Raw genomic sequence first — 72089 nt, forward strand, 5'->3', positions numbered from 1 at the left:
ATTTTTGTCTTTATGGTCAATGAGAACAAAGCTCTTCCATCCAGCCACCACCACTCCGCTACCTTCCCCCATTCTTCCAACATAAAATTTTTTGTTAGAAGTCAATGCTCACATTGTTATGATACAGATATTGTTTACTACAGCTGTGGCTGTCTGTTCTCCGTAGGATAATCATTGCTTTTTTTAGCCTGCTTTTCTATAAGTCTAATAATTTTTTTCTGCAAATGTACCCATAACTTGTCAGTCTTGTTTTTATTGGCTAAGACATATAAGTTCCTTTTTCTTTTTGACCAGGAGAATTGTCTCTTAGAGCCTCCATTTTTCTGCTTTAGTCTAGACTGGTGGCTTCCTAGAAGTTATGTGCCACTCTCATCCATCCTAAGATTACTACCCTGTTTGGAACCTTTCACTTTTTTTTTATCCCATGTTATCTTCATTTTAGATTCATTCTCTTTTTTTTTTTTTCCCCAAAGCACATCTTATGGTGGCTTTCTACAAAAGGGTACATGTTAAATATATATGTATTTTAGCCCTTCCATACCTGCAGAGGGCATTCTCTGTAGTACTGACATTCTGTGAGCCAGGAAGAGCAGAAGAGCTAAGGATTCCATAACTTTAGTATGTTGTCTCTTTTCACCCCAGCCCTCTTTTTCCTGATGTTATTGGACTTGTGAAACTTTAGTCCTACCAATAAGACCAGCTGGTTTCTGGTTGCACAATCCATGTCTCTTTTTATACCAATTTCATATTCAGTGGTGATTATAGCTAAAACTATCAAAGACAACAGTATTTGATCAAAGTAAGTATCATTTGTCTATTGATAAGATTATTATATAATTCAGTATATGATATCAGTGGTCGTATTAGAGATTTGATCTTACCTTCTCTACATGTCACGAGATCAGTGAATTTTAGAACATTGAAATGTTTTCAATTAGGATGAACACAGAGTAATTATAACTATTTTTAGGGTTATGATTACTTCTTTAACAAACTTAAAAATTAAGATTGATGTAAAAATCTGAAAATGTAAAACTCACTTAAATCATTAAAAGGTAAGTTTTTAATATACTAACATAATTCTGGTTGTACGCAGTTCCTCCTGGAACATTTAGGCCTCTGTTTGCTGTCAGTAATGGGCTGGTCAGGGTGAAGCCTAGTATAATACTTGAAGAAATGTATAAAGTATAATAGGTACAGCATGGAATGGTAAAGGGAATTGGGATTATTGAAAAATAGTACATTTTTAGTGGTTAGATTTTTATTTTGGCAGCATTCAGCTACCACTCAGTTGTGTAACTGTCATATTTTTTCTGTTTCTGTCATATTTTTTCTGTTATAGATTGCTACTTGATATAATATCGACTATTAACCTAATAGTGATCTTTTGGTGGGGAAGATAAAAATACTACATTCCAATTCATATTGACTTTAATAAATGATTGAAAAGCATGGGAATTTGAAAAAATGTTTCCTGGAATAAAAATAATACAGTAGTTTTATCAGTCATCAATCATGCCTACATAATGGATCACCATGAATGAATGGTGACGAGGAGGAAGGATATTACTATAGATCTGTTAAGCACAAGTTTGTCTAAACCCTTCTGTATGTACTTTTTTCTAGCCTCAGTTGTTCACCTGTGTAGGATTGAAAATTTTCTATGGAGACTCTGCAAGTTTGTTAACACACCTGAGCTAATGCTTTGCCTGCTGTCATATTTCCACTCTTACAGATTATTCAGTTTTGCATGTTTTTTTAAAGTTTATATAAATGGAATCATATTTTAATCTTTTGCAACTTGATTTGGCATTCTGTTTCATATGGTTGGGGTTCATTCATTTTCATTCGTGTGTTGTATTTCCTGGTATATATACTACAGCTTATTTATCTGCTGGTTGGTGATAGACGTCTCAGTTAGTTGTTCAGTGACAGTGCTGCTTGGAAGATTACTTACCTTTAGGAATACATGTGCAAGAGCATCTCTAGGGCAGTGGTTCTTAGAGATTTTGGTTAGAATCGGCTGTTTCCACCCTAACTTAATCAATACCATAGATTTCCTACTGATTTGGAATACCAATAATAGCATCTTAAAAAGCATGGGGTTTTCTGGTCTTTTTCCTGACCACGGTGTTCCATTGTTTATTATTGAGTCAGTTGCACAGTTTCAAGTTGCCTATTATTCGTGATCCCTTCTTTCTTTTTAATAGAATCTGGATTTGAGTGGTAGTGTACCTAGCTAATTATAATTGCTGTAACTATTAAATAAATTTTAATATTTAATAGTGCCAGTTTTCCTCCTCTAATTATTTCTCAGAATTTCATTCTGTTTTTTTCTTCCATATGACCTTTAATATTATTTTTGTCAACTTCGAGATTGAATCAACTTTAAAGGCTTAATAGGGGAAGATTTTTGCATATTCAATATAATACATACTTCTGCTCAAAGATAAAGTGCATATTATGCTTTTAAGCAAAACTTTTATAACCCTCAGAGTTTTTTTTGTGTGTGTGGTTTTTTTTTTTTTTTTACAAGTCTTCATGTCAGCCCAGTCCATTTTTAAGTTTATTCTTAGGTATGTTATATTTTTTGTTGCTATGGGGAGGGAGTGAAGGGAGTCTTCACTAATAGTGAAGGAAGTCTTTTCAATTTTTAAGAGGATATACATTTACAAAGATAAAAATGAAAAGGTAATAAAGACAGAAACTGATAAATCTCCCTCCTCCCCATTTCTAAATCATCTAATGTTCCTTTCTCCACAGGCAACTACTTCTTTTGGATAATTTATGCACATTTAACCAAGCACTCTTATATTTCTATTTTTATTATGGAAAATGCAAACATACCTGAGAATAAAATACTGCAATGTGCCTGTTTTTAAGCTTCAGCAGTTATAAACTATATATGTTTTAAGCAAATTCAGATACCATATTATCTCTACCTTTGTTTCCTGTGGGTGTGTATTAAACCAACTTCATTTATTTTAAATCAACTTACTGAGAATGCAGCCTAAGGAAAAAACATGAACGACATGAATTAGGAGTTAAGATACGTGAAGAATAAAGGTAGAAGTTTGAACATAGTTAACTAAAAGTCCTGTTCTGAGGAAATAGAACAATGCCACAGCAATAGTCAAAGATAAAGTTGCTGAGAATTTCATATAACTGTCAAAGATATGAAACCTTGGATACAAAAAGTCCATCAAATAGTTAGACTAGGGCTTCCCTGGTGGTGCAGTGGTTGAGAGTCCGCCTGCCGATGCAGGGGACACGGGTTCGTGCCCTGGTCCGGGAAGATCCCACACGCCGCGGAGCGGCTGGGCCCGTGAGCCATGGCTGCTGAACCTGCGCGTCCGGAGCCTGTGCTCCAACGGGAGAGGCCGCGGCAGTGAGAGGCCCGCGTATCGCAAAAAAAAAAAAAAAAGAGTTAGACTAAAGCATCATTATGAAAATGCAAAACCCCAAAGAGAAGAATTTAAAAGCTGCCAGATAAAAAGATTGCCCATAAGTGAATGACAGGCAATTTCATTGACAAGAGCAGTGAAGGACAGTAAGTAGTGGGATAATGTTTTCAGAGTATTGAGAGAAAATAGCAGGCAGCCTAGAATTTTATACCCAGGAATATTTAACCTGTTGTAACATGCTGTAAGCATGTCTACCAAAAAACATTTATCACTCAATTGCAGAAGATTTAAAACATTCCCTTAAAAAATTTTAAATCAAGGGAAAAAAACAATGATGCCTGCCATTATCACGTATTTGATGTATGTTAGAATTCCTAGCCAGCAAGATAAGGCAAGCGCAAGAACTAAATGGTATAAGAAATGGAAAGGAAGAAACACAACTGTAAGTCATTATTATATTGTCCTTCATTATTCGTAGAGGATATAGTTGTTAATGGAGAGAAATTATTAGAATTAGTAGGCACTTAACAAGGTTGCTGGATAGTTCATATGCAGGAATCAGTTTCACTGAAAGTCAGTTTGCCTCATTGTTGAATGCATTCAATCTGATGCCAAACTGCCTGGCTTTGAATTCCAGATTCAACACTTTCTAGCTTTGTGTCCTGGGGCACATTATTTAACTTCCCTGTACTTGTTTTTCTAATTTAAAAATAAGGGTATCTCATAGGGATATAATGAGGATTAAATGGATCAGTCAATATCTAAAGCACTTAGATAACTGGTAGCTAGTAAGTGTTATAGATAAATGTTATCCTTTGCTATTATCATTATCATCAACACCATTTAAAACATATTAGTGAATAAAATGTAAATCTGAAAAATACATGACATGGTATACAGTGTAGTAATTTAAAAATTATAAAGTATCTTGGAATAAATTCTTTAAAACGTGTAAAACCCTCATGGAAAAAATTGTAAAACTTTGTTGAAAGATATTAGTGATGAATAAGTGGAGAGATATCATGTTCACAGATAGGAAGACTAATATAACAATGTCATTCCTCCTAAAATTGATCATTGGGGACTTCCCTAGTGGTCCAGTGGTAAAGAATCCACCTTCCAATGCAGTGGGTGCGGGTTCAATCCCTGGTTGGGGAGCTAAGGTCCCCCACGCCTCGGGGCCAAAAAACCAAAACATAAAAACAGAAGCAATATTGTAAAATTGATCATCGGTAGGTTCAATGAAATTCTAATTAAAACCTAAACAAGATTCCTTATTAGACAAGCTCATTTTAAAATGTGTTTTTAAGAGCAAAAATGCTTCAGAAGAACAAGATTTGTTTTTTTTTCTTTTGGCCATGCCCCGACGTATATCAAGATTTATTATGGTATGGTGTTGGTGCAGGATACACCAACCAGTAGAACAGAACAGAGACCATAGAATTCCTGTGTATATAGAAAGTTGATTTTTCTCAGAGATGGCATTATAGATAAATAGGGAAAGGAAAGATTGTTCTAATCAATGCTAGTACAGTTTGATAGTCATAAGAAAAACTGAGCCCTACTTTCTTACCTTAGACAAAAATGAATTTCAATCAGATTAAAGACTTAAAGGCAAAACTATAAAACTTTTAGAAGAGACTATAGGAGATTATCTTAATGACCTTAGGGATAATTATTTCTTTTTTTAATTTTTATTTTTTTATTGATGTATAGTTGATTAACAGTATTTCAGATGTGCAGCAAAGTGATTCAGTTACACATATATATCTGTTCTTTTTCAGATTCTTTTCCATTATAGGTTATTGCAAGATACTGAATGTAGTTCCCTGTGCTATATACAGTAGGGCCTTGTTGTTTATTTTATATATAGTAGTCTGTGTCTGTTAATCCCAGATTCCAAATTTATCCTTACCCCCCTTTTCCCCTTTGGTAACCATAAGTTTGTTTTCTACACCTGTGAGTCTATTTCTGCTTTGTAAATAAGTTCATTTGTATCATTTTTTAAGATTCCACATATAAATGATATTATACGATATTTGTCTTTCTGTCTCTGACTTCACTTAATATGATAATCTCTAGGTCCATCCATGTTGCTGCAAATGGCATTTACTTCATTCTTTTTTATGACTTATGTATGAGTAGTATTCCATTATGGTATATATTTATACCACATCTTCTTTATCCATTCATCTGTCAGTGTACATTTAGGTTGCTTCCATGTCTTGGCTATTGTAAATAGTGCTGCTATGAACATTGGGGTACATGTACATGCGAGTTAGAGTTTTCTCCAGATATATGCCCAGTGATGGGATTGCTGGATCATATGGTAACCCTATTTTTAGTTTTTTAAGGAGCTTCCATACTGTTCTCCATAATGACCACCAATTTCATTCCCACCAACAGTGTAGGACTGTTCCCTTTTCTCCACACCCTCTCCAGCACTTATTGTTTGTAGACTTTTTGATGATGGCCATTCTGACCAGTGTGATGTGATACCTCATTATGGTTTTGATTTGCATTTCTCTAATAATTACAATGTTGAGCATCTTTTCATGAGCCTATTAGTCATCTGTGTGTCTTCTTTGGAGAAATGTCTGTTAAGGTCTTCTGCCCATTTTTTTTTTTAACATCTTTATTGGGGTATAATTGCTTTACAATGCTGTGTTAGTTTCTGCTTTATAACGAAGTGAATCAGTTATACATATACATATGTTCCCATATCTCTTCCCTCTTGCGTCTCCCTCCTGCCCATTTTTTGATTGGGTTGTTTGTTTTTTGATAATGAGCTGTGTGAATTGTTTGTATATTTTGGAAATTAATCCCTTGTCGGTCACATCATTTGCAAATATTTTCTTCCACTCAGTAGGTTGTCTTTTCTTTTTGTTTATGGTTTCCTCTGCTGTGTGAAAGTTTTTAAGATTAATTAGTTCCCATTTGTTTATTTTTGTTTCCATTACTCTAGGAGATGGATCCATAAAAATATTGCTGTGATTTTATGTCAAAGAGTGTCTTGCCTATGTTTTCCTCTAGGAGTTTTATAGTATCTGGTCTTAAATTTAGGTCTTTAATCAATTTTGAGTTTATTTTTGTAAATGGTGGTAGAGAATGTTTTAATTCATTCTTTTAAGTGTAGCTGTTTAGTTTTTCCAGCACCACTTATTGAAGAGACCATCTTTTCTCCATTGTATATTCTTGCCTCCTTTATCGTAGATTAATTGACCACAGGTGCATGGGTTTATTTCTGGGCTTTCTATACTGTTCCATTGATTTCTGTGTCTGTTTTTGTGACAGTACCATACTGTTTTGATTACTGTAGCCTTGTCATAGAGCCTGAAGTTGGGGAGCAGTCCTCCAGCTTCATTCTTCCTTCTCAAGATTGTTTTGGCTATTCGGGGTCTTTTGTGTTTCCATACAAATTAAAAATTTTTTTGTTCCAGTTCTGTGAAAAATGCCATTGTTAATTTGATAGGGATTGTGTTGAATCTGTAGATTGCCTTGGGTAGTATGGTCATTTTAACAACATTGAGTCATCTAATCCAAAAACGTGGTATATCTTTCCATCTGTTTGTGTGGTCTTACAGTTTCCTTCATCAGCATCTTATAGTTTTCGGAGTACAGATCCTTTGCCTCCTTAGGTAGGTTTATTCCTAGGTGTTTTATTCTTTTCGATGCAGTGGTAAATGGAATTGTTTCCTTAATTTCTCTTTCTGATATTTCATTCATAGTGTATAGAATTACAGCAGATTTCTGTATATTAGTTTTGTATCCTGAAACTTTACCGAATTCATTGATGAGCTCTAGTAGTTTTCTGGTGGTGCCTTTAGGGTTTTCTATGTATAGTAGCATGTCATTTGCAAACAGTGACAGTTTTACTTCTTCCTTTCCGATTTGGATTCCTTTTATTTCCTTTTCTTCCAGTTGCTGTGGCTAGGACTTCCAAAACTGTGTTGAATAAAGGTGGCAAGAGTGGGCATCCTTGTCTTGTTCCTGATCTTAGAGGGAGTGCTTTCAGCTTTTCACCGTTGAGTATGATGTTAGTGGTCTTTGTTTTGTTTCTGGCCACACTGTGTGGCCACACCTGCGCCCCCTGCAGTGGAAGCGCAGATTCTTAATCACGGGCACACTGGGGAAGTCCCTGATGTTAGTGGTCTTGATGTGGTTCCTTCTTTATGTCTTCAGCTGCAGAAGACCTTTCCTGGTAGGTTCCAGTCTTTTTTTACTGATGGTTGTTCTGCAGATAGTTGTGATTTTGGTGTGTGCTCCTGAGAGGAGGTGAGCTCAGGGTCTTCCTACTCCACCATCTTGGCCACTTTTGATAATTATGTCTCAAAGTTGATCGAAAGTGAAAAAGAAAGCACCAAACATAAAGGAAAATTTCGACTACATTAAAAAATTAACTTTTTCTCTTCAAAAAGTGAAAAGGCAAGTTTAAAAAACGTAGGGGAAATTATTTGTAACAAGTATAATTGGTGAAGAGTTAGTGTCTCAAAAAGATTCCTTACAGATACATTAAATAGAATAAACAGCTTTATAGAAAAGTGGGGGACTCCCCTGGTGGTCCAGTGGTTAAGAATCTACCTTCCAACGCAGAGGAGTCGTGTGCGATTCCTGGTCAGGGAACTAAGATTCCACATGCCACGGGTGCGGAGCAACTAAGCCCATGCACCGCAACTACTGAGCCTACATGCCACAACTACAGAGCCCGTGTGCTGTGGAGCCCGCGTGCCACAGCTAGAGAGCCTGTGCAACGCAACTGCTGAGCCCATGTGCTCTGTAGCCCACATGCCACAGCTAGAGAGAAGCCCACGCGCTGCAACAAAAGATCCCACGTGCCAGCAACTAACACCTGACTCAGCCTAAATAAATAAATAAAAGGAAGGAAATTTTTTTTTAAGTGGGAAAAAACTTAATCAGGCATTTCACAAAGGTGAAAACACAAATGACCAATAACCCAGTAGAAGATCAGTCTCATAAAAAACCAGAGAAGTGCAAACTAACCACAGTGAGATATTTGCATCAGATTGACAAAAATTAAAGTTTGCAAGTATCACGTGTCAGTGAGGGTATATATACTCCTGGTGATAGTATAAAAATCCAGTATACTAAAATATTCAGAAAGCAGACAACACAAAAATTAAAGTTTTGCTATGGGAGGAAAATTGCATCAACAAAATTAAAAGACAGAAATGTTGCAACACTTATGACAGGCAAAAAACTAATTTTTGTGTATATAGAGTCCTTATAAATCATTAACTGAAGACCATTTTAACAAAAAAAAAAAAGCGAGAAAAGGATTGGAACAAGTGATTCACAGAAAAAATAAACAGGATGACTCAGTCTCGCTAATAATGAAAGAAATGCAAATTAAAAACACAAAGTTTTATTTTTATTTACAAAGATTAGTTTGAAAAAATACTAAAAGAAAATTTAAGAGGATATTTTTAAATTTATCTTATAAAAATGAAAATTAATTAAAACAATAATAAAGGTCAGGTTAAAACAGATGGGTTGCTAAGAGACTAAGAGAACACCACCTGAGAAGCAGCTGTAAAATCAGGATTATGACGTCACAGAAGTCAGGGCATTATTTCAAGTCAGCGTAGTGTTTCAGGAAGAGATCGGTCACAAGTTTCAAAGATAGAGAGGCCAAGTAAGTTATGAGCCAGAAACGTACTATGTGGATGAGAGACTCACGTGGAAATCATTGGTAACAAAGATTGCTGTTTAGGTAGAGTAATGAAGGTGGAAATCACAATAGATTGAGGAGGAAGTAGGAGGTGTTATAGATAAGGGCAAATCTGTCTGACCCTGGCAAGTTTTGTGTGTTTTGCTTTTTACTTCATCAGGTGAGTATGTTTAAATGCTGTAGGGCTGGATACAGAGAAGCAAAGTGGGTAGGAATGAAATTCAGAATATGGTGGAGAGATAATTGAGACAATGGGAGTATAGAAGAAAAAGCCGCAAAGTGGAAATCATAAGACCTAGTTTGGGCTTCCCTGGTGGTGCAGTGGTTGAGAATCTGCCTGCCAATGCAGGGGACACGGGTTCGAGCCCTGGTCTGGGAAGATCCCACATGCCGCGGAGCAACTAGGCCCGTGAGCCACAACTACTGAGCCTGCGCATCTGGAGCCTGTGCTCCGCAACAAGAGAGGCCACGATAGTGAGAGGCCCGCGTACTGCGATGAAGAGTGGCCCCCGCTTGCCGCAACTAGAGAAAGCCCTCGCACAGAAATGAAGACCCAACACAGCCAAAAATAAATAAATAAATAAATATTTTTTTTAAAGAAAAGATTAACTTAAGACATTTAAAAAAAAAAAAGACCTAGTTTTTATTGTTCCAATTCTTTGATACTTAGTTATTTCATTTATAACAGGGGTTGGCAAACTTCTTCTGTAAAGGGCTAGATGGTAAATATTTCAGTCTTTGTGCACCGTAGGGTCTCTGTCATATTTACTCAGCTATGCTATTCTAATAGGAAAGCAGCTATAGACAGATAGGTAAATGAATGAGTATGGCTATAGTCTAGTAAAACTTACTACAGACACTTAAATTTGAATTTCATATAATTTTTCAAGTGACATGAAATATTATTCCTTTTTTTTTTTTAAAGTCATTTAGCTGTGGGCCCTACAAAAACTAGTTATGGGCTGGATTTGACCCATAGGCTATAGTTTGCCAACCCCTGATCTATGAAGTGAAAAGTTGGACTAAAATATATTTCATTTTGACATCATATTGTCTTAATTGGGGGATTCTTTTTTTTTATTTTGCCTCTTTTTTTAACATCTTTATTGGAGTATAATTGCTTTACAATGTTGTGTTAGTTTCTGCTGTATAACAAAGTGAATCAGCTATATTCATATGTATATCCCCATATCCCCTTCCTCTTGCGTCTCCCTCACCCTCCCTATCCCACCCCTCTAGGTCATCACAAAGTACTGAGCTGATCTCCCTGTGCTGTGCAGCTGCTTCCCACTAGCTATTTTATATTTGGTAGAGTATATATGTCAGTGTTACTCTCTCATTTCATCCCAGCTTACCCTTCCCCCTCCCTGTGTCCTCAAGTCCATTCTCTACGTCTGTGTCTTTATTCCTGTCCTGCCCCTAGGTTCATAAGAACCTTTTTTTTTTTAGATCCCATATATATATGTTTGCATACAGTATTTGTTTTTCTCTTTCTGACTTAAGTTCACTCTGTATGACAGACTGTAGCTCCATCCACCTCACTACAAATAACTCAATTTCGTTTCTTTTTATGGCTGAGTAATATTCCATTGTATATATGTGCCACATCTTCTTTATCCATCCATCTGTTGATGGACACTTAGGTTGCTTCTATGTCCTGACTATTGTAAATAGTGCTACAATGAACATTGTGGTACATGACTCTTTTTGAATTATGGTTTTCTCAGGGTATCTGCCCAGTAGTGGGATTGCTGGGTCATATGGTAGTTCTATTTTTATTAACTGGGGGATTCTTGACTTAATCTCATTAAATGTGTATGTAGTTTATCATATGTATGATATGATTTAACCTTTTTTTTTTTTTTCTGCGGTACGTGGGCCTCTCACTATTGTGGCCTCTCCCGTTGCGGAGCACAGGCTCCGGATGCGCAGGCTCAGCGGCCATGGCTCACGGGCCCAGCCGCTCCGCGGCATGTGGGATCTTCCCGGACCAGGGCATGAACCCGTGTCCCCCGCATCAGCAGGCGGACTGTCAACCACTGCGCCACCAGGGAAGCCCTGATTTAACCTTTTATCAGAAGTAATTCTTACTCTTAACCATTTAGAACTCTGCTGAAGAACTTAGAATTTATGTGTTTGTGACTCAGGTTTCAAGAACATTATTTATTCGTCATTTATTTATTCATCAGGAACTCTTTCCTGAGATTACTGGAAGAGGGATGATCTTTGCCATATCTGCATATCACCGTTAGAATAGTGTCTTTAATATTTTATAATAGACTTATTTTTAACTTAAGTATATTTTGGGATGGAAAATAAGTAGAAAATCTGTATTATTTGGAACAAACCAAAGGTAATTGTAAAAATAAAACAGAACAGTGTCATTTGCCAGAAAATCCTGAAACTGAGTCATTGTTTTTGTTAAAAAGAGATTAGCAAACTTTTAGAGATGTTAAAGGTAAGTTAACAACAAACTGATTAATGTGGAAGTTTGAACGGGAACTGAAAAGGAAACTTTCTCATGCTTCATGTAGCTACAGTCATCTTGAGTTGCCTTATACTAGGAAACCTTTTCATAACTGATAGCAGTTGAGTCTTATTAAAGAAACTCTAGGGCTCTCTAAGTTGTTCAATTGAAACACCAAGTTCTGTAAAGTTTGTTGTGTTTTTTTTTTGCGGTACGCGGGCCTGTCACTGTTGTGGCCTCTCCCGTTGTGGAGCACAGGCTCTGGATGCGCAGGCTCAGCGGCCATGGCTCACATGCCTAGCCGCTCCGCGGCATGTGGGATCTTCCCGGACCGGGGCACGAACCCGTGTCCCCTGCATCAGCAGGCGGACTCTCAACCACTGCGCCACCAGGGAAGCCCAAGATTTTTTGATAGTAAGCGGGTAAAAGATTTTGCAGGTTTATTTAGTAATCTCTAATCCATAACCAGTGGTCTCAAGCATTCAGGTCCTTAATTTTTAATGATAGTTTTAGGAAACTCAGTACAAATATTCTTTTAAGATAAACTTTAAGAGGCTTAAGTCTTTAGACTGGCTGTTTGACATAAAAGGGATTTATTCCTTTGCTGCTAACTTGCCTCTGAAGAATGTATTAGCATTCATAATGCAAGAAGAGTAATGCACTGCAAAGGAAGTTAGTGACATGTTGATTAACTGAGGTTAATTGGTTAATTGCAGATCGAGAATTAGAACCAATATCACTTGACTTCTAACCTAGTTATCTTTACAATACTGCTTCTGGACAAACGGTCCACCTTATAGACTTCAGGATATCACTAACAGTTCATAATAGTGTGCAGTTGTTTTTTACCGGCTTCTGCAATCATGTGAGGTATGGATACAGTTAGTCTCAGAGAAGTTAGATATTTTGCCTAACAGCATAGTTAATTAATAGTAGAACCAAAATTTGAATCATTATGATCTTTTACCTAAAATTCATTCTTCATCTGTTATTTGGGTCTAAGCTTTCTCTTACAAGCTTAGACTCATTCTGTCACTCCCAGAAATTCCCAAGCCCTTTTCCTTTCCCCTTTAGTTTTTTAGTTCCTTTATACCTTTTACTTCTTGTCTTCTGCCCTTATGAGTACCTCCAGGACACTGTTAAAAGGAAGCAGAGATAGTGGTATCCTTGTTTTATTCTAAATTTAAAAGGTAGTGCATCAGACGTTTACCAGTTTGCTATAAATTTTCGGCAGATACCTGTCATCAAGTTATGAATGTTTCCTTTACTAAGACTATTTTTTAAATTATAAGTGAATTTAGAATTTGATTAGGTGCTTTCTCTTCATCTGTTGTGATAGTCACTTGATTTTTTTCTCCTTTAATAGGTTTATGTAGTAAATGAAGTATACCCATTTCCTGTTATTAAATCTCTCTTGCATTTCTGGGATGTACTTGGCTTATTTATGATATAGTAATATCGTTTTCATTTTTAGAATCAATTTGTAACTACTAATTTAACTTCCTTTAGTAGTAATAGGATGATGCATTATTTTAATTTCTTCTTGAATCAATTTTAATAAATTTTTTCCTGGAATTTATTATTTTGTGTAATCTTTAAATGTATTGACTTATAGTTCATAATATATGTGCTCTTAGGACCTATATGAATAGATGTTTTAGTTGTTGGGGAAGCTTTCTCTTTTTGGTTTCTTTGTTTGATCTTTAGTTCATCCGTTTTAGTATCTGTTAAGGACCTACTAAGTTCAGTGTCCTGTGCATTAACTATTCTTGAAGCTTTTAGTATTGATTTTTCCCTTTACTGTCACCTAGAATAATCCAGGACCCCATAGCACAGCCATAGAATGAACTCCCTGGATTCAAACTTTGTGATTTCATTTTTATACATAGAAAAATAAATAATACATATAAATACATAGATAATGGTTATAGGACTATTGTATATATTTTGCAATATATAACATATTTTTGCACATATATATAAAAATAAATAACATAAATAAGTGGTTCTGGGACTGTGATCTATAAGCGTGAAAAAATATATAAATTTGTTACCACTTTAATGTGGCTGATTTGTTTGGACTGAAGTAAAAGGGGTATCATTCCTACTTGAAAGATTATACTTGAAAACTTGCTGGGTACAACTTACTTGATGAAGGACGTTGAATACCTTGTTCCCTGAATATTCGTCTTTCATCAGACGATTTTTAACATAGCTACTTTGTGGCTAAGTATTGCACTGAGGAACAAAATGAGTCAATTTCAGAAGTCTTTATTAGTAAATTCTACTAGAGAAGCATTTTTTAAGGAACCATGTAGCTGAAATATCACCCATCTTACTGTAGTTAAAGAAAATACTGATTGTCACAGCACGAGACTCTTCAAGTATAAAGTATATTTAACTGATGGCTGTATACCTTTGCGTGCAATAGGTATAGGACATGATGAATTGAAGAGTTTTTTTGTAATAAAAGTTATTCTAAGTAAATTTTTCTCCCTTTTCCACCTTATTAAACTTGCACATGAACATGGCAGTCTTGACAAATATCTCTGGAGCTAGTATATGTTAAGGGTATTCTTGTTAGTAGGCTACACCACTAGTGTCTGTCCACGTGACTGGATGAGAGAAAGGCTGATTTTCTTCGCTTTCTAGAGGTCTTGGTTGGTTCCCGGTTCTGATCCATGTTTGATTGCAAGATCACCTTTCATAAAGGGTGAAGGAGTGGGGATTGTGGGGAATAATCCTTTGTGAACCTTCGATAGAATCTTTTCCTTTGTGACCCTTATGTAGAATTTTGGCACCTCTTAATTTGGATTGTGATCTAATGCTTGAACTAAGCAGTTGATAGGTATCAGGAGGCCCAGGAAACATATTATGAAATGGTATGAAAAATATATCTTTGCATATATTTCTCTGTGTGTGGGCACCATAGCTTTCCTTTGATATCCAGTATGAGTTCTACTGGAAAGGTTAATCAATGTGTGTGTATGCTTGGGGAAAAGGGTTGAAAGGAGGAGGAAGGAAAAGGAATATGTTACTAGTAGTATAACAATATATGATGTCTTAAACCATTGGTAGTAATACTGTGGAGCAATAGCCAGTGAGTGACAGTGACTGTTTTAGGCTATCAGTTGTAGGGATAGCCATGCAATAGTTGGTTTAAAACTTTTATAAGTTTCTCCCAAAGCCAAAGATACTAATTTAGAGAATATCATTCAATTCACAGAAGTGTATAGGAAAAACACTTTAAAAAATAGATCCTTGGCAAGAGCTTAACCAAATGTTAACAGAAATTGTTGTTTGGATGTTATTAAGCTTTTCGGAAACACACAGGCTTTAAATTGCAAGGAAAATGTATATTAGAAACTACAAAATAAATATTTTTATATTGTATAAAACCCAAAATTGTTAATTCATTTTCCCTTTTGGGTAACCTGCCAAATTGAGATTGAAATCTGTTGTGAGTGTGACCAAAAATATATCTTTATTCAATTTCATGTAATAACTTTTAAATAGTTTTACTGCCATTGCCTCTTATGTATTTATTGACCTTTTGTTTAATAACTTTGGGTTGATTTTAGGCCGCCAGCAAAATGGAAATGAAAAAGACTGATAAATACAAGATGCCATGGAAAATGAACTCAACTACTGAACCTTTATTTGTTACTGGTATAGATGTCAATCCCTTGAAAAAATTCACCATTCCCAAGATCAGGAGGACAGCTGAGAAAGGTAATATTTCTATGGAAGATGGGATTATTTCATAACTGTTACTACATTTCTCTGATTCTTAGTTTATGCTCGTCTTCTTTTTTGTGTGTGTGTGTGTTACGCGGGCCTCTCACTGTTGTGGCCTCTCCCGTTGTGGAGCACAGGCTCCGGATGCACAGGCTCAGTGGCCATGGCTCACGGGCCCAGCCGCTCCGCGGCATGTGGGAACTTCCCAGACTGGGGCACGAACCCACGTCCCCTGCATCGGCAGGTGGACTCTCAACCACTGCGCCACCAGGGAAGCCCTCGTCTTCTATTTTGACTCTACATAAAATTAGGTTGACTCTACATAAAATTAGGTTAAGTCAGGCTTTTAATTCCTTAAATACACATGTACTTTTGGTTCCACACAAAATAAAATAGACACATGTCTCCTATCCCTCCCACTAAGTACACCTAAAAACACTGGACGTCATACATGAAACAAACATAAGAAGACTTTGAAAGGTGGAGAGAAGAAGATGGATCAGTGTGGGACCCTGGGAGTTACGGAATGATGTAGCATTAAGTTCTCTGGATTTTCAGTTTGTTTCCTCCACATCTCAGATTGGGTGACCACAACCCAGGAATGCCAACTTTTACAGACACAAAAAGCCCTAAGAAAAGTCTGTTCTGTCTTGCCAGGGACTGGGAATGGGGTATCCTAGAATGACAGAAACCTATTTGACAGTGAACATACTATTCCTGCAAAACACTAGGGGGAATAAAAAGAAATAGGCCCTGTACCTTTGTCAGCAGAGGCTAAGTGGAGGGCCTAGACTTCCACCTCTGCCTCTCCCCTTCCACCTGTGCCTCTCCCCTTCTTGGAACTTCATACGTTCCTTTCTCTGCTATCCCATGCCCCTTCAGTGTCAGTGAGTTTCCACTCTTGCCTTGTGGTGATGAGTTGCCCCTTCTCAGTGGGAGTAGAGTTAGTGAAGGCCAAGTGGGGAGCCTAGACTCTGTCACACACACCAGTAACAAAGCATCTGTCCCCCTCCCACAGTGTCAGTGGAGGCTGAGTCAGGAGCATGGACTTGCACCCCTTTCTCATGGTAACAAGACAGCTGCCCCCTGCCCCCAACAAGGGTGTCCGTGGAGACCTTGTAGAGAGCCAGGACGTCCTGGGTAAAGAGTCAGAGTTTTCCCCACCCCCAGCCTTTCCCTACTGGCACAGTCCCTTGCTGGCTTAGTTTTAGTAGAGGCTTGTTAAACCACAAGATTGAATATGATCTAGAGTCTCTTAACAATACCCCAAATGACCAAGATATTTTAAAAAATCACTCATCATACCAACAACCAGTAAAATCCCAACTCAAATGAGAAAAGATGAATCAACAGATGCCAACATCACAATAAAACAGATGTTGGAATTATCTGACAAGGCTTTTAAAACAGCCATCATAATGATGTTTCAACAGGCAATTACAAACACTCTTGAAACAAATGAAAAAATGGAAAATCTCAACAAAGAAATGGAAAATGTAATAAAGAATTAAGTAGAAGTTTTGGAACTGAAAAAATACAATAATTGAAATAAAAAACTGATTGGATGGGTTCCAGAGAAGAATCAAGAAGACTTTGGAAAGAAGCAGTGGATTTGAAGATATAATAACAGAAATTACCCAGCCTAAACAACAGAGAACACATCAAATTAACCAAGCCTCAGGAACCTGTGGAATAATAATAGAAGACCTAATGTCTTTGTCCTCAGAGCCCCAGAAGTAGAAGAGAGCATAGAGCTGAAAGAGTATTTGAATAAATACTGGCTGAAAATTCCCCAAACTTGGCAAAAGACATAGACCTGTACAATCAAAAGGTTGAATAAACCCTAAACACGATAAACCCAGAGAAGTCTATGACAAGGCACATCATAATCAAACTTCTGAAAACTAAGAACAGAAAAAATCTTGAAAGCAACTAAATGTTACTTATAGGGGGAAAAATTGAATGACAGGAGATTGCTCATTAGAAACCATGGAGCCCAGAGGAAGTGGCACAACATTTTTTAAGTGCAGAAAGAAAAGAACTGTCCCCAGAAAAAATATTCTTCAGGAATAGAACTGAAGTAGACATTCTCAGATGAAGTAAAACTAAGAATTTTTTATTGGTAGATCTTAGTTTAGAATGGCTAAACAAAGTTCTCCAAATAGAAAATGACAAAAGAAAGAAGCTGGGAACATTTGTAATGACGGAAGAACGAAGGAGAGTAAAAATATAGGGAAATACAATAGACAGTCCTCCTCTTGAGTTTTTTAATTATGTTTGACAGTTGGAACAAAAAGTATGACATTCTTCAGTGTGATTCTTGGTATATATAGAGGAGGTATTTAAGGCAATTATAAAGTGAGATGTTACCATTGAAGGGAACTGGGTGAATAGGATATAGGATCTCTCTCTATTATACATCACAACTTCATATGAATCTGCAGTTATCTCAGAATTAAACGTTTTTTATAAAAACACGATAAATAAATCAAAATGCTGTTTTAAAAATGTTCAAGTAACCCACAGGAACTGTTGAAAAAGAAATCTCCAGGCCCAGATGGTTTCTCTGGAGAATTCTACTCAACATTAAAGAAAAGAGCTAATACAAATTCTTTACAATTTCTTCCACAAAATAGCAGAGGAGAGAATAATTTTATCAGGACAATATTACCCTGGTACCAAAGCTAAATAAATGTAATACAAAAAAAAAAAAAGAAAACTACAGACCAATATCCATCATGAGCCTTGACACAGAAATCCTATACAAAATATAAGGAAATTGTATTTAGCAAGGTATAAAATCAATTATATACTATAACTAAGAGAGTTTTATTCAAGGGATGCAAGGCTGGTTTGGTATTTGAAAGTCAGTCTGTATTCACAGGATAAATAATAGTAATCACATGATCATATCAATTTTTGCAGAAAAAGCATTTGACAAAAAAATCATTCATGATAAAGACTCAGCCAACTAGGAATAGAGAACTTCCTCAGCTTGATAAAAAGTATATAAAAAATACCCATAGCTAACATCATGCTTAATGATGAACAACTGAATGTTTTCTCTGTAGGGAAAGAAGGCAAGAATGTTCTCTTTTACCACTCTTACTATCAACATAGTACTGGAATTTCTAACCAGCACAAAAACTCAGGGAAATGAAATAAAAAGCATAGAGCATAGAAATTAGAAAGGAAGAAATAAGACTGTTCCTGTTTGAAGGTTACACAATGGTCTACATAGAAAATCCCAAGGGACCTACAAAAAAGAAAAAGAAGAAAACCCTGGAACTAACAAGTTAAACAGGGTCACTGAATACAAAATCAAAATACAAAAATAAATTGAATTTCTATATACTAGCAAAGAACCCATGAAAATCAAAATGATAATACCATTTCTAATAGCTCAAAACATGAAATACTTATGTATAAAACTAATAAAATATATACAGGATTTTTATGCTTTAAACCACAAAGTGCTGATGAAAGAGATCAAAGAAATTCTAAGTTATTGGAGAGGTATACTTTGCTTATTTTATTTATTTATTTGTTTATTTATTTATTTTTTTTGCGGTACGCAGGCCTCTCACTGTTGTGGCCTCTCCCGTTGCAGAGCACAGGCTCCAGACGCACAGGCTCAGCGGCCATGGCTCACGGGCCCAACCGCTCCGCGGCATGTGGGATCTTCCCGGACTGGGACACGAACCCATGTCCCCTGCATCGGCAGGCGGACTCTCAACCACTGCGCCACCAGGGAAGCCCTACTGTGCTTATTGATTAGAAGACTCAACATAATGAAGATGTCAGTCCTCCACAAATTTATCTGTAGATTTATTGCAGTTTCTATCAAAATCCCAGCAAGACCTTTTGTAAATAAATAAGCTTGTTCTCAAATTTACATGAGAAGGGACTTCCGTGGTGGCCCAGTGGTTAAGAATCCTCCTGCCAATGCAGGGACACAGGTTCGAGCACTGGCCTGGGAAGATTCCCACATGCTGCGGAGCAACTAAGCCCCTGTGCCACAACTACTGAGCCTGCGCTCTAGAACCCGTGAGCCACAACTACTGAACCCACGAGCCACAGTTACAGAAGCCTGCGCGCCTAGAGCCCGTGCTCTGCAACAAGAGAAGCCACTGCAATGAGAAGCCCGTGCACCACAAGGAAGAGTAGCCCCCTCTCACTGCAACTAGAGAAAGCCCACGCGCAGCAACGAAAACCCAACACAACCAAAAATAAATAAATAGATTTTAAAAATTTACATGAGAAGACAAAGAAACTAGAATAGCGAAAACAGTTTTGAAATAGAAGTGTTTAGAATTACTGTAGCCAATACTAAGGCTTACTGTGTAACTACAATAATCAAGACACTGTGGCATTGACAAAGATAGACACTTAAATCAGTGGGACAGAATGGAGATTCCAGAAATAGACCTACACAAATATGCTCAATTGGTTTCCTTGATTTTTAACAAGGGTATATTGAGTGGAGGAAAGGTAGTCTTTTCATCAGATGTCATGGAGCAATTGAAAGCTATCCATAGGCAAAAAAAAAAAAAAAGAATTTCACCCTAACTTCACACAAAAATTAATTCAAAATGAATCCCGGGAAACTGTAAGACTTTTAGAAGAAAACATCTCCAGGATCTAGGGTTAGATGAAGAGTCCTTAGCATGATGCCAGAAGCACAATCCAAAAAAAAAATGTGGTAAACTGGACTCCATCAAAATTTAAAACTTTTATTTTGTGAAAGACTCTGTTAGGAAGGTGAAAAGACAAGCTACGAGTGGGGGGAAGCATTTACATATCATAAATCTAACCAAGGACTCTCATCTAGAACATACAAAGCACCTTCAAAACTCAATAGTAAGGGAAAAGAGAGTGTTACATCCAAGCAGAAAACAGGCAAAGACACGAACAGCCATTTCACTAAAGAGGTGTGGATGGCAGATAAGCACACAAAGAGATGCTCATCATGGCCATTGAGGAAGTGCTAATCAGAACCACAGCGAGGTGTCACTTCGTGCTTGTTAAAACGGCTAAAATAAGAATAGTAATGCCAAAAGCTAGGAAGAATATGGGGAAGCCAAATCAGTCATGCAACCGATGGTCAGGTAAGATAGCTCAGCCCCTTTCTGAAAAACAGTTTGATGGTTTCTTAAAAGACTAAACATGCAACTACCATATGACCCAGCAATTGCACTTTTGGACATTTATCCCAGAGAAATTGAAAACTTAAGTCCAAACAAAAATGTTTATAGCACCTTTATTTGTAATAGCCAGAAATTGGTAATCACCCTGATTTCCAGTGAGTGAGTGGTTAAAGTATGATGCATCCATACCATGGGATACTTATCAGCAGTTTTAAAAAATGAGTTACTGGAACAACAACAGCTTGGTTGGATCTCAGAGGGAATATGCTGAATGAAAAAAGCCAGTCTCCACAGGTTGAAGTACAAAATTCCATTTACAAAACATTCTTGAAAGGATAAAGGGTACAGAGATGGAGAACAGATTGGTAGTTTCCAGGACTGAGAGGAAGAGAAGAGGTATGGGGTACCAGTATGACTGTATGTAAAGGAGTAGCATGAGAGGTGGAAAAGTTGTGTATCTTGATTATAGTGGTGGTTACATGAATCTACACATGTGATAAAATTGCATGGAACTACCCACACACACATAACTGCACATAAAACTGGTACAATGTTAATGAGGACTATGGATTATACCAGTGTCATTTTTCTGGTTTTGATATTTTATTATAATTACATGAAATGTTTCCACCGGGGAGTTTGGGTTAGGGGTATACAGGGCCTCTATAAGAATGTTGTGTGATCTATATTCACTTCAAAATAAGAAGTTAAACACAGGCATACATGCACAAAATCATATCTCATATCTTATGAAATGATCAAACTTTGTAACAATTAAATTGTTACAAATATTAAAGCGAAAATTAGTTTTACTTGGATTTTATTTTAATAATAGAATTTAAGATGGGAAGGGAATGAAGAATGAGGTTTTTTTGATAGAGTATTGTAATATTTTGTATTAGTTTTGCCATTGTAACTTATTCTGTTGATTGTTAAATACAAAGGACTATTTATGTTAATTAGATTCATATACACGGAAATTGGTTTAAATTATATATATCGTTGTTCCTCATTATTCACAGGTTCCATATTTGCAAATTCTCCTACTTGCCAAAATTTGCTTGTAACCCCCAGCATCAGTACTCAGCAGCAGTGCTTTCACAGCCATTTGCAGACACGTGCGAGTGGTGAAAAATTTGAGTCACTTGATGCACACGTTCCTAGATGAGGCCAGATGAGACGGAGCTCTGCATCTTGTTCCAGCTCTCATTATAAATAAGTGTCCATTTAGCCACCTACTTAGTGCTGTGTTGTTTGCATTTTTGTCGGTGATGTCTGCGTTTAAAATGGTCTCCACCATATCATGCTGAAATGCTGTCTAGTGTTCCTAAGCTCAAGGAGTCTATGATGTGCCTTACAGAGAAAATATGTGTCACAAAAGCTACACTGTAAGGTAAGTTATAGTGCTGTTGACCAACAGTATGGAACCTTCAGGAAAAGGAAGAGGAAATTTGCCAGTTGGTACATCAAGCCTCTCCAGAAAGTGTTAAAGGAACATGTGTGGTTCCTTTCCTGTGGAAAGGATGGAATCTAAATTTATAGATTCATGAGATGACCACCAATAAAAAGCTTGTGACGGGCTTACCTGGTGGCGCAGTGGTTGAGAATCTGCCTGCCAATGCAGGGGACACGGGTTCGAGCCCTGGTCTGGGAAGATCCCACATTCCGCGGAGCACCTAGGCCCGTGAGCCACAACTACTGAGCCTGCGCGTCTGGAGCCTGTGCTCTGCAACAAGAGAGGCCGCGACAGTGGGAGGCCCGCATACTGCGATGAAGATTGGCCCTCACTCGCAGCAACTAGAGAAAGCCCTCGCACAGAAACGAAGACCCAACACACAAATAAATAAATAGCTTGTGGGCAGCATTGTTGTGAGGCAAAAAGCCAAAGAGACTTACAGTCATGGTCCCCAGGGGCAGGAAAATGTTAGGTCCCTCTTGGCTAGTGCTGGCTGACTCACACATTTCAAAAGGTGATAAGGGATGCAGGTAGGCAGGTTCTGCAGAACAGGAGGCTGGGGGAGAATTTTAAAGACACCTGCTAAGTGTTATACAGGAAAAGGTTATGTGGCAAGTTTCCATCCCTGATGAGACTGGCTTGTTTTACCGGGATGTTGGCAAACAAACTTACTGCAGATGGCATTCCAGTTGTCAAAAATGTGACCAGAGGCTGACAGGAACCTAACCCTGTATTTCTCCTAAGATTAATAGTTCAGTGTTCACTAATTCACTCTTGGCAGCAACTTTAATAGACTATACCTTCGCCAAATAACAAGAATCAACTGTATTCCCCAGTTTCCTCCGAGTCCTCTTCCTTGAGGGTTTTATTCTTTTATGCATCTACTTAATATAGCAATGCTTAAAACACTGCTTATTGTCTTCTCAAAGTGTGCCTCTTAGTCATGCCACCACGTCAGCCAAGAGTTTACAGCGATGTTCTGGTATTTTTGCAAGTCAAAATAACCAGTTTACTAGTATATAGGTTGCCTTATTTGGGGGAAATTCAAGAAATATTCATGCACTAACAGTAGCTACCAGGTTTGTGTAGCACTGTATGTTATAGAGTCTGTACATCTTAAGTTGAAAACAAGTCACCTGAATTCTAGTACTATCTAGTGTATCTGCGTCAACTTTTAAGAACTCCCTATAGGTAGTGGAGAAAAGCAAGTTTCATATTTTCATTTATACGAGGTATAGGAAGTCTGTATTACTGTTATAGAATCTTAAATATAAATGCCTCCAGATGGTTAAAGAAAATTCCAAATATTTTTTAATTTTGTGTCTTATATTGATACACAGTTGTGATTGTGCAGATGTACAATTGTGTCATTTTATTATTTATGTATTTGGCTGTGTTGGGTCTTCGTTGCTGTGCACGGGCTTTCTCTAGTTGCGGCGAGTGGGCTTCTCATTGCGGTGGCTTCTCTTCGTTGCGGAGCACAGGCTCTAGGCACGCAGGCTGCAGTAGTTGTGGCACACCGGCTCAGTAGCTCCGTGGCCTGTGGGATCTTCCAGGACCAGGGCTCGAACCGGTGTTGCCTGCATTGGCAGGCAGATTCTTAACCACTGCGCCACCAGGAAGTCGCAACGGTGTCATTTTAAACACAAATAACCACTTGCCCTTTTCTTTATTTTTAGTTTACTTGTCACCTTGTTGCACCAATACTAGAGAGTATAATTTCCTACACGATACTCTTAATCAGTGCCGGCTTGATGTAAGCTGTGACCTACAGTCTTCCTGGCAGTTTGGAGATACAAAACTGATTCACAATGAAGAGCTGGAAAAAAATTTTACTTCTAAGAGGTAAGTTACTGTGACCTAAGGAAGTTTGAGATTTTGTTTGTTTTTGATGTGAGGTTTTATACGAATCTGTTATTTCTGCCACTTGAGATTTGATAAGTATTACTAGGAAAGTAAGTACAGAGGTGTTTTATTCCGTATTTTGTTGCCATCTCATAGCCTTCTGTAATAGTAAAAAGCTAAGTGTGAGATTTGGTTAGTAAGTCCTGCACATTAATGTAGCCAGACTTCAGACACTCCCTTCTTTTTTAATCTTTGTAAGTTTTTCAGAAGCATACATCAGCACATTTATTAAGGAGCCATTTTGTAGATCCTTGTGCCTCCTGCATAATATAAAATAGCGCTTAAAATATTTAGAATGGAATTTTTTTTCTTGACTCAATCCTTCAGAGACTGAGTTGGTGTTTTAATTTGGCAGAGTTGTATCTGGCTATTTCCAACTACTCCACTAGAGCCACAATTTCTGACACTTTTAAAAAGTACCCCTTCTGGTTTTTGGGAAGGCACATTCCATTATGTTAGTTAATTAATTAATTTATTTATTTATGAATTATTTTTGGCTGCGTTGGGTCTTCGTTGCTGCGCGCGGGCTTTCTCTAGTTGCGGCGAGCAGGGGCTACTCTTCGTTGTGGTGCATGGGCTCCTCATTGTGGTGGCTTCTCTTGTTGTGGAGCACAGGCTCTAAGCACGTGAGCTTCAGTAGTTGTGTCACGCAGGCTCAGTAGTTATGGCTCACGGGCTCTAGAGTTCAGGCTCAGTAGTTGTGGCACACGGGCTTAGTTGCTCCATGGCATGTGGGATCTTCCTGGACCAGGGCTCGAACCCATGTTCCCTGCATTGGGAGGCAGACACTTAACCACTGCACCACCAGGGCAGCCCCATTATGTTATCTTAGTAAGAAAAAATAAGAGCACATGCAGAGTTCTCATTGTAAACATTTTGTATTTAATACGTTTAGATCTTGTGTGAACACAGTCTTAGCATTTTCATTTTCTGAACTTGTCTCCTTCACCATTTTGCATTTTTAACTTAGAACATAACTATAGTTTGATGGACCTACACTTAGAACTCATTTTGGAATGTTTTTGGTCTCTTTTTTTTTGTTTTAGAATCAATGCCTCTTGACTCAGACATGCTATCCCACTTGTTGTCTGTTGGGGAGAATTGGTGAGAATGACAGAATTAGTTGATGGCATATTTTTTCATCTAAAAATCACAGTTTTGAGCAAAAGTAGAATGGACTGGCTATACGCTGCCCCTTCCAGATTGAAATAGTAGTTTGATCAAAAATGAATTCCTGCATTGTTCCTTGATTTTGGTTATATTAGGCATTTTTAAATTGTGTCCTTTTTCATAATGCCCCCTGACACTTAATTTTCAACCATTTATTTCTCCCTGTTAACATTACAGAAAAGTTAGAACAACTACCCAACAATACAAGACTTGATAGAACATTCTGAATGACTAATGTGTATAGGATTTATTGGTTTCTTAGGTATCTGCCCAATTAGACAAACTCATTTATCTCCCATAGTACTTTATACTCGTTTTACACGACTTACCACACTATGTTGGTTTTGTCTGATTCCCTTACTACATTATGAGTTTTATCTTATTTGTTTTTTGTGTCCATAGTATGGAACCGAGTCTGGCAACACAGTGAGCACTTAACTGTTAAATTAAGTTACATTTTTATTTCATTGTTTTAAATCAATGAAGGTAGAAAGTATCCTTAAGTAGCCTTAGGCACAGGTAAAAAAAAAAATAAAAGGAAAAATCAGAATTGGTTAGCAGAAGAGAAAAATAGGATGGAGAGATGAAAAGAGAAAGTATTAATAACATTGACTGCCTCTAGCTTTTCTTTTTATTGTTCCTCTTAGAGGAGTTTATAAATCTGTGATCTCAGCAAAAGCAAGTAGCTCCAGAAAGATACCAATCTCCACTTCTTTGTTGTTGTTGTGTTGGCCGTGCTGCACAGCTTGCGGGATCTCATTTCCCCAACCAGGGACTGAACCCAGGCCACACAGTGAGAGCCCAGAATCCTAACCACTAGGCAACCAGGGAACTCCCCAGTCTCCACTTTTTATCCACATTGCACCTACCACTTCTTAAGTGTGAAATCAGCAAAAACACGTTAATCATCTAAACATCTGTGTATTAAGTCATTCATTGAGCATTTGAGTGCCTACTGTGTCAGATGTTGTATTTGATACCCTCAGAGAAAAATGAATGTTTTCTCCTCAGCCTTAAAGAGTTTACATTCCAGTGGAGAAGACATACAGCTAAATATAAAATAACGTTATAGTAAGAGGTAGGTGCATAGATGAGGGATTGAGTATTCTTCGTAAGAGTCTTGAGAGATGTTCTGAAGAGTTAAGAACTTGAGCTGGTCTTAATGGGTAAAAGAGAACTGAATTCACTTCTTCTTAAGTATATTGTGCTATTTGTATCAGTTTGACCCTTTTTTGTTTTAAGATAACTTACCTTTAAACATTTCAAATTTATGTGAAAGGGTATCATTTTAAAACTTGTCAGTACCTATCTTGACACTGTGGTTAAATTTGTACTTGGCATCTCAGTTTACATTCTACCCCAGATGAGTGGACTGAGCCATCCATGCTTAATTTCATCTACTTTTATCAATGATTGGTTTGGGGAGAGGGTACAGAACTGAATCAGTTTGGGCCAGTGACACACTGAGGACAGATTGGCTTGTGGGCGGGGGGGGCGTCTCTGGAAAAGAGAAGCCAATCTGCTGTGAACAAGGAAGCATGTTGCTCAGCCTGTTGATGGCAGCACTCTTGGAATAATGATGACACCAGTTGGATGACCCTCGAGGTGATGACAGCAAAACAGAGAGATGGAAAAAACCTGAATCCTTGAAAACATCTGGAGCTGTGGAATAGGTCAACTGATAAAGGCTGCCTGATTTCTGAATTTCTTGTTGTAAGAAGTTAACTCGGGACTTCCCTGGTGGCGCAGTGGTTAAGAATCTGCCTGCCAATGCAGGGGACATGGGTTCAAGCCCTGGTCTGGGAAGATCCCACATGCTGCGGAGCAACTAAGCCCGTGCGCCACAGCTACTGAGCCTGCGTGCCACAGCTGCTGAAGCCCATGAGCCTAGAGCCCGTGCTCCACAAGAGAAGCCACCGCAATGAGAAGCCCGCGCACTGCAACGAAGAGTAGCCCCCGCTCTCCGCAACTAGAGAAGCCCGCACGCAGCGACGAAGACCCAATGCAGCCAAAAATAAGTAAATAAATAAATGTATATAAAAAAAGAAGAAGTTAACTCAATTTTAAGCCAGTTTGAATGGTTTTCCATACTTGAAGTCGATAGCATTTAAACTGGCATTGAACTTAGTACTGGTGTTGAACTTGGTACTTCTACTTGCTAGTGGAAGATTCTAAGATATGGATTTAACTTGGAAAGAGGGCAATAAGGATGTCTCACTGTTCCTAAATGGGAAGTTGATGATATGTGGGGGCACAGACCATATATTTTATGAGGCTGTGGTTTGGGGGGAACTTGTACAAAAAAAATTCAGGATATTGAAGTGCCCTGCCCACTTCCTGCTTAGATCCAAGAGGCCTTTAAAATTCAGATTTGGTTAAAAAAAAAAATCCTTTGTACTTATGGCCTAGTTTTACAGATCAGCTTTGTAAGATTAGCTTGAAGTAAAGAATTCATCTTTTCCAAAGTTAGTGTGAATATGGGTTTGAAAGAAAGGAGATTTAACAAGAGATAAGTATGAGGCAAATCTGAAGTAAGTATGAGGCACAAATCTGTTGCCTTCAACCTTTCCCAGATACCTCCTTTTAAGCATTTTTTACCTGGTAAATGGAACTACTCAACTTAATGCAATAAAGATATATTTTAAATGCAGTCTGGGGAAAGAAATGGATAGTTTCAAATTGTAATGCAGTGGGTAATGACCATTCTAAATTCAGGGCCTTGGGAAATGGGAGGGTCTCAGAGGCTTGTTGCCAGGAGACTGAAATTCCTAATGACAACCATTGTCTAAACAAGATCATGCTATGGTTCCTAGCCTTTGGAATTTTGAGGGCCAAGAATCCTAGCTATTTCTTTCTAGAAGGATATACTTTGTGCTAAGGGCCAGTTAACACTGACCATTGTGTCATTCTTCACTTCTCTAAATTTAGTTGTGGTTACCCTACGTTTTCTTCACCAATTTATTTTTCGTGTAGGTAACCTAACCTTGTAACCATATGCTGCCTAAATGGATGTTGACTATATGAGTCTACCTCCAGACCCACTTTAAGGGAAGGCGTATTACTCACATCATTGATCTGAAGTTAGATGCAGTAACTCGATGAGACTGGATTGTTCCCATTTTGTGAGGTGGATTGACCTGCTCAGTGTGAGCATGAGCATTTTTGAAAGTGTAAGTGTTGGAAGAAGGGTGTGACTAAAGGAGAACCAAACGAGTAGACTGCAGCCTCCCTAATAGTTCTAGATTGTCTCGTGTAATTAGTCTAAACTATTCTTTGTCCCATTCCCCTTGCCTTTGTTGGTTTACTGATGTACAAGCATAGTCAATATGGTTCAGTATAACACGGTATGAGGCTTTCTTAGAAATCCTGGGAAGGTGAAGTCAGTGTCTCTATTGGTGTCTGTGGGCAAGGGAGCAGGTAGGCCTAGTTGCTGCTGGCAGCTCTCTTATGACCACAAGAGGAGCCAGGCAGAGATAAAGATAAAGCTATGGACAGCAGTGTAGAGAGTCAAGGAAAAGAAACTTGAGTTCCTAATATTGTTGAGGGACTAAATAAGTTCAGATTCTTCCTGTGGTAGCCAGCATAATGCTCCCCCAAAGATGTCCACACTCTGATCCCCACAACCTTTAACCTAACAAAAAGGACTTTGCAAATGTGATTGAGGTCACAGACCTTGAGTTTGGGTGATTATTTTGGGTAATCTGGGTGGGCCCAATTTAATAATATGAGCTCTTAATCATAAAAACTTAAGAGGAAGACAGAAGAGTGAGAGACTGAAGGAAGAAAGAAAAGTATGAGAGGGATTCAGCTTGCCTTTGCTGGCTTTAAAGATGCAGGAAAGGTGTTATGAACGCAGGTATTGTCTGGAATTTGGGGATCGCTTTTGGCTAACAGCCAGCAAGGAAGTGGGATCTCAGTCCTCCAACTGCAGGTGATTGAATTCTGCCAACAAGGAAAGAGATCCTCCCCTAGAGCCTAAGAAGGAAACTCAGTCTAGATGACACCTTGATTTTAGCCCCATGAGACCCATGTCAGACTTACGACCTACATAACTGTATGTAGCAAATCCTGTATCTCCATTTTTGGGGGGCCATTTACTGGAGGTTTACTGTATTTCTTTGGTGGAGTCACGTTTCCCTGATTCTTCATGGTCCTTTAGCCTTGCATAGGTGTCTGCACATTTAAAGAAGAGACTTTATGGACTGACTTTGCTAAGAAAAGACTTTCACCTGGGGTGGGGACATGCCGGAGAGTGCTGTGACCCTGGGTTAGTGCTGCAGGTGCCAAGTGGAGGGGCATGTGGTGGCTACATGTCTTGGGGATGATGGTGTAACTCAGTAGATCAGGCCATTGGGATCCACAACATCGACAATTTGTGTGGTCTTTGGCAAGCACTGCCAGGGGTCTGCAGAGGTTACAATGGCTGTTGGGGTTCTCAGCAGCACCTCCAGGTCCATAAACTAGGGAGAGGACCAGAGTAAGCAGCAGTAGTGGCCCAAGCTGGTTTGTATGCACACACTCGGCTGTGCGGGCCAGTTGCAGGTGCCTGAGTTGTGACAGGGCTGGTTATAAACACACATGTATAGCTGCTTTACAATGTTGTGTTAGTTTCTCCTGTACAGCAAAGTGAATCAGCTATATATGTACATATATCCCCTCTTTTTTGGATTTCCTTCTCATTTAGGTCACCACAGAGCATTGAGTAGAGTTCCCTGTGCTATACAGTAGGTCCTCATTAGTTATCTATTTTATGCATAGTGTCAGTAGTGTATATATGTCAATCCCAATCTCCCAGTTCATCCCACCCCTCCTGTCCCTCTTGGTATCCATATGTTTGTTCGCTACATCTGTGTCTCTATTTCTGCTTTGTAGATAAGGTTGTCTATACCAATATTTTCAGATTCCACATATATGCATTATCGTATATTCCACAAATATACGATACTTGTTTTTCTCTTTCTGACTCCCTTCACTCTGTATGACAACCTCTAGGTCCATCCACGTCTCTACAAATGACCCAGTCTCATTCTTTTTTTACAGCTGAGTGATATTCCATGTGTATCTGTACCACATCTTCTTTATCCATTCCTCTATTGATGGACATTTAGGTTGTTTCCGATAAAAATTTTTTAAAAAACAAAGAAAAAATTTAAAAAAAGAAGACATAAACTGTATATCAACAAACCCATAAAAATTGAAGCTAGGCCCGCTTTCTTAGTGTAGCAGAAAAAGCCTTGTACTAGAAGCCAGAGACCAAATTTGTACTCCTGGTTCTGCCACTACATAGTTATGTGATCCTGGATGAGCTATTTTGACATCTTGGCCATTGTTTTTCTCATCAGTGATACTTATTTAACCTTTGGGGTCAGGGAGCCCTCTGAGAATTTGATGAAGCTATAGCCCCTCTTCCCAGGGAAGTGCACATCAACACAGAGCTTTGCCCAGAATTTTAAGGTTTTGGGGCTCCCCACAATAGCCAACCTGGGACTTTTCCTGTGTAAGTGAACCCCAGGTCAGGAACTCATGGACAGGAGGATCATTACAGCCTCTTCCAGCTCTAGTGGACTCAGCTTTGTGAATCTGCGAGAAGAAGACGATGCTGAGGAATTTACTTGAGAAAAAAGAGGAATAAGGAAGAAGAGGAGCAAAAGGAAAGGAAAAGAGAAGTTCTGTTTCTTAGTAACTCAAAAAATATCTAAGAATCCACTTGTTAGATGAACACTTACGTGAATTAAATGCAATATAATTAAATTTCATGTTAGAAAGGAAAATGTAACATGTTAACTCATTTTAAAGTTATTCTCTCTTGGGAACAATACGATAACTTACAGTGAATAAAATAAAGAAAGGAAAATGGAAGCAAAAAGCATTTACTGTAACTAAACGATTATCTCAAAATGTGATTAAATACTTAGAATTCTATGATTAAAAAGAAATCAAATAAACACACATGTAGCAATGGGGGCCAGGGCAGATATCAAGGCAAGTGCCAATGGCAGGTGCACTGACAGCTTTGGTGTGGTCCTGGCTGTTGGTGTGCATTACTATGACTGCTGGATCTTGCCATGGACATGTAGCTGTGGAGGCCTGATGGGGGCCAGGGGTGTCCATCACTGTGGAAGGGCTAGCTGCAGGTGAGCCTAGTGGTGCAGGCCAGTGACAGAAGACAGGGCTGGATGTGGGCCTACATGCTGCTGTAGGGCCTTGGTTATCAGCAGGGTCTTGCCATGGTGCACACATAGGAATTTAGGTGCTTTGCTAACTTATATAACATCTCATCAATATGAGTTTTATCTAAGTCTTTTACATTTACAGTTGTCCCTTGGTACCCATGGGAGATTGGTTCCAGGACCTGTCCCAAATACCAAAATCTGTGGATGCTCAGGTCCCATAGTTGGTTCTCCATATCCACGAGTTCTGCATCCTCAGATTCAACCAATCATGGATTGTAAGTTAAGCTTGCAGTCTATGGTTGGTTGAATCCATGGATGCAGAACCAACCGATACAGAGAGCCAACTGTATATTTATTGAAAATATTCTGTGTACTGGAATTCCCTGGCAGTCCAGTGGTTAGGACTTTGTGCTTTCACTGCCGAGGGTGCAGGTTCAGTCCCTGGTCGGGGAACTAAGATCCTGTAAGGCACGCACGGTGGCACAGCCAAAAAAAAAAAAAAAAGACAAAAGACTATTTGGATTCATTTTACCTATTGTCTCTGAAATGGTATTGTTGAAACTCAGAGCCGCTGTCATTTAACAAGTTAACATAGATCCTAGTGTCTGAATAACTTTGAAAGTCAACCCTTTACAAACCTTTTTAGACCTAGAAGTAGTTCTAAAGGCTAATTTTTAATTGGTAATTTTGATTATGTAAATCATATTTAGTCCTAAATTTTTTTCAAGTGTAATTCTGAATATAAATTGAAAAGTACAAAGTTTTTAACAGTATTATTACTAACACAAACCTCCAGGGAATATTTTCTACTTGAATTTATAAAGGTTTTTGGAGCCCTGGATCGGATCTTTATTAAGTTGTATTTTTTTCATTCTACTCAGTCCATTAACAGGATATAATGTTCAGCCAATAAGATGACTAGGTAATACAAAGAATTATTTGGTCCAGAATGTCAACGGCACCACTGCTCTAGGGTTTACTTTACAGGCATACCTCGGAGGTATCATAGCTTCAGTTCCAGACCACAGTAAAGAGGTTCACACAATTTTTTTGGCTTCCCAGTGCATATAAAGTTATGTTTACATTATAGTGTAAGTGTGCAATAGCATTAAAAAAACAATGTACACACCTTAATTTAAAAATGCATTATTGCTAAAAAATACTAACCATCATCTGAGCCTTCAGTGAATCATAGTAGTAACATCAAATATCACAGATCACAGATCACCATAACAAATATAATAATAATGAAGAAGTTTGAAATACTGCGAGAATTACCCAGATGTGACACAGGGACACAAAGTGAACAAATGCTGTTGGAAAAATGGTGCCAATAGACTTACTTGACGCAAGGTTGCCACAAACCTTCAGTTCCTAAAAAATGCAATATCTGTGAAGCCCAATGCAGTGAAGTACAATAAAATAAGGTATGCCTGTATACATCTTTATCACAACACACCTTCACATAATGTGATTCACGTGTGCTGTAAGAACCTTACAACCATATATTTTGATTTCCTCCTTCCCTCTCATGCTTTGTGCTTTTGTTGTGGGAGTCCTTCCAGATCCCAAGAAAAACCACATGAGAAATTAGGAAAACAGAAAAAAGTATTGTAATTCTTCTGTGAGAATTAAACCTTAACAATCAACATGGAGATCTTAGTGGTTTACAGAGTCTAACGTCAAGCTAAAAACAAGAGCAGGAAATGATGACGGTGGAGTTGAAAGTTAAGGCTGACATTTCCAGAACTGAGAGAAATGGTCATGATCTCATCGGTTAGTCTTGCTTGTTATTGTTGCCATGGGCCTGTCTACTGTAAAGGTGAATTATTTTTGCAAATAAATATGAATACACTAATGTGCATAGTATACTTATACAAATTCTTTGAGTGGTGTTCCAGGAAATAACAAATATAGGTAGCATGTGGTTTTCAAGAGCAGTTTTCCTTTTGTGGTATGCACATTACTTTCTCGATTCTGTAGCTTCTCCATTGCTGATAATCTTTTGGAATCACACTTGTGTCACAGTGGTTGAACCTCTCTGTCCTTACCACCTGCCGTGGTAGTTGCTGCCGCTGCTGCTGCTCCTGAGCGGGCCATGTAGAACTCCCTTCCCTGGTGCACCAAGTGGAGGAGAAGGATAGGTGTTTTATATGTTTCAGTGATTCTCGTGGAATGTGGGTAAAAGTTCAACAGTGTCTGTACTTTAGATTATAACCTTTTCTGAGAATGATTTATAATTTTCATAGTGCCAAGATAGGAGCCTGTAATCAAATTCTAGCTTGCTTCTCCCAGCTGTGACCTAGATCCCTGGAGAATAGAGAATGGCCCTAATAATTGACCATGTATAAGTGTATTGTCTATGTGTCCCTCTCTGTGTATATTTAAGAAACGCATGTCCTTCCCTTTGTAACACAAATAAGAACTTTAGCTCCAGAACTTAATGGACAAGAATTGGCACGACTCTGTCACTTTACTATTTTGGCAAGTTTTAACCCTCTGAACCTCATATTTCTCATTTTAAAAATGTGTGTAACAATGACAATAAGTAATAATAATAGCAGTAATTCAATTCTTGGGGATTTGAGAACAAAATGCATGTAACGGTTAAGTCTTAACAGTGCTGGGGACATTAGCATTCAGGAAATGTTAGCCCTTATTTCCATTGGCCTACACAAGCAGTTATTGAACTATTTCCTGAATTCTTTCCTTAGATGATTTTTCAGCCTAACTTGTTACCATAGGATAGTTACCATAACTGTAGCAAGCTAGCTCAAGTATTCATCTTCTCCTTGAAAATTCTGTTGATGTTCTCATTTAATTACACGCTGTTTGCTTTAGGTCAGAGATGCGTGGGAGTGGAAGACACGGCAGAGAACTTGAAGAACATTTCTGCTTTTTAGCACTTCCTCAGAGTGATGTGGCTGAGATATATCAGAATGGAATAAGTACCAGAACATCTACATTGAAGATACTAGGCAACCCTCTTCTTGGAATTTATATATTTAGACATGTTGATGTGGCCTTGAATTTTGCTCACAGTAGAAGCGTTACTGTAGAAAGTATTATAATTTTTAAGGTTGGTAGCACAGAACAAATACTAAATATTGTATTCAGTTTGCTTTAAATTGACCTAAATGTATTTTACTTTCTTTTTTTTTGTATTTTACTTTCAATATGAATTATTAATGTTTTAAAGTTGCATTGTATAAAATAAATATTAATTATTTATTACTATCAGCATCATCATTTGAAATTTTCCCCCTTTTTTTTTTTTTTTTTTTTTTTTTTGCGGTACGCGGGCCTCTCACTGTTGTGGCCTCTTCCATTGCGGAGCACAGGCTCTGGACGTGCAGGCCCAGCGGCCATGGCTCACGGGCCCAGCCGCTCCGCGGCATGTGGGATCCTACCGGACCGGGGCACGAACCCGTGTCCCCTGCATCAGCCAGCGGACTCTCAACCACTGCGCCACCAGGGAAGCCCCAAAATACATTCTTTATATATTATGTAACTTGCTTTTTTCATTGATTATAAAATCAACATTTTCCATGTCATTAAATAAATATTCTTCTGTAATATCCTTTTGAACGACTACATAGTATTCCACTGTACAACTCTACCATAAATTTGTGCAACACATTTTTTAATGTTGGAATATAAATGACTTGGTTTTCTTATTTTTGTACTTTTAAATACTACTTTGATTATTCATGTAGGTACATTTTACACACACCTGTGATTATTTGCTAAGAATTAATTGATTAATTCCTATGTGTCAAATTAGGAGTCAGAGGTATGTGTACAGTTTCACAGCTTTCGATATGAAATGCCCAGTTGTCCTGAGAAAGGTGGTACTAATTGACATTCCTTTCCACAGCCTGTGCGGGATGTCTGTTATCTCACATCATCACTAACTCTGTGTATTATATTTTTTAAAAGATATTTGCCAGTCTTAATATGTGATAGTTTCTCATTGTTGGTTCAGTTTTTTATTCTTTTTCATAGTTATTGCTGAGCTTAACATTCTGCGTATATTCATTGACAATATTTAGTGGACTGCCTATTAATATCCTTTGCTAGTTTCTTGGTTTTTCCTTTCTTTGTTTCTGGTTGATTCATAAGCATTATCAATTCATTAAAGTGAATGTTGAGAGCTAGGCTTTTCTGTGTATAATGTTTTATCACTTATTGTTTTCTTTTTTAAATAAACATTTTATTTTGTAATAAATTGAAATTTACAGAAAAATTATGAAGGTAGTACAGAAAGGTCCTGTATACAATTTAGCCAGCTTCCCCTAATGCTAACATTTCATATAACTATAACACCTCTGTTAAAACTAAGAAACTGAAACTAACAGTGTGTATGTCAATTATATCTCAATTTTAAAAATGATAATAAAATAAAATGAAAAGAAGCTAACATTGGTACCGTACTATTTAATACAGACTATTCAGCTTTTGCCAGTTTTTCCACTAACGTTTTTTTCTCTTCCAGTATCCAAGTACAGGGTACCACATTACATGTAGTATTGTTTTCAATTTTGAATGGATTATTAGCATATTAAAAAATACAAGTGATAGAATTGCTGACTTAAATAAAATTTGTGGTTGTTTTCATATTAATTGCACTTTTCCCCCACCTTTTATCACTTAATTAGTTCATGGTTTTTAAAATTTTTATACTCATTTGTTTTCTGTGTACAGAAGTTTTGGAATATTTTACAGTGAAATTTGTTTTTAGTTCATGGTTTTTTGGCAATATGCTTAGAAAAGAATCCTCACTTGGAGGTTAGATATTTGCTTGTATTTCTTTCTACAGGGTTTATATTACTTAAATGTTTACCTTGTTTAGTATTTATTTTGGTTTATAGGTTGAGAGGAATTTAATCTTTTTCAAGTCCACACCATTTATTGAATAATCTGGTTTTGCTTCATTTATTTCAAATGATGCTTTTAATATCATATTATGTTTTTATGGATGCTTGGACTTACCTGGGCTTTTTGTTTTGTGCAGCTTTTTCCCCCTCTCTGCCTTTTTTTGTGGTAGTACCGTTCTTTTAAAAAGTATTTAATATCTGGAAGTGCATGTCACCTTTCCTGTTCCATCATTTTCTATTTCTGACCCAAATTTTTTTCAAAAAATTGTTTCCAAAATTTTATATGTTATTCTTGTTTAGTCTTCCAGGGAAGTTTTTAAACTAAAACTCATTTCTACAAATGGATTTTCTGAAATTTTTATTGGAACTACTATAGTCTTTGAGTTTAATTTAAGGGGGAATTGACATAATTACAATAAGTCATGCCATTCATCTGGGACATGGATTATCTCTCCATTCGAATTTCTTTCCTTAAAAAAGAAGCTAGCTTTACTTTCCTAGTATGAGAGTTTAAAGTGTTTTGGTATATTTTAATTTAACTTCTTTTTGCCTTTTTTTTTCCAGGTTCTTTTTGGAAAAGTGAAGAAAATTCAGCCTTCAGTGGATAAAAACAAAGTTTCTTTGGATCCTTCTCCTAACTTTGACTGCCATATGTCAAGAAGTGTCCCCTCTTTGAAAGATACCATTGAACTACAAGCCTACAGTTCAGCAGTATGTTAACTTTTTGGTTCATTTGACAACTTGAAAGTCACATGCCTCACACTGTATGATACAAGCCTTAAAACAACTGCCCAAAATATTAAATGGAAATCTCTTACTTCATTCACCATAATATGACCTAAATAAATAGATAGTAAAAGCTGTTTTAATATTTGTGATCTCAGAACATTAATAAAGAGGCTTCAAGATTTACAGTAAACTTCGTTCTAAGTACAGTGGCTGCTTTTGTTTAGATGTTTCATAGATTAATTCCTAACTTGCAAAACAAACAAGGCTACTTTGAAATGTTATTGATCTTCGCAAAAGGAGAAAAGGCTTATGTATTAGTCATTACATGGTAGACTAATTACTACACAGTAATTTTCTGTCATATGTTACTGAGACACTTAGTAGACCTTTAATCTTTTATAGAAGATTAAATTATGTAATACATACTATATATAATCATATATATGATTAAATGAGGATAAATATTTTAGAAATATGCTCCCACATGTAAGATGTATTAAGCTATTGTTATTTTTCTAATTGACTTTTCCTCCCAAATAAAATATAGTGGTTCCCAGCATATGCAAACCATTGAAGTTTTAATGAAAAAATACTTTTTTATTTAAAAACAGATTGTGTCTGTTTCTGCTGATACTGGAAGCCTATCAAGGAAAAAATATGCTGTGGGGAAAAAAATTCCTCTTCGGGAAAACTAGGGTTGAAGAAGCCAGGGAGAGTGGAGCTGTATGGAAGCTGATTAATAAATAACAACATGCAGTTATCTAGATTTTTTAAAATAGGAGCTTATTCAAGTCTGCAAAAATTAATCAGCATAAAAATGTTCTCTTCCTTCTTTATCTTTTAGGTATACTTCTATGAATATAATAATCTTTCAAAGCCAGTAGATAAACCTAGGCAGTGTCTTCCATATGCAATAGTAACAGTAAAATTTATTGGTCGAAAAGTAAATAAAGGACACCTTATGACATCTTTGAGACTCCTCTCAACAGGATTTCCTAAGAGGGCTGGTAAGATGCATATATTTTTCTACTTCAGTAGCATTTGTGCTGGTCTTACAACTTCTGAATATGATTTTCTAATACATTATGAATATCTAAGCAAAATAGTTGTGCTCTACCTATTTTCGATTTTATATATCTAGAATTACATTGCAGCTATTTTTTTTTTCTTTTTCTTTTTTTTTTTTTTTTTTGCGGTACGCGGGCCTCTCACTGTTGTGGCCTCTCCCGTTGCGGAGCACAGGCTCCAGACGCGCAGGCTCAGCGGCCATGGCTCACGGGCCCAGCCGCTCCACAGCATGTGGGATCTTCCCGGACTGGGGCGTGAACCCGTGTCCCCTGCATCGGCAGGCGGACTCTCAACCACTGCGCCACCAGGGAAGCCCATTGCAGCTATTTTCGTTATTTCTTTTGCTCAGTGTTATGTTTGTGTGATTCTTCCACGCTGATATGTATAACTGTAGTTTCTTCATTTTCACTCATATATTTGTATACACACATACACACACACACACACCATATTATTCAATTTTGTGACTATACACTATTCCTCTGGGGATGTTTTGACATTTTGTAGCTTTCTTCATATTCCAAATATTGCTGTTTTAAACGTTCATGTATGTATCCCAGTGCATATGTGCAAGAGTTTTTCTATAGCGTATACATCTACATCAGGAATGTGCAACTTAATCCAAAGACAATGTCAAACAGTTTTCAAAAGTGGTTGTGTCAGGTTACCTAATTACTCTACATCATTGCCAGTACATTTACTTCTTTTTTTAAAAAAATTAATTAATTTATTTATTATTTTTGGTTGCATTGGGTCTTTGTTGCTGCAGGTGGGCTTTCTCTAGTTGCGGTGAGCGGGGGCTACTCTTCATTGCGGTGCACGGGCTTCTCATTTGCGGTGGCTTCTCTTGTTGCAGAGCATGGGCTCTAGGTGCACAGGCTTCAGTAGTTGTGGCACACGGGCTCAGTAGTTGTGGCTCACGGGCTCTAGAGCGCAGGCTCAGTAGTTGTGGCGCACAGTCTTAGCTGCTCCACGGCATGTGGGATCTTCCCAGACCAGGGCTCAAACCCGTGTCCCCTGCATTGGCAGGCGGATTCTTAACCACTGTGCCACCGGGGAAGCCCCATATACTTTTAAAAAAATGTTTCTGCCAGACTCACAGACTTCAAAAACAACTGTATGATTACCAAAGGGGAAAGGTAAGGGGGAGGGATAAGTTAGGAGTTTGGGATTAACATATACAGACTACTATATATAAAATAGATAATGAACAAGGACCTACTGTATAGCACAGGGAGCTCTACTCGGTATTCTGTGATAACCTGTGCGGGAAAAGAATCTGAAAAAGAACGGATATATTTATATGTATAATTGAATCACTTTGCTGTGCACCTGAAACTAACACAATATTGTAAATCAACTATACTCTAGTATAAAATAAAAATTAAATTAAAAAAATGTTTCTGCCAGCCTAGTGAGTGTGATATGTTATCATTATCACCTCCAAAAAAGAGACTCTTTACCCATTGAAAGCTCTCATGTCCCTTTTTCCCTAAGCCCCCCACGACCCCTACACAGTCACTAATCTGCTTTCTGTCTCTATAAATGATCCTATCCTGGCCTGGCCATTTCATTAAGTGAAGTCATAAATAGTAGCCTTTCATGACTGGTGACTTTCACTTAACAGTGTTTTCAGGCTTCTTGCATGTTGCAGCATGTATCAGTACCTCATTCCTTTTTATGGAAAAATATTCTGTTACATGGATACATTACATTGTGTTTATCCATTCATCAGTTGACCATGTGGGTCACTTCCACCTTTTGGCAATTATGAATAATTATGCTAAGAGCATTCTTGAACAAGTTTTGGTGTAGACATGTGTTTTCTTTGCTCTTAGGTGTTTAGCTTGTTCCTGAACCTCGGGGCAAAGTGTTCATCTTTCCCCAGTAAATATGATGTTAGCTGTGGGGTTTTTTTATGTCCTTTACCCTGTTGAGGAAGTTCCCTTCTATTCCTAGTTTGTTGAGTGTTTTTATCTTGAAAAGGGCAATTACTTATCCTTTAGAATCTTTGCTATCTAAAAGGTTTTTTAATATGAATCTTCTTGTGTATTTAGTGGGGTTGGACGTCTTTTTGTGTTTGTTGACAGTTTTTACTTAACCTGTGATTTTCTTGTTTAAGTACTTTGCCCAACTATCTATTGCATAGTCTTTTTATTAATCTTTTGAAGATATCTGTATATTCTTTATGTATTCCAATATATGTGTAATTATGTACTAAGTTTGTCTCATTCAGAATATTCTTTTCACCAGTTTATTTTTCTAAGTTTTACCATGGGTTTGACCTATTAAAATATTTAATGTGTATGTAATTGACATCATTTCTCATTTTTGGTTTTCTGGCTTCCATCCATGCTTAAAAAGTACTTTCCTAGGGCTTCCCTGGTGGCGCAGTGGTTGAGAGTCCACTTGCCGCTGCAGGGGACGTGGGTTCGTGCCCCGGTCCGGGAAGATCCCACATGCCGCGGAGCGGCTGGGCCCGTGAGCCATGGCCGCTGAGCCTGCGTGTCTGGAGCCTGTGCTCCGCAGCGGGAGAGGCCACAACAGTGAGAGGCCCGCGTACCGCAAAAAAAAAAAAAAAAAGTACTTTCCTATCCCCAGGATTATAAAACTATCCCTCCATGTTTTCTTCCAGTATTTTTATGGCTTTATTTTTTAATGAATTTTGTTTTATTTCAGTATAAGGAGGTATAGGGATCCACCTTTCCTTTTTTTCTGTCCACTCCAGCTTAAGCACTACATCTCTATATTTTCTTTTTTCTTTTTATTTTTTATTTGTTTATTTTTGGCTGCCTTGAGTCTTTGTTGCTGCACGCGGGCTTTCTCTAGTTGAGGCGATCGGGGGCTACTCTTCATTGCAGTGCACGGGCTTCTCACTGCGGTGGCTTCACTTGTTGCGGAGCACGGACTTTAGGCACGCAGGCTTCAGTAGTTGTGGCACGTGGGCTCAGTAGTTGTGGCTCCCGGGCTCTAGAGCGCAGGCTCAGTAGTTGTGGCGCATGGCCTTAGTTGCTCCGCAGCATGTGGGATCTTCTCGGACCAGGGCTCCAACCCGTGTACCTTGCATTGGCAGGCAGATTCCCAACCACTGCACCACCAGGGAAGTCCCACATCTGTATTTTCGAACGTATTTCCACTATAGCTTACTCTAATTAAAAGGATAATCACAATAGTTATATAATTTAGAAATCTTCAACAAAGCTACTTTTTAACATTCTGTGAAAAAGAACTTCATGGTACATTCCCAGTGATATGATTATAACTTCATATATTGTTCATGAGCAACTTCTCATTAATAATCTGTTTTAACAATAGTATTTTCATGGTATTAGTTAGCTATGAATGCTTTGTGAACATTTTACCTGCTAAATATGTGTTTTTATAAGTTCCTTTGTTATTACATTGAAGTGCTTTATGAAATTTTAGGAATAAATCTCTATAAATTATAAAAAGAAAATTTGCTTCTATTTTCCAGGTTTTTATTTATATTTATTATTTGCCAGAATATTTATTTCATAATGGAGCAGGGGTAGTGGTTTGCTTTGGCTCCTGGGAAGGATTTTGTGCAGCCTTTTTGATCTTTTCCCCCTCCTGCTTCTTTACCTTGTTCCTCTTTCCTTTCCAGTTTTGTTCTCCTGTGGTAGAGGGAAAAGAAGCAAGGTAACAGTAGGTGGAGGGAGACAATTTTACCTAATAATGTATAGGTTCTATTATTAAATATCTGTGTATAGGAAATTAATCTAAGAATTACCTAGTCTGTGAGCAGCATGGTTTTATTCCTAGTTAATTTTTCTATTTCTTAGTATTTGTCAAAATTCAAATTTTTCATGGCAAGTACTTATAATGGGTCTATAGGGCAGAATTTCATGCTATGTCATTTATACTTTATCGGTCGGTTACTCTTCCTCTTCTCTTCTTGCTTTTTCTGCTGAGAACATACTTTAATCATTAGGTTATTTGATGGACTTTCAGTTAAAACCGCTTATGACATAGTTTACTTGCATTAATAGAGTTGCCTGAAGAAACACTTTTTGTTCCTGTTTTTCCTTATTTTCTTATTGTTTCCACAGAAAGAACATGGTCTCTGAATAACTGTACAGTGGCCAAAAGAATTGGAAAAGGAAAAGATGCTACTGTCATCTTTGAGCATTTCAGGAAACCTATAGATCCATTTGTTCAGGAAAACTGTTCATGCAATGCACTAAATTCAGAGATGAATCCTTACAACTCAGATATTTCTAACTCCCATGGAAATGTGCAAAATGAAAACATTTCTGTACTTGAAGCGTGCAGTGGACAGATGGAGCACAATTCAGCAGAATGTAGAGACACTTCTCAAGTACATGCATGTGATTCAGGTCCTTCATTTACTCCCAGTGATACCAGAGAAAGTGTTAATAATGATGACCTCTTAAATTTGACACATCTTAAAGATGTTTTAAGTGGTTTTGCTCCTGCTTTTCCCCTTCATAACAATATTGGCTCAAGCACAGTTATTACTTCAAAACTCATCAAAGACCCAAGACTGATGAAGAGAAAAGAAAGCATGGGAAAACATAATACTATCACAGGTTTAAATGAGATCTTGCCATTGGAGAAGAGTTTAGGTTTTGCTAATTCAGAAATAAACCTATCATCTATGCCAACTAATCCTGCCTCACCATCTGAAGTCATGCCTGGTGATCAGACTGTTCTTACTAATTATTTGGATGCCCCTTGCTTCAAAATTTCTTTGAATGAGTCACAAACCCAGGCTCACAACATGGGCTCTAAGACCTATGACTGTACAGCGCCCAGTAAAATCACCATGACAGAACAGTGTGAGAGCCACGACAATTCTTCCTTCCCAATGTGTGTGTCAAATGTAGTCTCAGAAGTTGAAATCCAAGAACACAGTGGAGAAAAAGCTCAGAGATCCCAGCAGAGAAGCAACATTCCACTTTTAATTGAACAAAATAGTGAGCCACGTGACTCTTACGAATCAGTGAATACTTGTACAAAAGTATATAATAGTGACGTCTCTCCAGAACCACAGTCTTCTAACTTTAAAACTGTATATCAGGCTGTTCACCAAATGCCTACGCTTTTTCCGCTCGAAAGCAAAGAAAACATACGTGAGAACATTCAAGATATTGGAAAGATGAGAAACTTCACTGGGCCAGAAGACAATTCCAAACGTGAAGAAAAGCAAAATGTATGGAAAGAAAGTGATCATTCTTTTACTAATAAAACAAAAATCAGTCCAGCAGATAGTCACATTTCTTTGCATCAAGACGACAAAGAGAGTGAGAATCTTGATTATTTGGTGGAAAATTGTGATCAAATATTAATTACTCAAGGGTTAGAAAAGCCAAAATCTTTCTCATCTACCACAGAGGAGAAGTATGAGCTAGATCACCTAGTATTGGAAATACAAAATCATCTTACTCCAAGACTGGAGAACCTTTCACAAAAGCATCCTCAGCACTCTTTAGAGTACAAAGATAGCGTTCATACAAGTTCTACCATTTCTCAAAAACGAATGGAACTGAAATTGGAAAAACCAGATCAAGACTGTGTTAGCGTTATGACTGATGCTTTGCAGGAAGCAAAAGACCTTCCCCAGGCCAAACAACTGCCAGCTGTTACTTCATCTCATGACATTAAAACAGCCCATAATGCAAATTGCAGCATAGCTAGAGAACATATATGTGTTAAAAGGAGAAATGGAAATGATCCAGTGTCCTTAGCGAACAGTGAAAGAGACTGCAAAGAAAATTCTCAAGTTAACAGTAAAGGTCAAGATCACACTCAGTTCTGTAATTCACAGTTGAACAGTGATGTGCACCTGAATGTTGATTGCAGAGAACAGAGAGATAATGATAAAGAAAACCAGAATGAGGCTGAAGTGGAAGACATTGCTTTGTCTACAGAAAACAACATAGGGAATATACATGGAGATGAGAAGCAGAGTTTTCATGCAAACAAAAATTTTACCACTGTAGATGAAAGGAGGGAGAATAAAGATTACAATAGCATAGAAATTCTGAGTTCTGAAGAATTTTCTACTACATTTAATTTGACTTGGGGAAAAAAACATGTGTCCACAGAATCTACATTGTTAGAAAATGAAGGTACCGTAACTGCCATAAACGAAAAAGATACTGGAAGGACAGTAGAGCATTTGGTTTCCACAACATTTCCCCAGGTTGCAGGTTCTTCAGGGCATGTAGCCTCACATGCTGTAGTTCAGGTAGCTGATGCTCCAGTGCCGGCGTTAGGCACAAATCTCGAAGATCACCGAAGATACCAGTTTAAAGAAACTTGTTCTTCTGAGGGTCCAGATTTTGGTTTGTTAGTAAAATATAGGGTTTCTGATTGTGAAACAGATATGGATAAAAATCAATTACACAACTCATTTCATCAGTCAGTAAGTGACAACTCAGTTCTTCAAAGCATCAAATTGGATAATGAGATTGAAGTAGGATCAGAACGGAGTGACAGTGCTTTTCTATTTCAACAGGACGCTCATAGCCATGGAAATGTACTCTATGAAGATTTCGGGGCCTCATACGAGGCTCTGAAGTCTCGCATCGGTTGGGAAGGTCTGTTAGGAAGCACTAATGGGGAGACAGAAGTTTTGAAAAGCACCACAAGGAGGGAGAATAGCGATCAGCATTGCTCTGAGGAAAGTAGTTTTTACTTCTCTACAGCAAAAAAAAAAGCAGAGCTCTTCAACCCAATTTTACTTCCTGATCTAGAAATTAGGATTACTAATGTATTTATGCAAGGATTCAGTCCTGCTGTTGAATCCCTTGCATTGAAAGATAATTCCTGCAAATATAGAACTGAAGCCATAAAATCAGAAATAAAGGAGGAGGAGGAAGAAGTTCCACGATTTGAAATTCATTCCCAGTGTTCTGGTGAAAATTCACATCATCCATCGGAAGGTGAATTTGGTAATGTAAGGCAAGAATCAGGACTAGTGAGTAAACCTGAAACCTCACTTTCTGAAAAGCAAAACAAGGGACCTTTGCTTACTGAACCTTCTAATGTCACAACAGTGAATAACGAAAGCAGGCGTTCCTTTACAAAGTCAAAAACCGATTGTGATGATACTGGAAGTAAAAAGGACACAGAATCAAGAATTAGCCAAAGAAAGCCACATACACCTTTTAGGGACCAGAGTATACCACATAAAGATTTACGACATCACGAAATTTGTGGGAATAGGAGGAGGCTAACCAGTCAGGACTTGTTGGAACGTTTTTCTTCATTATCCCAAGGACGAATTGAAACCTTTTCACGGTCAGAAAAACACATTAGGAGTGTCCCGGATATTCTAACTAGTGAAGCATCTTTATGCAAAAGCAGATGTCTTTCCAGAAAACTTGACAGAGCTGTTCGTCACTTAAAAAAAGCTCACAGAAGAGTTCACACGTCTTTGCAGCTTATAGCTAAAGTGGGAGAAAAAAGAAAGGGCCCTTTACCAAAAGCATATGCAGTAATATGCGATAATTTCTGGGAAAGTTGTGACCTTCAAGGTTATAGTTCTGTGTCTGAAAGAAGATATTACTCCACTAAGCAATTTTTGTCAAAAAGAAAATACGACAAGCCTGGAGAGAAAAGGGCTTTGGGATTTGAAGTTGATAAATCATTAACTCATGTATCAAACCACAAGTCTTATAAAACAAGTGGAGAGAGAGTCACAAAGTGCCTTTCTGAGAAAAATGTGTCCGGTGTCTCCAGAAGTCCCACCACTATTCGCATGAGAGGATATTGTGATCGAGAGTATCCTGAATCACAGTTAGCCCTCTGCTCCAGGTCCCAAAGTACAAGTCAGTCAGCTTATAGCACTAGCAGTTTGAGAAATCCCAGATCATCAGAACTTCAGCCCTTTTCTAGAAAAACTGGGTGTCCCTCTTTCCCAGACTGCCCAGATGAGAAACTAACTAAAAGAGAAAATCAAGTCGATGCAGAGTTTTTATCTAACGTTAGTAAATATGAAAAGCTTAAGAACCATTCAGCACATGGTAATATTAAGGGTACAACAAAAGAAAACAATTCTGAAGCTAATGAAGTAATAAGTAAAAGGAATTCAGCATCTTTAACTTGCATAAAAGAAAGCAACGTAAATTTTAGTGTGGACAAAAATTATGATGCAACTTGTATAGCCCACACAAAGGTGAAAACTGATACAGTTATTTCAGTCTTAGAATCAGGTGTGACGCATGTTTTTAATATTGATATCAACAAACCAAATAACCTTATTTTATCTGGTTATACAAGAAACCTGGAAGTAAATTTTCCTATAGAAAAATGGACGGCTCCTAATGAGAGCTCCAAACCAGGCATTATTACAGGAAACTTCCTTATGGACCCATTAAATCTAACTCTGATAAAAAGCAAAAAGTGTAACAGTATTCCTCAATTGTTATCAGCCACTCTAGTGACAGACAGTGAGGGAGAATCTTCACAATCTTACCTGAATAAACAGGGCATTTTTGCTGTAGATTCTTCAGCAGTGTCTACCATTGTACCACACTGTCAACAAGGATGTGCTGGAAAGGAGCTGCTAAAGACAGAACATTCCTCTTCAAGTAATTGCTTCCGCATAGACGGGAATGGAACAAATGTTATTGAGAATTCTGAGTTGGACTTCACATCAGTAAGTGAAGAAAGTAAGGACAATATGATGAAGAAACTATTTTCCCATGATAGTTTTCTGCTCTTAAAAGATAACATAAAGGGTTCTTCTTCCCCAAAATGTATTGCAAAGAAAGACATTCAGGACAGAAAAATGTGGAAAGATAAACAAGCAGAGAAAGCAAAAGATTCATTTCACAAAACCATGGCTGAAGGATCAAGTGTTAAGACTGAGTACAAAAATCAAAAGAATAAGACATTAGAAGAATCCTCCTACTTAAGTGAGAAAACAGTTAAAGACAACTTGATCGATTCTCATTTAAGCATTAAAGGTGCTACTGAGGCAGTCTCTTTGAGTAACACTGCTTCTAATCAGCTTAACAAAAGAAAGAAAGAGGAGGGAAAAGTTAGTCATGACTCTCAGTCTGACTCCACAGTGCACTCAGGAAGAGCCTGTAATTCCAAACCAGGCATTAAAGGAATGAATCATATGCCTCTTCTACATGCCCACTCTGAAACCTCCAACGTCTCTCCTCCTCCGAAGATGCCTACATCATACATGAATGAATTAAAAGAAGAACACTGCTTAACTAATAATTTGGCTCCTATAGCTAAGATAGCTCAAATTTTGAAGAGGGCAGATGAAGCATCATCTTTGCAGATTCTACAGGAAGAAACTAAAGTTTGTCAAAATATTCTCCCTTTATTTGTTGAAGCTTTTGAAAGAAAACAAGAGTGTTCATTTAAACAAATCTTGATTTCAAGAGACCTGTTGGTAGAACAAAACCTGTGGTATAACTGCAGACGCAAATTAAAACCGTGTGCTCTTGACTCCTTGGTAGAACTTCAAATGATGATGGAAACTATTCAGTTCATTGAAAACAAAACAAGGCTCTTAGGAGGTGAGCCAACATTCCGAAGCTTGCTTTGGTATGATGAGACATTGTACAGTGAGCTGCTTGGCAGACCACGTGGGTTTCAACAACAATCCAATTTCTATCCTGCTTTTCAAGGCAGGTTAAAATATCATGCATTCTGTGAGTTGCAAAACTATCATGATCAGTTGGTTGAAGTGTTTGAAGAAACCAAAAGGGAAATCAGTTCATACTACATGTTCTTAAAATACAAACGACAGATTAACGAGTGTGAGGCAGTAATGAAACATTGTTCTGATTGCTTTGACTTTTCTCTTTCTGTTCCATTTACCTGTGGAGTTAACTTTGGAGATAGTTTGGGAGACCTAGAATCCTTGAGAAAAAGTACATTAAATCTGATCAGTATATATGGGGACTCTCCCCAAAAAGATTCCTGTCCAGGAAAACAAGACCATCTATGGATTATTATAGAAATGATCTCCTCAAAAGTTAATTTTATCAAGAGCAATGAGGCAGTAAGTATTAAAATATCTCTTTATGGTCTGGAACATATCTTTTTTGATGCTGCAAAAAGTCTTGTTTGGAAAGAAAAGAGAGAGTCTTTCTGCAAAAAATACTCAGGAAAGAACAGCAAAGAAATACTACTCAAAATAAATCAACATGCTTTTTCTAAGTTGCAGAAGATATGTGATACGTTGTCTAAAGGTTTAAGCAGTGAACGCATTTCCAGTACTGGGCTTGAGAATACTATGATTGCTTCCAGAAAGTCAAATGCTCTAGTAAACAAAGCAACAATTAGCATAGAAGACTCTAGGTTTAACAGTACTTTGCTTTCACATCCAGATATCTGTTGTATTAGTGAAATATTGGATCAAGCTGAATTTGCAGACTTTAAAAAACTACAGGAACTCACTTTGAGATGTACCGATCACTTAGAAATTTTAAAAAAATACTTTCAGTTACTGCAAGAAGATAACATAGATAATATTTTTATCACACAAGAAAATGTTTTGGACATGGTGAAAAACCACAACCATGAGGCAGTAATTTTAAAACCTGCGGCCATTGAAACCTATATTGAAATCGTCATGCTCTCAGAAACAGTTCACTTTCTTAAAAACTCAATGGCAAAGAAACTAGACAAACAGAGGTTTCGAGGTATGCTTTGGTTTGATTTGTCACTTCTTCCCGAACTGGTTCAGTGCCAAGAAGAAATGACTTCTTTCTCATTTCTTAAAGGTAATTCAACAGATTGTCTTTGGAAAGTGATAGAGACTGCTATTTCTGAACTTAAGAACGATCTGGATATTATCTACAAATTTAATGAAGCTGTTAATTGCTCCTATGCTCTTCATTTGCTCTCAAGAGAACTTGAAGAACTTTCAGAAATAAAAACACTTCTAAAGAAGTCTAAGTATTCTCTTTCCACGTACATTGACTTTGTGCCATGTATAGCATCCGTAAATTACGGAAGCACTGTGACAGAGTTAGAATACAACTACAATCAGTTTTCCACCCTGCTCAAAAATGTGATGGCTGCCCCTCGGAAGGACTTAGGGAAAATGGCCCATGTTATGAAAGTCATGAAAACTATTGAAGATATGAAGATAATATGTGCTAAAAATGCTAAATTAACCATTTCCTTTATCCTGTGCCAAATGCGACATAACAGAAAGAAGACTTTGCACCTGGAGAGAAAGGAAGAAATGAATATTCATGTAAAACCTAGGAAGAATATCAACAAGTCCAGTACTTGTGTGAAGGTGCCCGCAGTTTCACAGTGCATAATGAAAAACGTTTCAAATTCCTCTAAAAAACGACCTTTCACTGTAGACAAGTGTGAAGACCCTCAGGAACAAGAGGAAAATACTACCGTTTCCAGTTGTAAAAAACAAAAGGTAACAAATGTTTTAAGCGAAACCTATGTAGGTATTCTTTTTGAGAACAAGGCTACTCTTTAAGTAAACAAGTACGTAGTTTGCAGAACTGTAAAAATTGAGGATGCTTTAAATACTGCCTTGCAAAATGAATTTACTAACTGAACTATTGGATTAAACAATCCATATTATCTACAAAATGATGTGAATGATTTGTATATGTGAGAGATAGCCTTGCAAATGTCTACTTTTAAACTTTCAAATTAATTGTTTTATTTAGAAAACACTTCTAGGAAGGGTGTGAATTTTAATAACGGCTAAAGGAAAAGTACATATTATGAATGTGAGTTAAGCAAGTGACCAAGTATTTATTGAGTAGCTTCTATATAATGAGGCTATACTTAATGTTGTGGATATTAAAAATTGACAGTGGAGTCTGTGTCCTTGACCATTATCATCCACACAGAGAAATAGTACAGATATTTTAAAATAGACGATTATGAAGGAGTTAGTCCTGCATAAGTACATTTTATTTAACAGATTTTATATAGCATTTACTAAATACTTGGCAGCATTCTAATGATGTACAAGCATTAGCTTTTTCTATTCTTCACAGAATGCTTATGATGTAGGCACTGTTATTATCTTATTAAAAAGTACAGAAACTGAGGCATAGAAAGGTTAAATAACTTTCCCAAGGTCACAAAGTTAGTAAACGGAAGCGCCTACATGTAAAACAAGGCAGTCTAGCTCCAGAGCCCATATTAATAATTGCCCCTACTCCACCCTCAGAGACTACTCAAAATTTTTTGAGAATTTCTCATTTCAGAAGTGAAGAAAGAGAGACCTATACGCAAAATGAAAAGTAGGGTTCTTTCTCAGCTTACTCTAATTGTATTCGTTAGTTAAACTTTAGTTCTAGAGACTAGGAAACAAATCATTTATTGCACTGTGTTTGTGGGAAAATGCTTAATTAACAACCAGTTTATAAACATACTTCCAAAACACAAGAACAACACAAGTTGTGTACTCCACATCAAGGGTAAAATGAGGGTATTACTAAAAAGGTGTTGTAAGTATAGAGAAGAAAAGCAAAATTTTTTAAAAACAGAAATTTATTCATTGATTTCATAGAAGGACACAGATCAAAGCTTTACCTTAAAGGAAAAAATGTTATCAGATGAAGGTAAAAAAATGAAGAGGGTATCCAAGCTATGGAAAATAATGTGACCAAAGACACAATGCTTATTGGCATTATTTGAGAAATGAGTTTAACATTAAGTCTGGAACAAACATTTTAACTTAGTGGACAGAAGTAAGCTAAAGATAGAGAAGCATATCGTTTCAGATAACAGAATGTTCTAAATATAGGCCTGAAGAGTTTGAACTTCGTTCTGTACGTATTGAAGGGTAGTGTCCTGTAAACTGTTTCTTCAGTGATTTTAAAGAGTAGAGATTTTGAGCATAGTTAGAAGTAGGAAGTCATCTGGGTCTTAGAAAAAGGTGCTGTTTTACAGAATAGGAAAGGAAAATCCATACTTGACAGACATTACTTAACAGTGGCACTGAGTGACTGGTTGATTAAAAAGGGCATAAAATAGGAAGCAGTCATAAATAGACGTGTTGTAAGATGTGGGTAGAAAGAATGTTGCAGATAGCTTTTTTAAAAAGTTTCTCCAAACATTTATGAAATATGGGAAGTCCAGCAGAGTCACTGAGTTTTGAAGGAGAGGATCATTAATGAATATAGTTTCAGACAGTGCATTTTAGATGATGACAGAACAAGCAATTGCAAATGTCTGATAATTAAAATAATAAATACTGTACTTTAAACCGTCAACAATGTACGTTTTCTCTGTGTTTTTTAAACATAGGTTAACATGAAAGATGTCACAAAAATCAACAGAGAAAAGGCAACGTTCAAGCATCCAAGGTAGGAGTTGCCATCAGCCCCGTCTGAAGAAAAACTAAACAAAATTGAGCACATATTAAGGAACAAGACTAAAACCTTTATTTATTACCTCTGTTGGGTTATACATGTAACTTAGGAGAGAAGAGTTAGCTAAGGAGGGAGAAGAAGGTTCAGATTATGCAGTGTCTTAGGTAAGGCCTAAGGAGTTTGAATTTCATTCTGTAAGGATTGAAAGGTAATATCCTGTGAAATGCGTTTTCACAGTGATTTAAAGAGTAAGGAGATTCTAAGTACAGTTAAAAGTAGTAAGTCAGCCAGGGCTTAGAAAAGAGTGACACTTTACAGAATAAGAAGGTAAAAGTCGTATTTGACAGACATTATTTAATGAATTGATGGGGCTTAGTGACTGGCTTATTACTAAAAAGGACATAGAATGGGGCAAATGATTAGATTTTTTTTAAACTTGCGGATTTTATAGACCTGTCGAATTTCAGGACTGGCTAACAGGATAAAAATTGACAAGTTTTATTCCTAAGTGGGAGCTTAGTCAAACACACTCACATATTATAAGTATACTACTGTTTCATGAAAGGATGTATTAACACCACAATATATAGAAAGAACATGATTTCAGAATAAAGGCTAGTTCTTTAAATTCTTTTTGAATTAGTTATTTTTATTAAAAACCCACTACATTATTTATGTTTTTCTCATTTTGACGTGAAGTGGCACCACTGGACTTGTTGACCATCTCTTGTTTCATTCAACTCTGTAAGATTTTCAGTTTATGACAAGCTTCATTTTTTACCATCTTTTTTTCCATCCTATGGAGGAAAATGAATAATATGAACTAAAAGAAGATAAGCATTCTCATTTCTGTCTTATTTGGTTTTGCTTCTCTAAGTATAATCTTTAGGGCTTCCCTGGTGGCGGCACAGTGGTTAAGAATCCACCTGCCAATGCAGGGGACACAGGTTCCAGCCCTGGTCCGGGAAGATCCCACATGCCGCAGGGCAACGAAGCCCGCGCGCCACAGCTACTGAGCCTGCACTCTAGAGCCTGCGAGCCACAACTACTGAATCCCGTGCACCTAGAGCCCATGCTCTGCAACAAGAGAAGCCACCACAGTGAGAAGCCCGCGTACCACAACGAAGAGTAGCCCCCATTCACCACAGCTAGAGAAAGCCCGTGCACAGCAACGAAGACCCAACCCAGCCAAAAATAAATAAATTGATTATTTTAAAAATTAAATATGATCTTTAATTTACTACATTTCTAGAATCTTTTTCCTGGCACAGATGACTCTTTAAATAATTGTGTAGTGGCATAAGGCTGAATAGGCTATCAGAGGCATAACATAAACCAGTTCTGTAATCATCTTAGTTTTGTAACTAAGATGATTTGTTTTACTTAGTTTACAAAACTAAGTTTTGTAAGTGCAGGTAGTATTTGCTGCTCAAAGGATCGAACTGTGCCTCAATTAGCAGGAAAATGAATTCTAATATAAGGTGCCATGGTCGTGGAAGAACATCCTCTAAGAGAATGGGTAAAAGGATAGATCACACAGGCAGCTGTCAATCTGTAAGGTTGAGACATCACTGAAACATCATTGGAAATGTGATAAAGTCAAAATTGTCCTTTCTGGAAACTGTCAAAGTATTCTGTTGGGTTGGATGATGATGTAGGTTGTCATTCAAGTGCCTTTTAAGGAGGCTGGGTTAAGTAAAATAGGGGCTTTTAGTTTCCTGAGTGGGATACACAAATTCTAGGCCAAAGGTTAATTTCTCTTGACTGTGGAGGAATGGTTACTTCTTTCTTACAACATGTTCTTTTCCACTTGTAATTTGAAGAATTTGATGAGACACCAAAAAAATATAATTGCCCTGGAGACCTGCATTAACTCTCTGGCTCTAGACCTTCAATAATGAATGCTTCGTTCACCCTGATTGAGACTGTCTAGATTTAGATAGGAATGCCAAGGATATTCACTTGGCAAGAAATTCTTGAAGTCTGCTTTTCCTACTCTCGACCTTGAACAGACAAGATATCTCGATACTTTGTGACAAGATAGTCTTTTGGGGGTAGGAGTCACAGCTAGTGGTTTCACCAGCTATATATGGCCATTTGCAAGTAAAGAAGATTGTCAGTAGGTTGGAGGTATATGAATTAGAAACTACTGCAAAAAAATTGAAATCAGGAAGTGTCCAAAGCATAACATGATTTATTACAATATTGGCAGCACTCGGTATTTTCAGATGTATTGGAAATATATTTGAAATGTGGAATATATCACCTTCAGCAAGAAAAGTATCTAAATTCAAACCAAGGGAGGAAAACTGGAGAAATATGTTTCTTGTATAATGCCAATACAAAGAGGAAAATGTGAATCTTAAGAATTCTTTTCCTAAATAAAATTTTCAAATCTATATTTATATTGAAATTTTGTGACTCTGTATATTTAAAGTTGTTTGTATGTGTGTTACACTTAATAGGACTACGAGATCTCATCCCAAAAGTGAAAATGAAATAGGACCAAGTTCATCTGACAATCTGAAAAGAAACCATGTCTCTCCAAAAAAAGTTGAAATTCAGCTATCACTACCTGGCTCACTTTTACCCTTAAGGAACCTAAAAGACACTTGTATGTCAAAGTTAGAGGGCAAAATAGATTTAACTAATATTTCATCTGCTACTTCAGAAGATTTCGGTGGACAACAGGGAAGCTTAAATAACATGAAGGAAAGAAATGTAAATTTTAGTGTTGCTGAAACAAAAAGTGATAAGATTGTTCTCCTTTGGCAATTTCTGACCAAAAACGTGTAGATGGCACACTTTCAAAAGACCAGGAGATAACTTCTCAGAAATTTCTTAAGAATTCCTCAGATCCTGCAGAGAAATCTTGTCTCTCAGACATAAAACCAGAAACTGATGCTTCTCTTCTGCCTAATGCATCAGTGCTCTCAAAGCCTATTTTCTAATTTGTGAGGGATATCAATGCCAATTTAGAAATGCATGACACTGACTTTGAACCTCAAGATAATGAAATATTAAATTCATCCATTAAAAATTCTAAATGCACCAGTTCTCCAGAACCCATACATGTCCAGAACAAAATTCCTGTTCTGCAAATAAAACACAACCTGCAAAAACTGAGTCAAAAGAAAAACATAGGAAGGATACATTGAATTCCAGTACTACACCTGTTGAAGCATCTGAGAACATGACCCTTAATGTGAATCAAACAGTAGAATACTCTTTTTCTGAACAATAGAATTCAAAAGTTTTAACTCAGAATGCTGCCACATATTGGAATGAAATTCCACAGTCTGCATGTACCCCAGTATATAATTCTTCTGAGCAGTCATTTGGAAATTCATATCCTTACTCTGCTTCGTGTGTTTATCGTTACAGCAGCAGCAATGGCAGTTCCATTACCCCGACATACCAGGGAATAACATCCTATGAAGTACAGCCACCTCCTTTTGGGATGTTGACTGCAGTTACAAGTACTGTTCAAAATACGCATTCTAATCTTTTGTACTCTCCATATTTTGGTTACTTTGCTGGGGAACGACAAGCAAATGACTTTGTGCCAGTGAGTGGACATTTCCAATCTCAAATGCCTGTTTACAATTTTCAGCAGCCAGTTTTTTCACAGTATGTTTACTATCAACCGGTCACTGCATACCCTTGCTCTCCTGATTTGAAGGTGCTTCCAGAAGCTCCTTGGACTTAACGGTGAGTTTCACAAGTTTAGTACTTGCTTTGTAGAGTTTTCACTTTTATCTTTGTACATTTATGTAAGTGGAATTTACAACAGGTGGTGATAGATGGCACATTTTTCTGTGTAGACTTGCAGAATTGTTTAAAATCAGGCAGAGTTGAATTACATTGTCAGTGGAAAACTAGTTGTCAAAGACTGAGAAAGAAAGAATTGGTAATATCACTAAATATGTCCTTCAATAAAACGCAACTTCAAGGAATAATAGTTAAGTAAATTATAGTTATTGAAATATGCAACCATTGAAGGGTTTATAAAAGTTTTTAATGACAATTTTAAAAACTATATTGTATAAATTTACTTACATAAATAAAGAAATGCGTAGAGATATGGAAATAAAGTACACTAACATTTTAACTTGTCTCCCTGTGAGTGATAAAATTTGGAGTTTGTGGAGAGTGTTCATTATTTTCTAGATTTCCTATTGTGAACATACATTTTTTGATAAATGAAGGAAAAAAATAGAGTAAGTAGGTGGAAAAAGGAACTTCAATCAGATAATACAGTATCTAATAACAGTATTCTAATATAGTATTGTGGCATAAGTGAATGGAGTTAATTGAAATGTGTTAGTAGAACAACTTGGTAGTTTGCCACGGGGACTTGAAATATTTTCTCTGAAACACAATTCTGTTTATGGAATATCATGATTAGAATATAATTTTTAATTAAATTGACATGTATATTTACCATAGTTAAAGCAAAATTTTAAAACAATTATTAATAATTCTGCAAAAACTACATTAGCACCCAAATATTCTACCAACAGAGGTAAAATGTACTGTGTATAAAGTTAATCATCTCTTAATGTCTTAAACAGAGAAATGCAAGGAATTTCTTTAAATTGAAAAGTTGTTTCTCAAGGAAAATCAGTTTTGTAGGTTGTGTGTGTCTGTATATATATAAGGTAAAAAATACCACATGCAAATTCAGCCAAAAAATATTTTTAAAGCTTTGATTTGGCTTTTTGCCTCAACTTGGTATTAACTGCAATATAAAAGAAGGAAGAAAACCTATTAAAACCAACAAGGTTTTGTATTCATTAAAATATTTAGAGAGTTCAGTAAATGTGCTGAATTGTATTTTTTAAAAAGTTCTTTCTCAGTCCTGGGTTATCTTACAAACTAATAAGTAGAAAAAATTAATTGAATTAATTAATTCCTTAGTCTGAATTGGACAAGAAGCAGGCTGTTAGTATAGTTCTATTTCTAATTAAGAAACCTTTTGACAGCAGCATCTCTACATTGGAGTTGCCACTGGTGCCCTATAACCTATGGGATAAAATTCAAATACTTTAGCTTGGAACACAGGGCCCTTGACAGCCCTGCATAGACAGCCGCATTTCCCACCATTTCCACTCTGTATTCAAGCCACATTGAACTTCTTACTGTTCTCTCATGTGAGAATGCCTCTTCTACTTCCACAGTATTTTTTTTTTTTCTTCCACAGTATTTTTGTGTGCATTTCTCACATATGAGTATTTTGTGGTGGTGTAATTATCTATGTATCCTTTCCTTTCCTCCCTGCCCCACTAAATGAGTTTAAACAGGACTGGAAATTTTTCAGCTAAATCATAGCCTGAAGAAAAACTATAAAGGAGGTGAGAAAGCAGGGGCAAGGTATATGACTGCTTTTTCCTTTTTGATTAACATATTGCTGTAGCTGCTGTAATGATAAGCGCACCAAGCATAGTAGATGCGGCAAACCTACAAATTAAAGACATTTTAATTTTTGAAATAGGAAATCTTGAATGAAATTGTTTCATAAAGGTCTCATGGTTTGAGCTTTCTTGTGTTCTTAATAATTAAGCTGTTTGTGATGCTAAGAAAGCTATCTGGAATCAAATCCAGCTTTGATTCTCAAAAATTTTAATTGTTATTTCTTTGGTTGTATTACAACGAACTACATCCTTCTGAAGATGTGAAAATCCCTGTGACCCACTTCCAACTGCTGTGCTCATGATACTTGTATTCAGCACCATAATGGAAATAAAGGAAGGGCTGAGAGAGCCCTGTGTGCGGGCCACATTACATCCTTATTCTGTTTAATTCTCACAAGATACGTGAGAGAGATGCAGGGATGTTATTACTCTTTTACAGATGAGGAAAATACTCTTTGGAGAGCCTTAAATACTGCAATACTGTTAAGTTTCTTGGGATCCCATGGCTAGTAAAGAGCAGATGTGCAGTTTGAACTCTGATCTCTTTGGCTCTAACTTAACTGGGTTCTTTCCACTATCCTATTACGTACCATCCGTCTGCTTCATTAATTCATCTCAAATCTTTGTGCTTTTTTTTTTCTTCCAGTTTCACGGTATCAAGAACCCCTTCAGCCAGGACATTGAAGATAGTTCTTTTGTCTACTGAAATAAAAGAGGTTTAACAAGTTTTTCCAAGTACTTTTTACTTACATATTTTTTTATTTTAACATTTAAAAATAAACGTAAATGTGGTAAATTATGAACCTTATAGCCCTTGATAAAATGTTTAGATGCAAAAGTGTATCATATAATGCAATAGGAAGTCAATTTCTGGCATCTAAAATACCAAAATAATTTCCATGCAGTTATTGTAGCGACTCTGTACTAGGCTATTTTTCAGTACCTACCTAGCCTTCAGAAACATTAACAATATTGTGAAATTTATTTTTTTTGAAAAGTTGCTATCACAGCTATTACAGTTATATAAGATTTTATTTGGGATTATTCTAATGGAATAAGGAGAGTAAATGTAACATTTAATATGATTAAGGATAAGCAATAGTAGTAAAATCTTCAAAACAAGATTTTTGTCTCATATTTTTTGATGCATTGTTTATGATAGTGTCGTGCCATTTGACTTAGATTAAAGTAGGATTTTTTTTTTACTTAGACTGATCATTAAACCAATAATTTTATAATTCCTGACACTTTATGTAATTTACCATTCTGTGTCTAATGTGACAAATTCCTTTAACTTCAATATTTTCTTTTTTTTTTTTTTTTTTTTTTTGTTTGCTGGACGCGGGCCTCTCACTGTTGGGGCCCCTCCCGTTGCGGAGCACAGGGTCCGGACGCGCAGGCCCAGCGGCCATGGCTCACAGGCCCAGCCGCTCCACGGCATGTGGGATCATCCCAGACTGGGGCACGAACCCGTGTCCCCTGCATCGGCAGGCTGACTCTCAACCACGGCGCCACCAGGGAAGCCCAATATTTTCTAATTTTTATTTGAAAAATATATTTTAATAGGGAACTAGGTTTACATATTTTCAGTGTTTGTCCTTGAGGAGAGATTTTTAAAAAATATTTATGTTTGAAGCAGTTTTAGATCATTATATTGAAATTAAAGCACTTTTAACACCTTTTTCCATAAGGGCCCTTTCCACAAGATTATTTCTTTTGTATTTGTATTTTACAATGTAAACGCTTCTTTTAGTGATTTTATAGCAGATAATAGGGAATTATGTCTTTAGCTTATGCCATTAGTGTAGTTGTATGTCAGTAATTTAAATAATGCAGCACAAATACAAGTTTTTTAATGCTGTGATCATAGATTTTTTTTTCCTTTTCAACATTCCACGAAAGTAAAAAGTGTTTGAGGCTTCCCTGGTGGCGCAGCGGTTGAGAATCTGCCTGCTAATACAGGGGACGCGGGTTCGAGCCCTGGTCTGGGAGGATCCCACATGCCGTGGAGCAACTAGGCCCGTGAGCCACAACTACCGAGCCTGCGCGTCTGGAGCCTGTGCTCCACAACAAGAGAGGCCGCGATAGTGAGAGGCCCGCGCACCATGATGAAGAGTGGCCTCTGCTTGCCACAACTAGAGAAAGCCCTCGCACAGAAATGAAGACCCAACACAGCAAAAATAAATAAATTAATGTAAAAAAACAAAAAGAAAAAAGTAAAAAGTGTCAGTAATAATCATCGTTAAACAACAGGGCTGTAGTGTGTAACCGTGGTCTTCAGCAACCTCTCTACCCATCAGCAACCATTCCTGGTTTCTGTAAGATCCAAGTCAGAAAGATCCCTCACAACTGGATAGACTCTCAAGTGCTAGTGGGCCCTAAAATGTGATAAGAGATTTACATTGGCTAAATCTAAACAGCTAGGTAGCAAATCTTCAGTGTTTTCGCAGCCTTTTTGTGTTAGCAAACTTTTTATGTTATCTAGTACAGGCATCCAAAGAGAGTGTGATTCAGCTGCATTTATTATAGAGTAGCTAATTTTTCAATTTAGAAAAACACTAAGACCCCCCAGGATAAGCCTCATTAATCACATTAACCAAATAGGATGGAGTCCAGAGTACTTTAGGGTTCTTCTCTAACAAACAGATCTTAAAAGGGGAAAGTCAAGCAAAGAACTGCAACTGAACAAAACAGGAATTAGAAAAAATACTACAGAATTAAAGCAATATCAAAATAACATATTTTTTGGTCCAGATAGTTGTTTTATTTGGAAATATTCTGTAAAAATCAGAACTCCTGAACAGGTATTAAAGCAGTAATAGCAACTGTTATTCAAAGAATGACTTTGCCTCAGCCATTTGTTTTATGTTTGGTTATGGAAAGATATTACGGGTTTAGTATTAACAATGTTTCTATTAGGTAAACCGAAAGTTAAATATTCTAATTAAGGATGCTTGCTTTAAACAACTTGCAGATTCTGTTGATATTGTCTTTGTGATGTTTTTATTTCCTGAGTTTTATTTTCTTGAAAGAAAGATAATGAAAAAAAAAAAAACCTTGTAAATATTTAGTTACATTTTAAAATCTGCACTTTGAAATGGAACATGGGAAAATGGAGTGTTTTTTCCCCTCAAGTATGTGTCTTGGTTCTAAAAATTAAAAAAAAGAACAAATTAAAATTTGAGTGAACGTTATTTTTAAAAATACCTGCTTGTCTGTAAATATTGTTTTGGAACTTGAAGAATTATCTGAATAAGCTGAATTCCTTCTAGTCCTTCTAGTTTCAGGGTTTTTTTTTTTCTCCTTTTGTGTTTCTTGACTAATGAGCAAATATACGGATAATCTTTTGTTTATACGTATACTCATTATAAGAAAAAGAGTCCACAAAGAACTGAATTTGATTAAATAAACTGCTGGGACACTCCATCCACTCCAGCTGCTTCCACCTTCATCTCCTTCCTTCCTTTCCCCTGACTCTGACAAGCTTCATTCCTCCCCGGAGTTTCATAGGACAAGCCAAAGTTCTTGCCCTTATGCCGTTCTCATTCCAGTCAAGAGAGACAAGGAATAAATATGTAAGTACAGTAGTTTATTTCACATCGTGAGAAGTGACATACACAAAACAAAACGAAGTAATAGAGAATTACTGGATGATCCGTAAGCTGAGATGTTCAGGGGAGCCTCTTTGATAAGGTAATCAAACTAACTTTCATATTCATGTATTTCAGTTACATCAGTCTGCCTTCTGTTAATATGCATAATGTAAAAGTGCCTCTAAAACTTGGCTTCTGAATCTAGCCAAATGTAAGGCTGTACTTCCATTTCCCCAATGAGAAGATTCCTCAAAACAAGTTTTTTGGTAAGCTGAAATATATAAACTTTTAGAGATATAAATGAAATGTTTAAATTTCAATTGTATGTTATATAAAAATACTTTAAATTCTTCTTTTTTTTAACACATAGAACAGTTTCATTCGGTGTCCTCTCATGCATCTTTGACATCATCAGAGCTTTTTGGAGCCCTATGACAGAGTTTTCCAAAGCGTATCATCCTCACTTCTAAATTCTTCGAGATGTATGCTTTTTAAACCTGTGAACGTATCTAAAATTACTTTTGGTTGAAGTCATTTCGAGCTAATTTCCTCCCCAAAGACCTTCCTTAAAGTAATGGGCTTAGGTCTTCAAAATAGAGTAAGGCTCCATATTCTTTTCAATGGGAGTAATTTTAGGAGAAAAATTAACTTACATTCAGGTGTATGTGGTACTTTAAAGCTATTAAAATTTTTTACAGGCATAGTTTGATTTCAATTCATACAATGTTGACATTGCTTGAGTACCATGATAAACTCCCAATTATCTGTGCAGTTTGAAAAAAAGGATTGTGGAGGAAGAAAATTAAGTTATTCTTAGAAGACAAGCATTCTTTAAACTAGATCTGATGGATACAATTCTAGGAGCAGTGACTGCAAATTCTTTTTTTTTTTTTTTTTTTTTTTTTTTTTTTGGCTGCGTTGGGTCTTCGTTGCTGCGCACAGGCTTTCTCTAGTTGCAGCCAGTGAGGGCCACTCTTTGTTGCAGCGCGGGCTTCTCATTGCGGTTGCTTCTCTTGTTCCGGAGCACAAGCTGTAGGCTCACAGGCTGAGTAGTTGTGGCTTGCGGGCTTAGTTGCTCCACAGCATGTGAGATCCTCCCGGACCAGGGCTCAAACCCATGTTCCCTGCATTGGCAGGCGGATTCTTAACCACTGCGCCACCAGGGAAGCCCCAAGTAACTGCAAATTCTTAGTTAGCAGTGCTAATGAAGAGAAACTGAGAAGTTAAGTAGTCATTGATTAGTAATGCCATGTGGGAATAAGATTTAAAAGAACTCATTAGAGAGAGATTAAGAGAGGAACGTTTTGTGAGGATATAAATTTTACTCATTTCTTGGGGTGAAAGATTTGCTGTCTGTTTTTACTGTTACCATCTTGTTTCTGAATCTTCTAACCGTTAAAAGAATCCCTCTGGTATTTGTAAGAAGCCTCCTTTGAAATATCCTGTGGAACCCTTAAATCTCAAAATACACTGCATTCTAATTTGTTGTCACAGGAAACTCCATTTATCTTAGGATTTGTAATTCCTTTCATTTTTAAAGTCTATTTTCCTTTGTTAGGTAAGAATAATTTAGAGCTATGACAGATTTTTTTTTTTTTTGGTCACACCATGCAGCAAATGGGATTTTAGTTGCCCGACTAGGGATCAAACCCAGGCCCTTGGCAGTGAGAGCGCAGAGTCCTAACCACTGGACCACCAAGGGATTCCTTCATTTCTTTTTTTAAATGTGAGAATCTATGTTTTGAGAAATCTGGTCTAGTTAATTGAGCATGGTTAATTAAAGATTGTATTCACTTAGCAATTACTGAACATATGATTTGATTTGTGTTAAAGGTATGCTATTCTGCTTGTGTGTGTATCAACTAATCTTTATATCAACGCCATAAAGGAAAATGTTAATTCCTTATTTTATGAATGCATTCATTCAGAAGGCCCTTCAAGATATTTTGCACCTCACGTCATGAACATCAGTTAATATTTCCAGTATTGTTGGTTTGAAAAGAATATAAGATTTGTCTTAATCTCTCTCCTTTGACATGTTACTTGCTTTTTAAATTCCAGCCATCAACTTGTGAACCTGATACATAATCCCTTCTTTTAAATTTTGAATATAGAATGTGCAAAGAGCAATACAGTAATTTGAGATTTTTCACATTTGGTTAAGAAACAATTTCTCTATGTGCATACAAATAATTCTAGTCCCTTGGCTAAGATTATTTTAGTTATATTGAGAAGTGAATGTATTTTTCTATTGGGAGTTACGCTAAATCAAGTAACTAATGACTCCTAATCCACTGATTCTCAACCAGGGTGTTTTACAACTGCATCTGAATATTAATGAAAAAGACAATTTTCTCAAAATTGACTGTGCTCCCACTTTCTTCAAATGCTATCTTGAAGCTTATCCTCCAGTAACCTTTGGTGAAAGGCAGGCTCTCTACCTTCCATTCCTCCTTCCTTATTTTCAAAACTATCTCAAGACCATTAATTTCTGTGACAGTTTCTAGAGATACACCCACCCTCTTAACCTTTCTTACAGGTCAACCATTAAAAAAATGTTTCAAATATGCCATCTATTGAAAAATGCACGCGTAGAACCTGCTGAGTCAGCTAGGCTACTTTTGTGGTCTTCCACCAATTTTTCAGGGTAAAATATTAGCTCAGACTAAAAACTAATTTTCTTACCCTGCTTTCTGGGTTCTTGACCCAGGAAACTGCAATAATGAAAAAATTTTTCCTATAACCGTCTACTGGTATCCATCAAATGAGAAAGTAAAAATAATCTGTTAATGAATGACATTTCATCATGAGTGTTTCTTTTGGATACAAGTCAGAGTCAAAAAAATCCAAAGAAAGATTTGAGGGTGAGAATGACAATAGTTTGTTTACTTTCATAAAGTCAGAAGTGAAAATCCATTCCATTCAATGTAGATACAGTACCAAGTTACGAACAACCAGTTTTTATGGAGCCCTTTCTGTTGTTGCTGGGCTTAGCTGTATGATTGGACGTTTGGAATTGAAAAATCAGTGAGACATTTCTCGCTTGGAAGGCCTGTGTAGAGTGAGAGAGGCATGCAAGAAACCAACCGTGAAAATAAAGTGAGGTGTGATAGATGCTAGTGCTTGGTGTACAGGTCTTAAGAGGATTACCATATAATTAATCATATAATGAATCCGACTGGATTTAGGAATGCTTTTTATGAGTAAGACAACCCTAAGGTGAGTCTTGAAAATCTGTTTGAGTTATACATGCTGGAAAGGTGAGAATAAGGTCTTTAGATGGAGGAAACACATATGAGAATATAACATAAAGCATTCTACTGATATGGCATTTGTGGGTGTAGGTATCATGGGGAAGTGAGAGGGACATACAGCACACCCCCCTCCCATGGGATGATTTAAGTTGATAAAGAGACATGGTAGGGGGCTTCCCTGGTGGCGCCCCCAGTGGTTGAGAGTCCACCTGCCAATGCAGGGGACATGGGTTCGATCCCTGGTCCGGGGGGATCCCACATGCCGCGGAGCAACTAAGGCCGAGCGCCACAACTGCTGAGCCTGTGCTCTGGAGCCCGCGTGTCCCAACTGCTGAAGCCCATGCGCCTAGAGCACGTGCTCCGCAGCAAGAGAAGCCACCACAATGAGAGGCACACGCACCACAGCGAGGAGTGGCCCCCGCTCGCCGCAACCGGAGAAGGCCTGTGCGCAGCAGCAAGGACCCAATGCAGCCAAAAATAAAATAAATTAAAAAAAAAAAAAGAGAGAGATATGCTAGACTTCACATTCTTGAGGGTCTGTCAGTGTAGGGCAGTGACTTGGCATCATCCCTTGGCCCAACCCTGGGTTTGCCACAGGAGTGAAAGGAAGTACAGGCTCATCCCACAGAACGTATCCCTGGTTAAGGTATTCCTGGCAGGGCTCCCTTTTTATTTTTAATTGTAGTGACACGAAATTGACCATCTTTTTTTTTTTTACATCTTTATTGGAGTATAGTTGCTTTATAATGTGTTAGTTTCTGCTGTACAACAAAGTGAATCAGCTGTATGTATACATATATCCCCATATCCCCTCCCTCTTGAGCCTCGAAATTTACCGTCTTAACCATCTTTAACAGTGCAGTCAGTAGTGTTACGTAGATTCACATTGTTGTGCCACCAGTCTCCAGAACTTGTATTTTACATTTTGCAAAACAAACTGTAAACCCATTAAACAGCAATGCCTCCTTCCCCCTCTCCCCCAGTCCCTGGGAACCACCATTCTACTTTGTGTCTCTATGATTTCGACTGCTCTAGACTCCTCATAAATGAAGTTGTACAGTATTCATCTTTTTTGTGACTCACTTATTTCATAATGGCCTCAAGGTCCATCCATGTTGTAGCATGTGTCAGAACTTACTTCCTTTTTAAGGCTGAAAAATATTCCATTGTATGTAGAGACCACATTTTTATTCATTCATTCCTGATGGACATTTGAGTTGCTGCCACCTTTTGGCTATTGTGAATAATGCTGTTGTGAATATTGGTGCACAAATATCTTTTCAAGACCCTGCTTTGTTATATTCCTTGATATGTTTTCAGCCAGTTTAATATTGGAAAAAATATTTATGTCCCCCAAGCTTTTTTTTGTTTTTGTTTTTGTTTTTTTGCAGTGCGTGGGCCTCTCGCTGCTGTGGCCCCTCCCGTTGCGGAGCACAGGCTCCGGACACGCAGGCTCAGCGGCCATGGCTCACGGGCCCAGCTGCTCCGCGGCACGTGGGATCCTCCCGAACGGGGGCACGAACCTGTGTCCCCTGCATCGGCAGGCGGACTCTCAACCACTGCGCCACCAAGGAAGCCCTATGTCCCCCAAGCTTGATGTAACGTTTTAACAACGTGATGTATAGGAAAAGTCTTGGTCGAAATACATAGAATATTACATTAGGATCACAGACATTTTTTTTTTTTTTTGGCCACACAGCATGCGGGATCTTAGTTCTCTGACCAGGGATTGAACCTTGCACCCCCTGCAGTGGAAGTGCAGATTCTTAACCACTGGAGTGCCAGGGAAATCCTCACATTTTTAAAAGTGCTCCGAGTGTCAAAAACAGGATAGGTGTCTTGATATCACAGTTAATACTCAATGTGAACCTTTCTCAACTACTGTATGTTTGTCCGAAAGGCTTTTTCACCACATTTAAAGCTTCATGTGTAGCCCTTGGTTTGCATGGTGTGTTATGAGTCCCATACCAGATGAGAACACGTTAAAGAAAATTGTGGAGAAAGAAGCAAAGCAAGTAAGACAGTGATTATGATAGACAAGAAGATGCTACTATAATCAAAGCTAATGTTTTTTAAAACCATATTGTTTGGTGAACAGAACGCTATATTTTAAGCATTTTAGATTCAAACATGATAGCTTGTTATTTATACAAATACTAAATACAGTATAATCACCATTTAGTGAAAGAAGTTAGAAACAATGAAATGTACAGGACTATAAGAATATATTTATATGAATATTAAGTACATAATACTATATATTTTACATGGATAATTTAAGTATATATACCAAAAACATTAGAGGATACGTTTCAAGGAAGAGAAATGAAACTGTGTATCAAGGATGAGAGGGGAAAACGAGTTTTTGCACAGACATGTTCACAATGTGCCATAAAATGAAAGGATTAATTATACTCGTGCATCTGAGGCTCAAAAGAAAGTGGAGAGTTAATTTCCATAGCAAACTATGAAAGAATATAAATTATATCCATGCATTTAAAAAATTGTCATGTAACTATGGCAACTTAAAATTTATCTTTTAAAGTGTTAAGATGACAATAAGTTAAATATAGTTGTAACCGAGACTGTAAATGTCATAAGTTCAGCTGTCAAAAGATGTGTTAAAAACTGTTTAATAGTTTTTTAAATTACAAAAGACATTTTAAAACTTAGTGTGTTGCACTGTTCTACACTGAGTGCTTGTAATTCAGTTAAATTCTGACACTACATGGAGTTAGCACAGAGCCCACAAGAGAAGTGCAAAGGCCTACACAAGACTGTCCCCACTTGAGGCTCCAGCCACAAGCCTCAGGTGTACCCTAACTAGGCTATAACTTTGGAGGTTCCCACAACCCTTTCAGGTTCAGTAATTTGATTGAACAACTCACAGGATTCACTGAGACATTATACTTAGAATTACAGTTTTACTATAAAAGATACAGGTCAGGAGCAACCAAACTGAGAAATATTCTTTAGGAGTGGAGGAATATGCAAAGGTTCTACGTCCTCTCCTGTGGGATCCAGGCATCTCACCCCACCACCACATCAATGTGTTCACCAACTTGGAAGCTCCACAGAGCTGGGGTGACCAGAGTTTTTACTGGAGTTCCGTTAGAAGCATGTGTAATTAAATCCTTGATGACATGGATGAGTTCCATCTCCAGCCCTATCCCCTCCCCTAACGTCAGGCTGACCCAAAGTTGGCTGACCAGTCACAGGGTTGGTCTTTCTGGTGACCAACCCCGATCCTGAGTCACCTACCTCATCAGTATAACAAAGATACTCCTCTCACTCTGAAATTCCAAGGGTTTTGGAAGCTCTGTGCCAGAAACCAGGGTCAAAGACCAGATATATTCTTTACTATTACCACTGTTGCTTATAAAAGATATAAGTGGAATTTAAATCTTATACTCTAACATTGGACAAAGATTTACCAATTGCCCTGTAGAAAAGAAGACTGGTGATAATACCGATAAGCAGGGACTTCCCTGGTGGCACGGTGGTTAAGAATCCGCCTGCCAGTGCAGGGGACACAGGTTCATTCCCTGGTCCGGGAAGATCCCACATGCCGCGAAGCAACTAAGCCCGTGCGCCACAGCTACTGCACCTGCGCTCTAGAGCCCGCGAGCCACAACTACTGCGCCTGCGCTCTAGAGCCCGCGAGCCACAACTACTGAGATGGCAATTATTGTTTAAATGGCTACCAAGTTGCTGTTTGGGATGAAGAAGTCCTGGAAATAGTAGCGGTGAGGGTTGCTCAACACTGTGAATGTTCCTAATGCTGTTGAATCATATGCTTAAAAATGGTTAAAATGTAAATATTTTACCACAACATAAAAGTTGCCCAAATAACTTGTATTGCAAGGGAATTTTAGTATAAAATGTACAGTAAATTCTATATGTCATTTATGTATGTCTATAAAATACATAATAAGATATCCATGTCATCTTGGGGCAGAGGAGACTTTTTAAACAGCCTTAAGCAAAGTTATTGACAGGATGGGTGGCAGGGTATTACAGAACTTGGAGACCATCGGCTCTGACTACCTGGCTTCATTTCCCAGCTCCAAATGAATGAACTTGGGCGAGTCACTTATTTTCTCTACCTCAGTATCCTCAGTTAATTAATTGAAACTCTAATAATAGCACCTTCTTCATAGGGTTGTAGTGAAGTGAATAATCGAGGCAATAATCTAAGTACTTAGAATACTGCCTGACAATAAATACTCTTGTTAGGAAAAAAAAAATTTTAACTTCTGTATGGAAAGACTCTTACAGACAAATATAAAATCTATGTAACACACTGTAAAATATTTGGAACATATCAAGCAGCCTGTAAATAATAAGGGTGTGAAAAAGCTAGTAAAATGGTGAACACGATTCACATACACAGTATAAACGTCAAAAAAAATTGAAAAATTTCTCAATCTGACTAATTGTTTTAAAAAAATCATATGAGGGACTTCCCTGGTGGTCCAGTGGTAAAGAATCCGCCTTCCAATGCAGGGGATGCAGGTTTGCTCCCTTGTCAGGGAACTAAGATCCCACATGCTGTGGAGCAACTAAGCCCGTGCGCCACAACTGCTGAGCCTGTGTTCTAGAGCTCGCGAGCCACAACTACTAAGCCTGTGCACCTAGAGCCCGCAAGCCACAACTACTGAGCCCGTGAGCCTAGAGCCTGTGCTCCACAACAAGAGAAGCCACCACAATGAGAAGCCCGTGCACAGCAACAAAGAGTAGCCCCTGCTCGCCACAACTAGAGAAACCCCTCACGCAGCAACAAAGACCCAATGCAGCCAAAAATAAATAAACAAAGACAGTTCTTTCAGGGCTTCCCTGGTGGTGCAGTCCCTGGTGGTGCAGGGACGTGGGTTCGAGCCCTGTTCCGGGAAGATCCCACATGCTGTGGAGCAACTAAGCCTGCCCCACAACTACTGAAGCCTGCGTGCCCTAGGTAGGGCCCACATGCTGCAACTACTGAGCCCGTGTGCTGCCACTACTGAAGCCTGCTCACCTAGAGCTTCTGCTCCAAAACAAGAGAAGCCACCACGGTGAGAAGCCCGTGCACCACAACGAAGAGTAGCCCCCGCTCACTGCAACTAGAGAAAGCCCACGCGCAGCAATGAAGACCCAACGCAGCCAAAAATTAATTAATGAAAAAAAAAACAGGTCTTTCAGTTCCAGTTTTATAAATGTCTAAGGGAACTTCTGCTCCAAAAGAACCAGACCCAGGACAGGACACATCTTTCTGAGGCTTCAATGGTATTGCAAAAGTAGGATAGGTCTCCATAGATTTCCAAAAAAATAAACTAGTGTGAATTTAGTCTAGAATGAGAAAACCTGGGGCTAGAGTGGAAAGAATCTGGTGAAGGTTTGAGAAGAACTGGGTGCTAAGGACAAAACAGCTGGAAACTGAGGCCACAAGGCCAAGAGCCAAGGCCTGAGGTGAACCAGCAGGGAGCCTGACTAAACAGGATGGCAGGCAGATGAGTGAGCTGGCTGAGACTGGATTCATATAGACATGCTGCTATAGGGACTCTGCACCTTGAAACAGCAGTGAGGTGGGGGAACTGACACTCTCATTCTGAGCCACAACTCTTGCTGGAGTGGCACTGGGTTAAGGCTACCAGAGATATAGAAGCAAGCTTTCTAGAGGAAAGCCTCCCAAGGAAGGCAAACAGTACTTCCACCAGATCTGTTCAAGCCACTATGAGTAAGGTCAGCAGAAGCAAGAGAAACATCTTTAGTCGCTTAAGAACTGGCAGTGTTGGCATTGTCAGACACACGATATAGAATAGCTAGGTATTGGGTGAACAAAAGGGGGGAAATGGGTCAAAAGGTACAAACTTCCAGTTATAAAATAATTAAATCCTGGAGATATAATATATAGCATAGTGACTATAGTTACTTACACTATACTGCATATTTGAAAGTTGCTAAGAGTAGTTCTTAAAAGTTCTCGTTACAAGAAAAAAATTTTGTAGATTCATGTGGTGATAGATGTTAACTAGACTTGTAATCAAGCAGGACCCTATGGGGCCTTCCTGGGACAGACCCCTCCCCCTTGTCCTCTGCTTTACCTCCTCTCTGAAGTACCTAGATAGCAGTATCTGATGCACATTTCCCAAGTTGTTTTACAGGTGCTAAAACCCCACCACATGGAAGAAGTTAACTACCTGATGACCATGAGAACATAGCCCCAAACCTACTGGAGTCTGAGTATTGATTGATAATGTTAACCCTTGTGACACCACCCTGTTACCTCACCATCAACCAATCAGAGTACTGTGCACGAGCTGATCACATACCCTGCAACTCCCCTCCCTCACCTGGCCTTTAAAAAATGCCTCCCTGGCGAATTCCCTGGTGGTCCAGTGGTTAGGACTCTGTGCTTCCACTGCAAGGGGCATGGGTTCGATCCCTGGTCAGGAACTAAGATCCCGTATGGCAAAAAAAAAAGCCTCCCTGAAACCGATCAGAGAGTTTACGTGTTCTGAGCACTAGCTGCCTGGACTCCTTGCTTGGCCCTGCAGTAAACACTGCACACACCTTCCTTCACCACAACCTGGTGTCGGTAGGTTGGCTTTATAGTGTGTGGGTGAGAGGACCCAAATTTGGTTGGGTAACAGACTTGTAGTGATCATTCCACAATATATACAAGTATCAAATCATGTTGTACACCTGAAACAATATAATGTTCTATGCTAATTATATCTTAATTAAAAAAAATAGCCAGATATAAAATGTGTAAAGATAACTCCACTGTGCTAGGGAATTTGAACCAAGTCTCCTGAGGGCAACCACAAAAAAGGACAAAATATTGAACATCACATCTGCACTGATTCCTTTATCTTCAGATAATTCCATCTCGTAATTCCCTGGTGGTCCAGTGGTTAGGACTCCTTGCTCTCACTGCCGGGGCCCGGGTTCAATCTCTGGTCCGGAACTAAAATCCCGCAAGCTGCTCAGTGCAGCCAAAAGAAAAAAAAATTATTTTTTGATACTTTTGAAAAGGTTTTTTTAGAACCATGTTTCTTGAGCAGTAGGGTGAGAACACCTACTATGATCTCTTTATTAACAGTGATTTGTAGTTTTTAAATTCAAAGAAAGCATTTCCAAATTGACCCTGTCTTTTAAAATCTCATCATTATTGATTGAGTTTCTGTTGCAGAGTTCCATATATCAATTTCTTTTCTTCTTTAGATAAATAGACTTTTTTAAAATAAATTTATTTATTTATTTATGGCTGCGTTGGGTCTTCGTTGCTGTGCACGGGCTTTCTCTAGTTGTGGCGAGCAGGGGCTACTCCGTTGTGGTGCATGGGCTTCTCATTGCGGTGGCTTCCCTTGTTGGGGAGCAAGGGCTCTAGGCGCGTGGGCTTCAGTAGTTGTGGCACGTGGGCTCAGTAGTTGTGGCTCGTGGGCTCTAGAGCTCAGGCTCAGTAGTTGTGGCGTAAGGGCTTAGTTGCTCCGCGGCATGTGAGAACTTCCCGGACCAGGGCTTGAACCCGTGTCCCCTGCATTGGCAGGCGGACTCTTAACCACTGCGCCACCAGGGAAGTCCCTCAATGTTTACATATTTTAAAATAACCCAGACAATTGTGTAGGAACAAAATCTAAAATGTAATTTTAAGGCAAAGGGTTGTTTGCTGGAATTAATGATTTAAGAATTCTGTGACCAGAAGGGAAGAGGTAAACAAAACAAAAATACAAACACTTCTGGTTGTCTCTTTGAAAACAAAGAAATTTAGATCTGGTCTGCAAACCTAAGATTAAATGCAGCGTTGCATGACAAACGATTAGCAAGGATTGGAGAATAATGGTTATGTTCCACAGCAGAAAACACACCACATATACATATACAACAGAAGCAAAGAGTGAAGAAAGAAAGATTTTAAGAATTATAGTTTTTATCTTTAATTAAGATGGCTTCATAACCAAAATACTGAAAACTGATATTATAATCACCAAGAAACCTCCAGCTTTCCGTACTCCCGTCCAGACTGCAGAGGTCACGTAACACAAATGGCAAGAGTGGAAGTCAGACAGACTGTTTCCTCATCTGTAAAATGGAGGGTAACAACAGCCCCTGGGTCATAGGATTATTGAAGTACTAAATACATTCGAAACACTTAGCAGATAAGAAGCACTCAAAAGCATTCTTACTTGCTCTACAGCATAACCTGACTAAACATTTCAGAAGCCCTGTTCTCGCAAACTCACCTGTCTACTCTCAGCTCTAAGAGTGTTCTTGCACATTAATCCCAAACACATTTGCTTCTATGTCAAGGACCTCCCTCCCTAAACACTATTCGTAGTTCCCATTTCTCCTCAAGGTATACTTTCTGTTCTCAGATCCTCTGTAGGAACTCCAGAAATACCATTCTTCCTCTCATTCTCATTCTGAGCTTTCCAGGTTTACCTGAGATGCAGCCTCCTTTCAACATTTACAGACTAACCTCCTCAGAGACTGCAAATCTGTTGCAATCATGCAGGTTCCCCTTCTGTTCAGTACTGTTTCACCATCTTTTCATGTCCTGTCCTTCAGTTGGTTTGCTGCTATTTACAAGTCACTTGAGAACAGCTCTTTCAACCTTGTTTCCCACCATATGACTTATTTCTGTTGCTACGAGTATTTATAGCTTTACAAACTGACCACGGTCTTTCACACATTTGTCCTCTGCCACTCT

The 72089-nt window shown here is 37.8% G+C and overlaps 1 protein-coding gene across 1 annotated transcript; it reads left to right on the forward strand.

Annotated features, from left to right (window-relative positions):
- Positions 1 to 15153: 15153 nt before the first annotated feature.
- On the forward strand, positions 15154 to 54848 carry TEX15 (testis expressed 15, meiosis and synapsis associated). The gene is given in 10 exon segments (XM_029226708.1): positions 15154 to 15292; positions 23581 to 23746; positions 33991 to 34228; positions 36591 to 36737; positions 37600 to 37762; positions 41894 to 49221; positions 51075 to 51133; positions 53605 to 53891; positions 53894 to 54235; positions 54238 to 54848. Coding segments are annotated over 10 exon segments (9480 nt in total).
- The last annotated feature ends 17241 nt before the right edge of the window (positions 54849 to 72089 follow it).

This window comes from Monodon monoceros, unplaced genomic scaffold, assembly GCF_005190385.1.
Source record: "Monodon monoceros isolate NGI ecotype Baffin Bay Population unplaced genomic scaffold, NGI_Narwhal_1 Super_Scaffold_17, whole genome shotgun sequence".
Lineage (NCBI taxonomy): Eukaryota > Metazoa > Chordata > Mammalia > Artiodactyla > Monodontidae > Monodon > Monodon monoceros.